Here is a 66,917-nt window from a genome sequence, read left to right as displayed (position 1 = left end):
ATCTCCCTAATTTAAATTGCATGGTTTTTGAAAATAATACTTTAACTCGATTTTTCGTCACTTTTTTTTCATTCAAAACATTTATTTCTGAAATATTTCTGTATGCTGGATATAAATTGTAAACATTTTGTTAAAATGTGCCAGTTTTTAGTATTTTAGCACTTATTTGTTGTCAAAGTTATTAATTTTTGACCCTAAAAATCAAACTAATAAATATTCACACATACGGACTCTTTTACAGGACTGTCCCTGATATAAAGCTGGTTCAACATTAGAAAATATCAAACTTAATATTTTAATATATACTAAACTCTTGATTTTTTTTTCTAAAATGTAAGCTTTCATTAAGATCATAATCAAAAATTAAATATATTTTATAATAAACTCTTGATTTTTTTATTTATAATTATATATTTTATAATAAAAACTAACATATTAATTAAATATGGAAGTTATTACCTTATTATTTTTGGCTAATTTTAACTATAAGTCTTACAAAATAATTTGTGTTTTTTACCATAAGATGATTATGTTAAGTAGCCCCAATTGCATCCAAGCCCACTTCGGCTGCTGATGGAAACCCAAATATGAAAGCCGACTACACAAAAAGCCTTCATTACGGATGTCACGATAGAACGGAGCACTTCCGATTGCTTTCCGGACTTGTTTAACTAGAGACGATTCACAAAAGACGCATAAATTTGCATCAAATGGAGCAGTCGTGGGTTTCCGCGCACAAATAGGATTATACATCCAGTTGTACGAGCTTATATGTATTCTTTTTGAACTACTTTAAAGTTTATGTTTTTAATGTTTAAATGAATGAGTTCAATACTTTTTAATAAAGCTCATATTCTTTAACATAAATCTCGGATACTTTATAACAAAACTCAGATTCTACACCGTACAACATATACAACTGGTTGTATAGTCCATGAATTGGTTTCCGCGTCGTCACAAAAAAAAAAAAATTAATTCACACGATATGTTTTAGAAAGGAAACATGTAGTTCTTCATGGTTTCGGTCGAACAAACCAAACTTAAAACACGTTATTGAGGATGGTGTGTTTTATTATATTCTTAGTTTCTTCTAACCCAATTTCGTTGTATAAGTTTATCTAGCATAGGCTATAATATTTACTCACCCTGTCATAGTTAATTGTTGTCCCTTGCCTTTTGCACGTTTGTCGATACTCATTTCATTTCGTATCTTTACTTACATAAATGTGAAAATTGTAAAATTTTGATATTCGTAACATATGAGGACGAATCAAACAAGATTCCTCGTGATTATATTTTGTGTTATGCATTGGAAATTATTTTAAGTATTCTCTTATTTTATGAACAGTGTTCAAAAAGCAAAGGATAACAATTGACCGAAACAGAGGAAGTATGTTATTATTCTTTAATTTTTTTTATTTTTAAACCTCAGCTTAAGGAGGTTGATGGTATAAGTCTTCTAGATGAAAGGGAGTAATGCTTACTGTTGGAACTATGCCCCAGAGCAATCGTTATGAAAACGTTTTGAATGAATTTAATATAGTATAATTATTAATGGAGATTAATAATTAAATGGCATTTTCTTATTATCTTATTTAAAGTATTAATACGATGATAAGTCCTTCATTAAACTGGTATACTTGACATCATAATGGAAATTATGATAATGAGAGTCGAGTATTATAGAGTTTAGTCTAAAAGTGTTCTTGGTCGTGTGATTATTAGAATGGGACTATGATAATCCGGATAGACCAATATATTGATAACGGTACTCATAAGATGAGTATTAATGGATCTCATTCATTAAGTTATAATATAAATAATGCATTTGGAGATATGGTTATTGAACGTGACCAACAGTAATTGATGGGGCATATTCTGTGCCCGCTGACCAAGTCAACATATTGAACGAGGTCAAAGATATCCACAGCAAGCCAATGACTTAGACATCCCAGCCGATGCAGCCTTTCGGCCTGCCAGCCTGGGTCTCGGCATGGCAACCTACCAGCCGGGGCACATACCCGCGTACTCATATCCAAGAACCCTCGGCATGGAGTCAACCAGGCTCGCCAGGCACGCCATAGGTCCCTCGGCCGAGGGTAGATCAGTCTTTCCACCTGCTACGCCACTTGGCCCACTTGGCCACTACGTGACAAAAGGTGAAAGTCTATAAATACTCCTCAATCCTCATTGAGGAAGGGATCCGGAATCTAACCTAAGAACCACTCAAATTGGTATTATCTCTCTCATCTCTCTACAATACACGTCATCAAGCAACATTCTACTTAATCACAATAAGTTCACTGACTTGAGCGTCGGAGTGAGTACGCTTGGCACAAAGCCAAGCCCTCAGTTTGCTCATTGTTGCAGGAGAGGCCGAGGAGAGCAGTCAAGACTAGAAGAGGCATTATTCGACAAAGCTAGCGTAGTAAACAAACCTACTTCGGAATTCATACCCGGAACAATTGGCGCACGGGTACTGGGACCGGCATCAGTAGAAGACATGGTTCACAACAATTACTTAAACAAAACAAAAAGTTGAAAAGGTTTTTCGGTTTACCTTGAAGAAAAGTGCTACGCCGACGTAAAAATTCTGAAGATCGGAAAAGAGGGAAAGACTTGGAATTTTGGAAAGAAGAAAATTTTTAGAATGAATGAAATTATTAACCAATTTCACTTCAGAGATCTGGTATTTATAGGCAAAGGCCCATAAAGGAGGACCAATCAAAACGCAGCCCATGAAGCGTCAACCAATCAACGAAGAGACACATGTCAGGCATGCGTACACGGAATGTCAATCGACGCAACAGTTGAATGTCAATCAAAGCAACAAGAACAAGCGTCTTCAACACGCCCTTCATATCCCTTTGCCTATTCATCTTCCTCAAGCAAAACTCCTAAAGTATCTATTCTCCGCCGTGCAACACGACTAACCAAGCTAGGCAAAGACCGGCCGGGGCAATCAAAAATACACCGGCACTCTCAACCTTGGGTCCGCGGGACAAAGAAGACCTTCTCTTCCACATTTTGATGTCCATTACACATCCATGTGGAGGGGGATACTGTACGGCCCTGTACTGAAAGTAAGCCGAGGGAGAAAAAGCCGGGCAGAAAATTTTCACTTGCACGAGAATATACACTCAAGATACATCGGAGCCCATACCACGGCATAGACTACGCTGGGGCAAATTGATGGGGCATATTCTCGTGCCCGTGACCAAGTCAACATATTGAACGAGGTCAAAGATATCCACAACAAGCCAATGACTTAGACATCCCCGATGCGACCTTTCGGCTGCCCGCCACTGGTCTCGGCATGGCAACCTACCACCAGGGGCACATACCGCGTACTCATATCCAAGAACCCTCGGCATGGAGTCAACCAGGCTCGCCGGCCTGCCATAGGTCCCTCGGCCGAGGGTAGATCAGTCTTTCCACCTGCTACGCCACTTGGCCCACTTGGCCACTACGTGACAAAAGGTGAAAGTCTATAAATACTCCTCAATCCTCATTGAGGAAGGGATCCGGAATCTAACCTAAGAACCACTCAAATTGGTATTATCTCTCTCATCTCTCTACAATACACGTCATCAAGCAACATTCTACTTAATCACAATAAGTTCACTGACTTGAGCGTCGGAGTGAGTACGCTTGGCACAAAGCCAAGCCCTCAGTTTGCTCATTGTTGCAGGAGAGGCCGAGGAGAGCAGTCAAGGCTAGAAGAGGCATTATTCGACAAAGCTAGCGTGGTAAACAAACCTACTTCGGAATTCATACCCGGAACAAGTGAGATTTCTCAAATGGTTATTATTACCTATGCACTGTCAATGTGGAAATTCTCTTAAGGAGTAATTGTATATTTTATCCTTTGACCTGAGATCGTCATTGTAGTTAATAGACTATTTATTGTACTTAGATACCGGACACCTAGTGTGTAAAAATGCTAGTTGAATGGTCATTGGGTATAATTAAGTACCTATGTAATTAGTGGTGAGTCAAGATGGAATCCGTCAGCTCAAGGTAATGAGTTTGAACTCTATGTTGTCATTAATCTTATTGGTTATATCAAAACCTTGGCCAGGGTAGACGAATGATTTAAGAAAGGAGTTTTCTTAAAGTCATTCTCGACCAATAATGATTGACATGTAACATAGTGGTCGTCTAGTGGGGTTTGACAGTCAAACCATACCCTAAGATGATCCGGAGTTGGAAAGACGGAGGGAAATAAATACAGTATCCTTTACCGGGTTCGAGTACAGTGAATATTGGTATTCACGTTATCCGGCCGTCGGGGAGTGTTGTTAGACGCCAACCTTGATTAATAATTAATGAGATTAATTATTACCGGTTTAGCGGTGAACCTATGTGGTCACACACTTACGGTCGATATTTAACGTTTACGGTTATCTAATTTATTATGAGATAATTAAATAAATAATCTTGACGACATATTTTTATATTGTCCGCTAACACGGAAATATAGTTAATATCGGAAAGACGTGTGTATGAACCGAGACGGAAATGTGGATTGGTCTTGGAGGATTACATGTTGACTTGTTGGTTCATGCTTATCTTGCATGAGGCTACGTGCCTTTTGTATGACAAAGCAAAAGCAAAGTTGTATTCGTTATATCAATCCCTAGCTAATGATTCATGTAGGCTATGGGCTAATTTATACCTTAATGCACAAGTTTCATTTACTATAAATAGCAAAGCTCCGTAAACTTGAAAGATATATAGAAACAACGAACCAAGTTTCAAAAGATGGTCTCTCATATCTACACTAAAGTGAGAAAAGTGTTTTCTCTATTATTCTGAGGCCGTCTCAAAGGTTGAGAACGTTAGTCTATCTACTGGTGTGGATACATTAGAGACTCCGTATTTTCGGGGTTAGACCAATTTATTGTCTACATATAAAGTATGTGTCCCTTTACTAAGTTTTACAAATTTTTAAATGCAATAGGTCTTAGGAGGACCGCGTTTCTGTCTTCCGCTGTTACATGTGATGTACCGCGGTCCCTTCACTTACTTGGTATTGACTTAATTTAGGTTTAATTTCTAAACTTGTTAGCCTAAATTATAAAGGTACCTATCGATTTTATTACTTTTAATATAATTTTTCCAAGTTGTAATTCATTTTCCAATAAATTTATCAAAAAACCGTCATTTAGCCAATTAGAAACCTACTCTTTCTTAAGGAAAACGAGATAATAATATGCTGAGGACATTTCTATAGGATAGACGTGAGAATGGGAGAGACTTTATATACATATAAAATCTAATTTGATGAAATTTCATTTTACAGAATTACGGTGTGTTGAGAATCTCTTTAACAAAATTATTTAGCAAACATTTTTTGAAAGGTGTCAGTGTTGTTGTTTTCAGATATTCTACGAGTATATATCTTATTATTTGGTGTAATCACTTTGTATCTTTGTGATTACGATATTAAACTGAAAATGCATCTTTAGAAAATAAAATATTCGATTTCATAGACTCTTCAATTTTAAATAAAAGTCGTATTTTGATAATGTAAATTGATAGTTAATTAGCTCTCGCCTCTCGGTGGGGTTCAACTGTTCAAGTAAAGCCAACGGTTATTTGAGGCAGACCATAGTACTCCCTCCATTTTTTAATATATGACGTTTTGCTTTTTCGAGGCGAGCCTTTGACTTTAATATTTACAAAATTATATTTGGTAAAAAATTATAAAAATTATACCATTAAATTTCTTATGAAAAACTCTTTCATATGAGTATACATATCATTATATTTAAGCATATAATTTGAGAGATATTGAAGAGAGAAGTGTGTGTCTCGAAATGTGAGAAAGTCATATATAGAAAAATAGAGGGAGTACATACTCTTCGAGCTAAATTTTAGAACTGATTCACTAATTGTTCGTAACTAAATTTATTTATTGAATCACACAAAATACTGAAATAGAGGTGAACACTAGGTTAATTAATGGAATAATGATTTCAATGAGGTAAAGTATCTAGTACAAAATGAAATACGAGTAGGTGTTTATCTGTTTGATATACGGTTTGTTTGGTAGATTTTTAGCATATTCAAGCTTTATTATGTCTAGTCAATTAATATGACAATTTTAGTGCTGTTTTAGAACATGTGCATTCATGGGGTGCCCCAAATCTTATCTCTCTTTTCCACATCATTTTTCACTAATAATTTAATTTATCATCCCCATTTCACAATTTTTTTTTTTGATGGGCTCCCCATTTCACAATTACTCCTACATCAATGGGGTTTCCCAAAGTCATTTTTCTACCTTTTCATGGCCAACCAAAAATTTCCGATTACAATATTCGATAATTAAAATACGTTATTCACATTGCTTTTGCCTTTTGGGAACCTACCCAATATAAGAGGAGAGATGTAGCATTTGAGACACTAAAATTACACCGATGCATATGCTCTTACAACACGTTGTTTACCCAACATATTAGTAACTATTCTAAAATAGAAAAATTTACTCAATTTTACAAAAAAAAAAAGAAAAAAAAAGCAACAATTTATTAATCTTAAGCTGCTAATTACCAAACATTTCAACTAACTCGGCTAATTAAAATATGTTGGTCCAACAATATAATAAAATTGCCCATTTATAATCTATTCTTACAATCTGTTTACGCTAAAGTAATCCGCTATGGCCTAATTTTGGATATTTAGGGAAGATATCAAGGCTAAGGAAAATAGAAATTCACTTATCTCAATTTACAAAATTCCAAATTAAATTTATCCAAAAAAACACGATAAGAATTCTAAAAAGTGAGTCAATCAAGAAGTCTTAAGAAATCAAACAATTGAGTTGAAAAGCCAAACTTCAGCAAGAAAGAACACAATCACTTGGTGAATTATTTGATAAGTACAATCCCAAAACTGAAAAAAAACATGTGGAGAATTAAAAGTTCATGTGCATAACTCTGCATAGTACTCCATGTACTACTATTCAGAAACTTACATAAATGATTCATTCAAACAGTGACGGAGTTAGAATTTACAGTTAAGGAATAAAAATTCAGAGTGGACACCGAGTCACAAATACTACTATACTTCCAGTTGTATAATGAACATTGTAAAATCACTATACTTTTATCCGAGGTTATGTGTAATTTTTCTGAACTTTTTAAAAGTTTTTTTTTTTTAGGGTTAAGTGTGTGAGTTCAAAAACTTTACAGCATCTCGCTCAGGTTCTTTAAAACAAAACTCAAAAACTTTTGTACAGAGCTCAGATTCTAAACCATATAACTAGTGATATAGTCTATTAACTAGTTTAGATCCCGCGCAAATGCGCGGTAAATGTAGCCTTTTAATTTTTACTGTATTGCTTATAGATTTTAGATTTATATCTCATGAATTTTTATAAAAAAAAATAATTAATCTTAAAATAATCAAGAGAATTGAGTAATTCCATGAAGTGTGTTTTTTATGAAATTATTTTAACTACCTCAAATTATTTTAATAAAAAAATTTCGTCACAAATTTAATAATAGGAGATACAGTTTATGTGTATAGATTATAGTTTTATACCAATTTTGTTTTATTTTATTTAAAATACTATATCTTTAATTTTGATGATGAAAACATTATTTTAAATGGAAAATTAGTTTAATAAATGAAAATTAAGTTATTTCCATATATAAGCTCAAAGCACTTTGGAGGGAAAACAATAGAGAAGTTTTATTCTCTTATTATATAGGAGGATTTTTACATTATATTTTACAGTGACATTATTCATTTAGCCATGACATATATTTAATTTTATCAACGATTTAGGTGTAACATATATTTAATTATATCAAAAATTTTAGAGTATATTTTTTATATTCTTACAGTATATTTTACAGTGATATTATTTATTTAGGCGTGATATATGTTTAATTATATCAATGAGTTAGGTTTGACATATATTTAATTATAGCAATGATTTTAGAGTATATTTTTTACATGTTATAATGTTAGGCGGGAAAAAACGTAGAAACTCCTATTCATTTAGTAAATAAGGGATTGCGAACGAGTAATGTCATAAAATGAAAGTTTAACTAAAAATTTAGTTCAAAATACTCCTTTTTCAAGAAAAACAAGCGCCTCGACTAGCCCTCCTCGCTCAACTTCTTCATAAAAGCGAAGATTCAACTAAAGGAGATTGTCCACCACATCTTGCAAAGTAGACATATACGGAGTATTTATCGTTCTCAGGACATGCATAACATGTGTTGTTAATTAGGCTGCTACAGTAAATATGTATAGTGATGAATAATGTTTGAGTGGGAGGGGTCATGATGACAGGCAACTTATCAAGACAAATGGTTGAATTTTTGCTAAAAAAATTAATTATTATGAAATTCTATTTTATAGTCTAATTAACTAAGGATCAAATTCTCAACATTTATGTGCTAATTATCTTAATATATAGTTGCAAATCTAAGATAATTCCACCACCAATTTAACAAATATGGACTTTACGATGTTTCTATATATCTTTAAAAACTCAAATTAAACCAAATAAATCGGTGTTGAGATAGGTCTTGAATCTGTCTAGCCTCTTTTCAAAAGACCCGATACAAAAACGCTCAAAAATTTGTAACTCCTCAAAATTAATAAAATCTTCTTCTCTTCTACACGATTGATGATGACATAACTAACCCAACGTTAGTAATCCAAATTAAATCCTTGTGTTTTTTACGTCACTATTTCTTTCTCGAGTACGTCATAAGTCATAACAATAGGAACAAAGGACCCGCAACATTATCAAATCATCTAGTTTATAAAGCGTGTGTCAAACCGAGTATGGTACCATTACCAATTTACCATACCTCTATATATACGTCCTAAGGTCCCAAACCAATTATCAATTCAACCATACAAAAATTACATATATTTCTCTAAAAAAAAAATATACTTAATTTCTCATATAAAAAAAAAATAATTCGATTCGACAATTCGTACGTACAAAAATGAGTGCAACGTATTATTGTCAATCTTCTTTATTCACAACTGGAAAAAATAAATCATGGATGATTAATATAAACCCTAGAGAAAAAGAAAATAATTTATGGAAACATTGCAATTTAGGCTTTATTAACAAAAAATTAGTACGTTCTTGTGTTTCAGCTAGTTGTAGCGTAACGAGTAGTAGTAGTAACAACGGGAGATTCGGGAAATATGGAGGAAAATATGTGCCTGAATTACTAATGTCATGCTTGAATGACCTTGAGGAGGAATTCTACAAAGCTCTTAATGATGAAAATTTTCAGGTGAATTTTGCTGTAAGACCGTCTTTTTATATCAGGTCATTTTATCGAAAGTAAATTTTATTAAGTTGATTTATAACGTGCTATATTTTTAATTATCGCATAAAAAAGAAGGTTTTATTTTAAAATGATATCACTATCTTAAAGAAGAGTAACCGTTGATATTAGCTCGTTAAAACAGATATCACTGTCTTAAAGAAGAGTAACCATTGATATTATTGCGAATTTTATAAAATGATTCATATTAACCGACTCAAATCATCTTGGATACAGGAGGAGCTAAGGACAGCCCTAAGGGATTACGTAGGACGTGAAACACCATTATACTTTGCGAAAAACCTAACAAATTACTACAAGAACAAAAATGGAGATGGACCACATATATATCTAAAAAGAGAAGATCTTAACCATGGCGGCTCTCACAAGATCAATAACGCTTTGGCACAAGTAATGCTCGCTAAACGGATGGGTCTTTCGAGTATTGTTACGGCCACTGGTGCCGGTCAACATGGTGTTGCCACCGCTGCTGCCTGTGCTAAGCTCGGTCTTCATTGTACCGTCTTTATGGGTCACTTAGATATCGTGAGGCAGTCTACCAATGTTAATCTCATGCAACTACTAGGAGCTCAAGTAAGTATTCCAACCGTCCTGGTCATTTGTTGTCTTTTTCTATATTTGGGTGTCTCAGTCAATTGTTATCATTTCTATTTTAGGAATGCATTTGATGAACAATTTGGTCATTTATACTCAATTTGGTCCACGTGTCATTTAGTCATTGACTCTCTCCTCTTTTCTTGGTCCTTGTGCCAAAACCAAAGGACAACAAATGACCGGGACGAATCGAGTATGTGTTATTTATGCTAAATTGCTCACTGTCTTTAAGAGTATCGCTTTTCATTACCTTACCAGCTAAGTTAGTTAGACATTTGTTCATGGTTATGTGTTTAAAAGTGTATCAATGACGTTTCTATATGCATGCTAAAATGACTATTCCTTCTGTTCCGGTGAATTGTTATCTATTACTTTTGGCACAAAGTTTTAGGAAATGAATGAGAGTTGCTTACTAACTCACGTGCTTAATTTTGTTTTTGACTATAATATAATAATATTATTAAACCAACAATATTATATAATAATATTATATTATTTTTTTCATATATTGTGTACAAACACGTGCTTAATTTACAACCACAAGAAACCTGACTTAAAGGAAATATATAACTATTACACTCAAAAATGAAAATAGATAATGATTAACCAGTAAAGAAGGATCGAGTAGTTTTATCATACATAATCCGAGTAGTGTACTGAATTTAGACAATTGACATTCTTAATCATTTTGTGATTGAAAAAACAAAACTTGAAAATTACTCGTATCTTTATTGTTGGTGCGGTAGTGAGATTATCTCGACTGTCGGTATTGTAGTTATGAAAAAACTACTAGTGGGATACAAAATTGATTTATCAAGAACAACTTTAATTAGTAGTACTATGAAGATGGAGACTGCAGACATTTAGATAAGTAGTGCAGGTCCATCCGATTATTAGTGAGGTCAAGTTAAACGAGTTATTATGTCAAATATTGAAATATATATGTCATTGTTTACGAAAATCACTATTATATTTCAATTCATGAATCTTGTGGTTTTTCGGTTGATAAACTAATGAATTTCCAACTATTAATAATCAATCACACGTACTTTTGATGTAAGGGACTATAATAAAAGCGAGTAACATTTATACTTTAGTCGAATAAGAAAACGAGGGCAAAAAAAAGTATTGTAATACTTTGTAACGGTACGATTTTGTAATAATTCATTGAATTGAGTGATCGACTTTCATTCTATATCTATTTTAAGCATATTTAAATATAAGGCATGTTTGATTAATAAATATGTCAATTTTAGGATTTGGTAAATAACAACGTATTGAAACTGTATAATTGAGGTAAATATATTATTTTACAACATGTTGCTTTACCCCCAATATATTGGTTGACATATTTTAAATAGGGTTTTTCTAACGTTTGCCTTTAGATCGAGCACACATTAATAACCTAGATGTGATAAAATTTGCAAGAGGTTCTCGCTAATTATGGTACAATGAGTTTATACTTGAATATTTGATAAGAATCTTTTGCAACTCTTACCACATTTAGCTTATTAATGTGTACCCTACGTTAGAAAAACCCTTCTAAATTAATAAAATTTATTACTTCATTTTACAAAGAAACATATCAATCGATTAATCTTAATCTACTAATTATCAAACACTTTTTTTCTTATTCAACTAATTATCAAACACTTAAAAAAAACCTAAATTTTAGTATAAATTTTGATTATTATATTATTAGATTAGTCATCCTATTCCATTTTTTTTAATATAATCACTAATTTTTGCGTAAATATATCCTCTACAAATGAAGGTAAAATCAGTAGATGGCACATACAAAAATGCAAGCTCAGAAGCAGTCCGAAATTGGGTAGGAAACCTAGAGACAAGCTACCATTTACCGTCCTCGGTAATCGGGCCCCACCCGTGTCCGACAATGGTCCGGGAATTCCAATCCATAATAGGCAAGGAAGTAAGGAAACAAGCAAAGGAAAAATGGGGTGGTAAACCGGACGTATTAGTTGCATGTGTCGGAGGCGGGTCGAATGCAATGGGCCTATTTCATGAATTTAAAGAGGATAAAGACGTAAGATTAGTAGGTGTTGAGGCAGCTGGTTTCGGGCTCGAAAGTGGTCGACATTCGGCTACTTTGTCTAAAGGTCATGTTGGTGTTTATCATGGTGCAATGAGTTATTTGTTGCAAGATGATGAAGGTCAAATTATCGGTCCTCATTCGATTGGTGTCGGGTAAGTTTGCATCTCGTGTTAGACGGTTTTACAATATATGTACTTTTTTCAATTTTGTAAGTAATTTTATGTCTAATCGTTAAGTAATTTTAAGTTCAGTTGTCAGTTCAGATCAACTCAATCCAGGTCTATTAAGTTCAGTAAATTTCAGTTCAAACAAGTTCAATTTAAAAGAACAGGGTTTTATAGATTAAAGATTCAGACGTAAACTGACTTAAAAAATTGAACTAGAAAGCGAATTTGAATATTAATTTGAAATGGTGAACTTGCAGATTAGAGTGTCCTGGGGTCGGTCCGGAGCTAAGTTATTTCAAGGATATCGAGCGTGCAGAATTTCACGCTGTCACTGACGAAGAAGCCTTACTAGGTAGGTCACGACTCACGACCAATAATACTATATATTGTGAATTTTCTCTTTTTCAAAATAACGATTTACTCCATTTATCCGAATCACTTGTTAAAATAAACGTTGATTGATCACCAAAATTAAATGGATACGGATTATATTATAATTGAGATACACGAATTCTCATATGAGACGTCCTTTAACACGAATTTTTGGTTACATGCAGCGTACAAGAGATTGTGCAAACTAGAAGGGATATTCCCAGCCCTTGAAACATCTCATGCAATTGCATTTCTTGACAAATTGTGTCCTACCTTACCCGACGGGGCTAAGGTTGTAGTCAACTGTAGCGGCCGAGGCGACAAGGATGTATCCACCGTCTTGAACTTCAACCAATTGCTGGAAGTTACGTCAATAGTTGGCAAAAACAAAGCATCGCAAGTAGTAACTCCATGTCAAGTCTAAGGATGAATACCATCAATTATATATAATGCTTAGATCATAGACAGTGGCGGAGCCAGGATTTCCCGTTAAATGGGGCGAAAAATCTTAACGGGGCGAACTGATAATGCCACAAAGTAAACTTCGGAAAAAAAACGAAAATTTTAACTAAAAAATTCGAATTTCCAATGTTTAGCGAGGGGACCGGACCTGCTGGCCCCCCTAAATCCGCCACTGATTATAGATTCATAGTAAAAATGTGTGTGCAATTAAAAATTAATCTCTATCTAGATTAGTGTTTATTTTTCATTGTATGTATAATACCATAGTGCTATTATATAGTACATCAAAATGAGATAATCTTACTCACGTAGTCACATAGAGTATAGATTAAGAAAAGTGTCTTTAATAATTAATATGATTAGTGTAAAATGTGAATGTTTTAATCAAATTCAAAAAAAATCGTTTTGCTTTATGACATTATTTTTTCGTTCCCACTGAACTTCTACGGCCCCTCCTAATCTTAAATTCTAGCTTTGTCACTGCTCGTATATAGTATTTTAACACTAAAAAAGGTAAATTTAAATAATACCCAGTACTCCGTAATATTTTTTGTATCATAAGAATATATAAATATGGTGGTGCGTAATTAAAACATCAATAAATGGAACAAACTCATTTTGTATATTTCTAAAATGGAAGATTAATGTATGTAACAAAAAAATGAAGGGGTTTGGTTAGAGGTGATCATGGGCCGGGTAAGCATTAAATTAAGCCCAATTGTGTGGGTCAGGCCGGGCCGGGCTGCAAGTGCGGGCCTATTTTATCGGCCCATGCGGGCTTAAAGCGGGCTTTCGGGTCGATTTGGGCCAATTCGGGCTAAATAATTTTCCTCTCGAGAAATCCCAATTATGAAGTTAGATAATTTGTGTATTTGTTATCAAAATTTTCGGATAGAATTATGTGATTTTTTCGAGTATTGTCAATTAAGTAGTAACCTAATGTCGCTTTTATGAACCTACCGCTTGAGGCCAGGGGTGTTAACGAGCCGAGCCGAGCCCGAGCTTGGCCTTGCTCGGCTTGTGCTCAAGAACAAAAATTCGATCTCGAGCCGATCTCGAGCTTACCCGAGCTTGAAAAAAATGTGCTCGTTATCAAGCTTGCGAGCTTTAATGCGAGCTCGAGCCAAATTTAAGCTCAAATCGAGCCCATATATAATTGCTAATTTTTTATTTTTTTTCTTCCAATATTTTTAATAACAAGGCTCAAAAAGCTATATGTAAGAATATTTGACAAAATCGATGAGACATTTGATATGTATGATACAAAGATATTGATGGGGCATATTCTGCACCGCTGACCAAGTCAAACATACTGAGCAAGGTCAAAGATGTCCACAGCAAGTCAACGACTTAGACAACCTAGCCGATGCCGCCCATCGGCCTGTCAACCTGGGTCCCGGCGTGACAACCTGCCAGCCGGGACACATATCCGCGTACTCATATCCAAGACCCCTCGGCGGTGAGTCAACAGGGCCCGCCGGCCTGCCATAGGTCCCTCGGCCGAGGGGTAGATCAGTCTTTCCACCTGCTAGCCACTTGGCCACTTGGCCACTACGTGACAAAAGGTGAAGTCTATAAATACTCCTCAACCTTCATTGAGGAAAGGATAATCAAATCCAATCGAGAAATACACAACTTGACCTAAATACACTATTCATGTGGTATAATCTTCCTTATCTCTCTACAATATATTCCTGGCCAATTAGCATACAACTTATACATCTAAGTTTACTGACTTGGGCGTCGGAGTGGGTACGCTTGGCACAAAGCCAAGCCCTCAGTTCGTTCATTGTTGCAGGAGAGGCCGAGAGGAACGATTAAGACCAAGGGAGAATCCAACTCAAGACATCATTCAACCGGCCACGGGTGGTAACTATACTTGCTCTGGAATTACACCCGGAACAATTGGCGCCGTCTGTGGGGAAGCGACACTAGAAGCTAGTCACATTCATTCCCAAACAAAAAAAAAAACAACAAAAACCCACCCAAAAAGCTAAGAAGATGTCAAAAGAACAAGAGGTGTTCGTAACCGACGAGCCCCTCCACCCAGATGATACCTTCAACAATTCTGGAGTCATACAGCCCTCCGCCGGCGGAGTAATCCAACCGGAGTTCGGGATGCCAATAACACCAGATGCGACGCTGCCCGCCAACCAAGTCACCCTCATGGGACATGTGGTCGACGTGGCATTGCTAAAGCAAATCCTGGACCTCATCGGTAGGACGTCGGCTCACCTTTGTCACACCGACAAGAGCGGCGGGACCCGTCCGGGAGACCGGGGCCGAACGTGACTCCAAGAGACTTGAACGGAGCACTGGAAGAGGTTGGCCCTGTTGAAACACCGGAGGAGCCCAGAATGCTAGTGATGGACATAAGTCCCGACCGCACTCGCGGGGGGACAGCGTCACCGCAGCAGCCACGAGGCCCACTCCGGAGGAATGAAAGAAGTCCGACCCATCAGAGTCGGAGAAGAAGAAGCCCGACTCGCCAGAGTCAGGGAAGGAGTCCCTCCCGCTACGAGGAGAGGAGTCGGGCTAGGAATGCGAGGAGCCGATCGCCACGTGCCATCCGGCATGTGATCAGACAGCCCCTCAGCGCCTACGTCCTAGAAGTCCAGGTGCCAACTAAGCTCAAGTTGCCGCCCATATCATACAAAGGGGAAGGCGATCCAGCCGACCACGCTGAGGCTTTCGAGTCTCACATGTCGGTATGGGAGCAGCCCGATGAAGTGTGGTGCCGAGTTTTCCCAACAACGTTGCATGGGATGGCTCAAAGTTGGTACAAGGGGCTTCCCGACGGCTCGGTGTACTACTACGCCGACCTAAGGGACGCCTTTTTAGCCCAATACTCTTGCAACAAGAGAAGGGCCGTGGAGACATCGGACCTCCTAACTATCAAACAAGAAGGGGGTGAGTCTCTACGAAGCTACATGAAGAGGTTCGACGGAAAGGTCCAACAGATTCGGGAGATTAATCCCGGCGGCGGCCTTCGCGGCCGATGAAAGGCCTCCCAAGGGGAGATTTGAAAAATGAGCTCATCAAGTGCGGAGGCCTGGGCTTGGATGCCGCCAGGAAGAAGGCTGACCAAGCCATCAAGGTAGAAGACTATCACAAGACGTGGCTAGGCCCGAGCGAGGCCGAGCACTCGTAAAAGAAGAGCGCCGGGAGGACAACCCACATGAAAGACGCCGTGACAACAACGGGTCACGGTCCGAAGAAAGACGCCGTGACAATAATAGGTCACGGCCGACAAATCTGCCGGGAAACAGGACTCGGCGGGCGCCGGTGGAGTTCGGGAACGTACCACCGAGGCGGTATAACGATAAAACCCCTCTCGTCGTATCGCCGCCAAAGTCTTCGCCCGAGCAAAAGCGAGGGCCGAAGTGGGAGAGACCCCAAAACCAAAAAGTGACGGTGACACGAGCAAGATCGTGAGTACCACGGCCACACCGGCCATCTAACCAACGATCGCCGCATCGAAGAATGCCATTCAAGAGCCGATCCGGAAGGGGAGCCTCGGCAAGTACGTTGCCAAAAGCCAAAAGACCGAGACCGGATTCAGAGAAGAAATCCGTCTTCGAACGGATAGGAGTGATCCACGTTGTCATCGGGGGCCACGAGAACGGAGGGTCCGCTCATGGGTACAAACGACACCTGAACGAGCTCTATCAGGCCATCAACTTTGTGCCCAACACAGCCACCCCCTCTTCCAACATCCCCGACATAACTATCGGAAGAAAGGACTACGAAGGAGTCATCGCTCCTCACAAACCGACCCACTTGTAGTCAATTTGGACATATCCAACCACCTGGTCAAAAGGTGCACGATTGACACAGCGCATACACGAATGTCATGTTCGGGAGTGCTTCCTCGGCCTCGGCACGAAGGTCAAGGACTTAAGCCCCGCACCAACCCGCTATACGATTTTCTGCGGGGCCGGACGGTACCACGGGATCAATCGGACTCCGTAACGTTCGGCGAAAGGAATGCGGCCAAGAATGTCCTAGCTGAGTTCGTGGTCATCGACGGCTCATCCGCCTACAACGTTCTCATAGGCCGCGTCACCCTGAGCGAGGCTGACGCAGTGATGTCCATCCGGGCCCTAACATTGATGTACGTCTCGGACCGGGGGGAAGCGCATAAGCTCGTCTCCAAAGACGAGAATGACGAGGTGGTGAACACCCAGATAGCTGCCAGAGGATGCAACATGCAATCCCTTAAGGTAGCAAAGAAATCGGAGAAAGGGAAAGGTCTATCCTTACAATAGGAGAGCGACCTCATGGATGTAACTAGCGGCTAACTGGGGAGGTACGCCTTCAACGGGCCATTAGGACGCCGGAAAATCTCGGGAATACTCCATGTAACGTCGGAGGTGTCCAAAACAGCTGTGGGCACCCCGACGCATGTTTTTACCTAAATAAAAATCATCCAAGTCTTCCATCAGAATGTACGCTCTTCCCATAGTCACTAGGAAGGAGCAGACGCCGGCTCACACTGTCATACCAACAAGAGCGGCAGTCGCTATCAGTAAGCGGATGTCAGCTTCTTCCGGTCACACTAACAAGAGCGGCAGTCTCTATGAAGAAACAGGCACCGTCGTAGTCACTCCAAGTAGTAGACGCCACGGGAGTCTCCTTCAAGCAGCAGGCACCGTCGCAGTCACTCCAAGTAGTAGACGCCACGACAGTCACCCCAAGAGGTGTGACGCCGTCGCAGTCACTCCAAGTAGTAGACGCCACGGGAGTCTCCTTCAAGCAACAGCACCGTCGTTAGATCACTCCAAGTAGTAGACGCCACGACGGTCACCCCAAGAGTGTGTGACGCCGTCGCGATCACTCCAAGTAGTAGACGCCACGGGAGTCTCCTTCAAGCAACAGCACCGTCGCATCACTCCAAGTAGTAGACGCCACGACGGTCACCCCAAGAGGTGTGACGCCGTCGCAGATCACTCCAAGTAGTAGACGCCACGGGAGTCTCCTTTTAACGGGCACCGTCGCAGTCACTCAAGTAGTAGACGCTACGACGGTCACCCCAAGAGGTGTGACGCCGTCGCAGATCACTCCAAGTAGTAGACGCCACGGGAGTCTCCTTCAAGCAACAGGCACCGTCGCAATCACTCCAAGTAGTAGACGCCACGACAGTCACCCCAAGAGGTGTGACGCCGTCGCAGTCACTCCAAGTAGTAGACGCCACGGGAGTCTCCTTCAGCAACGGGCACCGTCGCAGTCACTCCAAGTAGTAGACGCCACGACAGTCACCCCAAGAGGTGTGACGCCGTCGCAGTCACTCCAAGTAGTAGACGCCACGGGAGTCTCCTTCAAGCAACAGGCACCGTCGCAGTCACTCCAAGTAGTAGACGCCACGACAGTCACCCCAAGAGGTGTGACGCCGTCGCAGTCACTCCAAGTAGTAGACGCCACGGGAGTCTTCTTCAAGAAACAGGCACCGTCGCAGTCACCCCAAGTAGTAGACGCCACGGCAGACGACGGCTCACACTGTCATACCGACAAGAGCGGCATGCACCCTAAGGAAGCAGACACTGCGACGGTCATAACCAGCGCGGTTGATACTCGCTGAGACGATCAAGATGCCTTGGAAGCGTTAACATAATTGAGACATGCACTCTAGACTGCCTCGGCCAAGCCGAGGCGGGAACATAAGAGATACTCAACTAATAACGAAAAGAGACAACCCGGACAGAGACGGAGACGCTAAAAGGACATTCGAAGCTCGAGTACTAGCACAAGGAAAAGAAGTGAAGTAAAAACGAACTCTTATTAAATATATTCAACAAATCACAAGAAATTACAAGGATAAGCCAAAAGACAAAAAGTTACAAATGCTATCTCCCTGTGTCCGTTGTTGCTCGCCATCAGCAGCGGCAGCGGCACTTCCTTCGATGGGTACCCCAGCAGCTCCCTTATCAGCCTCAGCTTCAGCAGCCTCAGCTTTAGCCTCGGCAGCCTCAGCCGCCTTTGCCCGCTTGGCTTCCTCCTGGGCCTCCTTAGCCTTCTCAGCCAGAGCTGCCTTCTCAGCGGCCGCCTCCTTCTCTGCCTTCGCCCTCACCGCCTCTTTAGCCTTCTCCGCCACGGCTTGCTCCTTGGCTTCGAGCTTGTCATCAAGCAGCCTGTCATATCTGTCCCACGGAAAGGAACCATCAAGAGGGAAGAGCTCCTCAATCACTTCCCTAGCAGCTCCTTCGGCTAAATCCCGGAATTCAGCACACATGTTAGGGAGCATGACGGTTTGGAGCATCTCAATGTCCTTATCCTTTTGCCTAATGACGGCATCTCTGATTCGAACCACCTCCGCCTGGGCCTTAAACAGGTCCCTGGATTCATTCCTCTGCTTAAAGTAGAGGTCGGCGTGCCTCTGAACGAGTGTACACTTCTCCAAAGAGACTTAGCAAATTCAGTGCCGCAGCCTCGGCCTTGGCTCTCTCAAAGAAGGACCTCTTTCTCAACGTCCCGCCCGAGTTTTCTTTCGCCCAAGAGCGCCCTCTCGCCTCTCCCTAAGCCTCCGCTCATTGAGAAGATCCTGCTTGGCCTTCGCGGCCACCTTCTTAGTGGCATTTAGCTCCAAGGTGGATTGAGCCACGACCTTCTCTCCCGCTCTACGATACGAGCACCGGTAAGACTGTTCCACCTCGCCGCTCTTTGATCGCCTCCGTGCCTTCATCTATGAGCCGGGAGAAGGAAACCTTTCGGGATGAAGGGACGGTGGCGACATTTTTATCACCGGCCAGTAGCCGGGGAAGGAAACCTTCGGGATGAAGAGTTCACGGTGACGTGTTGATCACCAGCCCGCACGCAGCTCCCCTCCACTTGCGCCCAACAGAGCGGTGGACGACTGGGGCCGATCTACAAAATTTAAAGCAAGCATAAGTATCGACATACGCAGACATGCCGAAGAGCCTGTCACAGGCAGCGCCTAAGGAACCAGCTAAATCTGAAGCCACAGAAAAAACAATACCGTGCTTGGCCTTCTTGGCCGAAACGCGCGTCTCCTCGTCAGCAGCAGAATCAACGGTCGCGGTATAGGCCGTCTGTTTTCTTTTACGGACAAGGGGCGAGCCCTCCTCCTCGTCGGAGTCATCCCCGTTGGAGATACAAATGACCTCCACCGTCCCCTTCTGAACAGGGGGGATGGAAGGCGGAGCCGGTGTCGACGCCACCACCGCCGAGGACTTCGTTTTGCGCGTATGACGCGGCACGTTACTAACAACCTTCGCCTGGGTCTCCACCGCACTCAAGCTTTTCAGCCGCTGCTCTATGAGATCAGTCGGCGACCTCCTGCGGTCATTGGGGAGAGCTTTGGGATGTAGGTTAGCAACGGTTTTATCTTTGTTCAGTCCCATTCTCCGGAGGATATCCTCAGACAGGTCCGGTCCAAAATGGCCTGCGAAGGAAACGAAGCAAGAGTTAAGTAGAAGAAATAAATCAAAATTCAAAGAACACAACGAGAACGGTGATGGGCCTCACACCGACCCCACTCACCCTGCGCTAGGGCCGGTATGAGGCCGACATGGCAAAGCGGCTCATCCTGAAGAATGATCTGCGTTGGAGGAATCCATCTTTTCGGCAGCCCACCTTTGTCTACCTCAAAAAGCCGCATTGCCAACCTCTCGTCCTCCGAGAGAAGAACCCTGCCAGCATCCATTTTGAGTTTCTTCCGGGAGACCCATCTGTCATGCTCCGCCTTAGTCTCACACCGCAAGTTAACTTGATCGAAAGGAGCGGGAAGCGGATAGTCGTTCGGCACCTTAACGTACACCCACCGACCCCCGCCCTTGCAAGAGGAAAGTTTGTCGCGAGTGACATAACCCTTCTCCGTGTGCACACTGAACCACCCGGCGCGGCCAGAGAATGACGGCTGGAGGTAGTGAAGTCGGCGAAATAAGTTCACCGTTGGGGCCTCCTCCTTGAAGAGACAAAGCCAGACAAACCCGATTATGGTCCTCATGGCCAACGGGTGCAATTGGGCAACGGCAACGTTCATGGCCTTAAGGATGGCCACAACATACCCATTCAGCGGAAACCGGAGCCCAAACTCCAAATGTCGCATATATACGCCGGTGTGGCCCGGTGGAGGGCAACAGACAAACACTGACCCTCCTCGGGATAACGATTTCGTAGCCCTCACCGAAGAAGAAATGTTTCTCGAAAAATATCTCACCGGAACAGCGGGCTAACTTATGAGTCCAAGTACAGTCAAGACGGACTTTACAAGCGAGGCCGTGATCCATAACGTACTTCCTCACGTTATTAGGACGAGCCTCCTCAGCATCGTCACCAAAATCTTCTGCATCATCATCGACATCAGAATCATCCTCCAATTCCTCCAGAATTCGAGGATCGACTTCGGGAGAGGGGGACCTACGGCCCGGCTTACTAGGCCCGGCGTCGGCAGAAGACATGTTTACAATGAAATTACAAAATTAAAAATTGGAAAGTTTGTTTGTTTACCTTGAAGAAAACGCTCGCCGGAGTAACAACTCTGGAAATTAGAAGACAAAGAAACCCTTGGAAGTTTAGAGAGAAGGAAATTTTGGAGAATGAAATTGGTGGCCAATTTTTTGAGCAATCGCCCTATTTATAGGGAAAAGCCCATGAAGCAGACCAATCGAGAACAGCCCATGAAGCGTCAACCAATCAAAGATGCGGACACGTGTCGGACATGCAACCACGGAATGTCAATCGTTGCAACAGTTGTGTCAATCAATGCAACAGTGACCAAACGTCTTCAACACGCCTATTCAAATCTCTCCGCCTATTCAACTTCCTCAAACAAATTCCCATGCACCTATTCTCCGCCGACCACATGATCAACCAAGCTAGACACCGCCGGCCGGGGGCAATCAAAAATAACCATAGCCTCAACCCGGTCTCGGCCAGCGTCCCTTTCTTTTCCACATCGGATGCCCAATACACATCCATGTGGAGGGGGGATATGGTACGGCCTAAGAAAGACTAGGCAGAGCAGAAGAAGCCGCCGCAGAAGAAGCCGATGCAGGAAAATTTTCTACAAACTACTTGCGCAGAATATACGCTCAGACGTACATCGAAGCCCATACCACGGCATAGACTACGCTGGGGGCAAATTGATGGGGCATATTCTGCACCGCTGACCAAGTCAAACATACTGAGCAAGGTCAAAGATGTCCACAGCAAGTCAACGACTTAGACAACCTAGCCGATGCCGCCCTCCGCCTGTCAACCCGGGTCCCGCGTGACAACCGCCAGGCCGGGACACATATCCGCGTACTCATATCCAAGACCCCTCGGCGGTGAGTCAACAGGGCCCGCCGGCCTGCCATAGGTCCCTCGGCCGAGGGGTAGATCAGTCTTTCCACCTGCTAGCCACTTGGCCACTACGTGACAAAAGGTGAAGTCTATAAATACTCCTCAACCTTCATTGAGGAAAGGATAATCAAATCCAATCGAGAAATACACAACTTGACCTAAATACACTATTCATCTGGTATAATCTTCCTTATCTCTCTACAATATATTCCTGGCCAATTAGCATACAACTTATACATCTAAGTTTACTGACTTGGGCGTCGGAGTGGGTACGCTTGGCACAAAGCCAAGCCCTCAGTTCGTTCATTGTTGCAGGAGAGGCCGAGAGGAACGATTAAGACCAAGGGAGAATCCAACTCAAGACATCATTCAACCGGCCACGAGTGGTAACTATACTTGCTCTGGAATTACACCCGGAACAGATATAATTATGATAAAATATGTTTACTACATATGAGGAATATCTTATCTAATCACACATGTTCGAGCTGCTCGCGAGCTTTTCGAGTCGAGCCAGCGTTTGCTCGGCTTGACTCGTTATGCTCTCAAGCCGAGCCCGAGCCCGAGTCGAGCTCGCACGAGCCGAGCTTTGACCGAGCCGATCTCGAGTTGCTCGCGAGCTGTCTCGGCTCATTAACACCCCTACTTGAGGCGACTCATACAAACTAAATGCACAATTTTTAGTAGTGTAATAATATATTTTAGTACGGTGCTCACTGTATATTGTTGTAGTGTTGTAATTGATCGATTTCATATTTGTTTTTCTTTAGGCTCAAAAACATTGACTTAGCACGCCGATAATGGTAAACAATTTATCGGCACTAGTGTGACACAAACTCATTAGCTCATTTTTTATCATATAAATACTGGTAAAAGAAAATACTAAGCTTTAAAAAGTGACTACGACTTATTTACAATATAACAATTGATTGGTTAATTATTTTACTAAATGCTTATTAACATTCCTAAATTGTACATATTCGTAAATTTTGCATATGTTCGGGTCGGATCGGGCCAAAATCCGGGCCGTAAAGGTGGCCAAACCCGGCCCTATTAAATTGAATCGGGCCATGGGCTTTGGGTCGTGGGCTTTTTGGGCCAAAAATTGAGGCCCAAGCCCGGAAAAAAATCGGGCTAGGCCGGGTCGGGCTAGCGGGCCTGGGCCATATGATCAGCTCTAGGTTTGGTATTGTGGTTGCTGACCTCATTCCTTAACCATAAGGTCAGGGTTTCAATCTCTACCCATGGGAATGGAGCAAGCTCTTTTGCCAGCCATTTACCTTTTTATGAGAGTACCCACTAATCGCGGCAAAAAGATTATATATTGTTGTCGACGGTGAACACCCCGGGTTACAACCAAAAACCAGAGGATTAATGTTTTTCAGCCTAATATTATTGGGTATAGCCGCATGGTAAGTTGGCAGCCCAGCCCATCCCAGAAAAGCAACAGAGGACAGAACTTGAGCCAGACCTCATACACCTAAACCCAGTGTCTGCTGTTAATAAAAAAAGTTATTATTTTGACCCAATCTCTACTTTCCCGAAACTCAAATTAAATTTCATTCTAAAATCAATTGACGTGCATAACTGCATATTAAGGATAAAAGTAACCCATTAAATTTGTTCGTCGTTTCATTTATATTAACTTTTCCGATATATTATGTTCTACCGCGCTTCATTTTATACTTAACTGTATGTGTTTTTTATACTTAATTGATTTTAGTATTAACAGTTTCATTTATATTAACTTTTCCGATATATTATGTTCTACCGCGCTTCATTTTAACACAAATGTATGTGTTTTTTTGCCTATAGAAAAAGTAGTGATGACTTAACTGTTAATACTAAGTCAATTGTGTTAAAATTTACAAATACTCCGGATTAGTAGTTAGTGATATTTTACCAAGTTGCTACTTTTAAAGTAGCTAGCAAAGTAGGGACTTTGGTATTTATAAAAAAAAATTAATCAATGTTACCTATGATAAAAGTCATTATTTGGCAAGTAGTGACTTTCCCTCAAATTTAAATATTAAAAAAAGAAAAAAAATTGCTAACGTGGACCTATTTGCAAAAATTAGTTTTAAACAGACTTTATAACAACAATTAATTTGAAAAATAAACCTAGAAATAAAAAAAAAATAAAAAGAAATGGAGAAGTCACATCATTAGATTAAAAAAAACGTTTCATTTTAAAAACAAATTGACACTTAAATAAACAATTCCATGACCTATAAACCAATCAATTCTCATTCACATGCGATATTTATAAACACAAAATAGTTTTAAATAGACTTTAAAAAACAAATAATTTGAAAAATAACCCTAAAAATAAAAAAGTTAAGTGGAATGGAGAAGTCATATCATTAGACTAAAAAACATTTCATTTTAAAACAAAATGACACTTAGATAAACGATTCCGTAACCTAAAAATAAACCAATCAGCGATATTTATAGAAGGATTTGAGCAAATTTTCATCCATTGAGATTCAAATATTTAGCTAAAATTAACAAAAAAAATGAATTTAGTTCAAAGTCAAATTTCCACTAGATGTCAATTTGTGAATTGTGAAGGTGTTTATAACATTTTGCATGATCCAATTAGAAGAAAGTGTCCAATGAATTGCATTTGGTCATGATAATGTTTCGAGTAATGGGTGATTCATAAGGATTTGTCTCTTTACTTAAAACAAGTTGTAAGAAATACGAATGAGTAACTCGTTGCATAAAGTTGTATAGAACTATCTCCAAATTTAGAATAACAAACTAATAAACTAGTTAACATTACAATTTTATTAATTTCAATAGTGGAACTATTTATTGATCGATTATGTGTTCATGTTAACTGAATCAGGATTTAAAGTTAGAAGAGTGACCATATTTTATCAATAAAAAGAAAATTCGAAAAATTACTATTTGTTTTAACAATCCAATTACTTTGTATGTCCTCACTTAAAGTTAACTAAATTAATTCAGAGTAATATGTTGTCGATCGACTTTATTTTTAGTTAATCTCTAAAGCTAAAATTCATGTTAAATGGATATTATATTATTATAAAACTATATCTATAGTACAATATAAATGTTTTGATTTAGTTGATATATTCGAGTAATCAGGAAATCCTCCCTTTTTAGGACTCAACATCGAATCCTATTGTCAGTCTCGATAAATTAAATTAGATAGACCATCTCCTCTCCTTTATCCAAGATCAAATAATAAGACCCGTGAAATTTCACTATAAGTTGAGCTCGAGTTTCTGTCTTGGAAGCGGCTTTCCTTTACCCATTAGCTAGCTCATTCATGACAGATCCGGGATTTGAACCTTTGCATGCCGCAATTGAGGCCGAACCTAAATCTGTGCTCGAGACTCAAGAGGTAGTTGTCTAGTTGTCCATATACTGTGATGTATTTTAATTAAATGGATGAAATTGGCTTGAACGGAGAGAGTATAAAACCGATATATATAGTGTGGGACTATATGTCTATCTTTCATATATGTCAATGTTGTGAAGAGACTAGAAACCTTATCACAAAATCTCATTGAAGACGGCGATATCCGTTACAAGCTTGTGACGGATACCATTTCCTCTCACAAAATACCCATGAGAGGTGAGTGGGGAAGCACATGGGGGGTGCATCACCTTGTCCCCTCTCCCTTTTTGTGAGAGGTCTTTAGCTTGTGACGGGATTAGCCCGTCACAAGCAAGACGCTTTAAAACCTTATTACATGCAAAAAAAACATAAAAAGGTAGGTGAATTCACGAGAATCGTTCGTTTTGATTTCAATGTCCCACCGGCCACGGTATAGTACGAGTCTATTCCACCAATCGTTGGTTAGCGCAGTGATAGCATGAGGCTGCGCTTGGTAGGGAGGTCTGCGGATCGATCCCCCACAACTGCGATTAGGAGGGGTTTAAATACCGTAATCCTTGAACACGCCTCGAAATCCGGATTAGTCGACCCAATATGGTTCGGATTACCGGATGGTTTAGACAAAAAAAAAAAAAAAATATGAGTCTATTCCCATTATAAAAGGTAGCTAAAGTAGTGAGTACTCCTATTAGTCCTATATAACACATAAAAATAAACCAAAAATATCGATAATTCTTTAATTAGAGTAATATTATTAGTTGCACGAAATGGTAGCAAAAACAACGTTAATTATCATTTCCTTTGGTATAATTTTATCTTCGATTTCTTCGCATGTATCTTCTTCTTCTTCTTCTTCAAGATCAGTACTTCCTTCTAACTTCCTTTTCGGGACGGCTTCGTCGGCTTATCAGGTAATTCGATTACTCCTAAACAGTGGCGGAGCCATGATTTTAGACCAGTGGGGCAAAAAATTTCAGGGGGACGAAGTGGTTATACATAAGGCAACCCCGGAAAAAATCGAAAATTTTAACTAAAAATTTCGAAATTTTCAAATGTCTGATAGTCCCCCTGGCTCCACCAGTGCTCCTAAATGCTTTTTTAAGCACGTAACGTTAGTTTTCTTTAATTAAGTCGTTTAGATAAATTGCATGCATGATGCATGCCATACCCTTCAGTTGTTTACATATGAAATGATCACGAATCCATGCAACAAACGATAGAAAGGATCAAATTAAGGAAGAAGTGGCAAGGATGAACATGTGTCTGTCTTTTGCATGCATGCATGTAACACCCTTTATTAGTGTGAGATAGAACCAAAAGATTAATTAAGCTGATGGTTGGAGTCTTAAAATCGATTTCATACTCACGCCCCTTATACGAATGTCCTTTGAACTTGAAGTGTAGATATAACTGCAGCCTGCAGGTCTCCTCGTATCTGGTACTAATATTCCACTTTAAAAGTGAAGGCGGTGAGATTTGAACCCGTGATCTCTTGATCACACTGACGCTAATACCATGTCAAGAAACTATTTCAATTTTATACTCTAACATAATTACTCTCTTTTATTTCAATCGTTTGTTTACATATTATATTTATTTATTTTCGGCTTATTTTCAGTATGAAGGTGCATACTTAAGTGATGGTAAAGGCCTAAACAATTGGGATACCTTCACACATACCTCAGGTGAATTTTTTTCATAAACTACGTGTATATCTATATGTCACCTTATGCTTAAATGCTTTTTATAAAGATTATGTATATATTTCACATACTACAAATTAAAATCATTTTCCGCCATGAATTAAAACATTTCATAATTTTACCACAACGGTTTTATTTGAGAATTTGTGCTAATTCCGCTAGTCTTTATGCATTTCAAATATAAAACCAAACACAAATTCTTGTTTCAGACGGACACTTTTGGTCTTATTTGTCAGACGGATAAAATGTTGTCATTTTTTAAGAAAATGTAACCAATTAATTCACAAAATGTTATGACTAGAGGTGTCATTTTTTACCCTGAAAATGATGTGAACAATAATGGTAACATGTTATAAAAAAATAACAACATTTTATTGTAAAATGATGACATGTTACCCGTCTTATTTCAGACCAAAAGCAATGATCTTAAGAAAAAATGACCGAAAACCAAAATAGATGACTTTTGAGAACAACTAAATGATTTTTTTTCCCATCATTTCATATCATAGTCAAATAGTATCATACGGATTAACCAATAACCTGAATTTATTGGTTTTATGGTTTTATTTTTTCTTGCATATGTCACATTATAACAACTTTATGTCCATATGTCAACCACGAAAAGGATGGCTTACCTAAAGTAAAACGTAATTTGCACGAACTCCACAATCGGTGTCGTGTCAAGAATTTCGGAGGCCTTAACCGAAAACTAATTCCGAGGCCTAATTAACATATATAACTAGTTAATCGTTATTTTTCTAATTTTTTTAGCTACTTAGTCAATTATTGTGGTTTAAAAATTTAATCAAACCTAAACCGCTCACACCTCTTCGTGAAAGGCAACATTTATACGGAGTATTATGTTTGGGTAAGATCGGAGGGAATAATAATAATAATCCCCGAAATTTAATGTCATTAACCGAAACTGATCTATCACGGTGTCGTCTATCATATTAAAAATCCTGTAACACAACACATAGGCCACCCGAATATTATTAAATATTTTCGCATTCTAACTTTTATTGATCTTACCATATTGTTTTCATATTATAGGATTGATTATCGACAGAAGTAATGGGGACGTTGCAAATGATCACTACCACCGCTACAAGGTACAAAATCGGACTGTCACAGTTTAATATAATGTGTATCAGTTAGCCTCCTTTAAGACAGACGTATCCATATAGTTGAAGTAGGTCAAGTCTTACACTATTTAGATAGATGAGACAAAGTTCCGTTATTCCTTATATTTTACTCATTTATCTTCATCTATGCAAGTGGGTAATATTTGACCCATTTTTAACTATAAAGTAAAACGGATATATCCCCTATCCGTCTTAGACGAGAATCTGTGGATGAATCTACGCGACAATTCAACCATATTGTTGGATATCGTACGAGATAGTTTACTACTTTACTCTGATTGATATGGACTATGAAAACAGGAAGACGTTGAGTTAATGGCGGATCTAGGACTCAATAGCTACCGTTTCTCCATCTCATGGGCAAGAATTACACCAAGTGAGTTAATCTCCGTCAACTTAATTATCCCAACAACAAAGACGGAAAAGTTAAATGAAAAATGAGATGACGCCATCAGGTTTCCCGGGTCTTGGTATCACCCTCTCACATATATAATGTTGTTTGCCTGTGGTGATTAAACAGAAGGTAGATATGGAGGGATCAATTTCGCCGGTATCAGTTTCTATAACAAGCTCATCGACGCTTTGCTCCTAAAAGGTTTGTTTTTAAGACATTTGCTCCCTTCACCCTCTTCAAAAGCCAAAGACGTCGACAGGTCTTTGGCTCAACTAGAAACGAAAAGCTGAAAAGCCGAATACTAAATCACAGCTATTTGCACCCATGAACAGGGATTCAACCATTTGTGACATTGAACCATTTCGACATGCCTCAAGAACTCGAAGACAGATATCATGGATGGCTTGGTGAAGAAATACAGTAAGTACTAAAGAAACAAGAAACCATATTGCTTGTAACTTTCGAAGTTAAGCGAGCCTTAACCTTAAAACCGACATTGAAAACCATTGCTTTCAGGAAGGACTTCGAGTACTATTCAGATGTATGCTTTAAGTATTTCGGAGACAGGGTAAAATACTGGGTTACCTTCAATGAGCCAAATGTTGTGGTCCCTTATGGCTACCGAAGTGGTCTATACCCACCGGGACGATGTTCTGGTTCTTTCGGAAAATGTTTTGAAGGCGACTCCGAGAAAGAACCCTTCATTGCTGCTCATAACATCATCCTGTCTCATGCAGCTTCTGTTAATCTTTACAGGACAAAGTACCAGGTATCAATGCATGTAACAGAGTACATTAACAGATCACCTAAATCGTTCACATTTACTTTTATAGCGAAGTTTCAGAAGTCGGGTACATATACAAATTGAGTCGGGTACATGAACTTTAATAATATGGACCCTAACATTTGCATAACAACCAGGAAAAACAAGGAGGTTTGATTGGGATTGTGCTGCATTGTCTATGGTTTGAGCCTATCAGCAACTCGACGGTCGACAAACTTGCAGTCGAACGAGCTCAATCCTTTTTCATGAAATGGTTAGCTTGAAATTCTGATCAACATTCTTTCATAACTCGAAACTTTAACCAACGAACCAATCTGCACGAGCAAATAAGTGAAATCAAAATCCAATTGCAGGTTTTTAGACCCAATTATGTTCGGAGAGTACCCGGCAGAAATGAGAAAGATTCTCGGAACAAATTTACCGAGATTTTCAAGCAAAGAGAAGAAGACACTAAATAAAGCAGTGGATTTCATAGGCATAAACCAATACAGCAGTTTTTATGTTCAGGACTGCATGTTTTCGAGTTGCGAAGCTGGAAGTGGAGTTTCTTGGACAGAAGGATCCTTTCTAAGAACTCCATGGAAAAATGACATTCTTATTGGTGAACCAGTAAGTATCCTCGGAAAATAACATAACATCATCATTAAACTACTCCGTCTGTCACAATTATATATCTCGCTTGACTTTACGTGAGAGACTGACGAAGGGGTATAACTTGGTCTTTTTTTTCCGATTTTTTCAAGTTTCTAATTTTTTTTTTTTCTTGACCAATTTACTTAAAGACGGCTATGGATTGGCTCTACATCCACCCACAAGGAATGGAGAAAATAGTTACCTATGTGAAAGAACGGTACAACAATACGCCCATGTACATCACAGAAAACGGTAAGTGCTCAAAATAATAGCTCAGCTATCGGAAGATTCAGAGGGATAATTTACGATGAAATTACGTCAAGAACTCTTCATCTTTCAGGATTTGCTCAAGAAAGTAATCAAAGTACCTCAACCGGTGAACTACTCAATGACTTCAAGAGAGTCGAGTACATGGCGGGTTATTTGGATGCACTTCTTAAGACTATTCGGTAAGCAATCGTGTTATCTAACACGACGCCTATCGTTCATATTCTACTCTCCTCCTACCATCTAATGTACAATGTTACCAGGAATGGAGCAGATGTCAGAGGATACTTTGCCTGGTCATTACTTGACAATTTCGAATGGTTAGAAGGATACACCAAGCGATTCGGACTATACCATGTTGATTATACGACACTTCGGCGAACAGCAAAAAAATCCGTCAAATGGTACAAAAATTTCATTTCAAAACACAAGAAACCGCTACTGTCGAAGAATACAGGATATGAGAAAGGGTGGATGTCATTACGAGAGTCCTAAGACAACTACGTATCCATGTCATTTCTGCAGTAAGCAAACAATAAATGTAAAAAAATCTCGGAAAATTGGAACAATACAGAGAAGAATACCCTAATGTAAGAAAGTTGTAGTCTTTCATTGATTTTATCAGGTTTCATTATACAGTATGTTCAGTAATCAGTACGATAGAATTGACGACACAGATTTAATATCAGCTTATAAATTATTAATAGAACTGTCAATTATTCTTAGATCCAATAATGCATACAAGATCTAATTTTTTCCCAAAGTTATGATACAGGTCGAGCGGCCAATAATGGCCGAGCCCACACGGTCACACCTATAATAACACGACGAACAACCATGCAAAAATGACAATTGTCGTCCTTTTTTTTGGGGGGTGTCCAATAACAATATACCATCCTCGGCCCCAGGATACACTATATTTTTCAAAATCTCGTTCACATATAACAATATACCATCCTCGGCTCCAAGGTACACTATATTTTTCAAAATCCCGCTCACTTAATTTGTGAAACGTAGGAATTTAGTGGAACCGAGGAAGTACAAAACTACAAACTAGCCATGAAAATCAAATAATACGATCACTACGGAACAAAAGAAGTATTATCACAGCCAGTTCAGAATTTTTTGTAATGAGTACAGTACCTATTTGATCGCAACAGATCGTAAATAATTGCCTGCTAATCATTAAAAGAAACTATTGATAGTCACATTCAAGTCATAATTGTTCATTAGTTATGTTTCAGCCGTTCATGTTCTCTCAGCCATTTACTGTCAATCATACTGCTATCACTCTCTGCCTGTCATTTTCATTACTATTACATAATGCAAATAGTTCTTAAAATTCTTTCGGGATAATTTTAATCAAAGGTAAACAAATGATTGGGGCAGAGGGAGTAATCGTTATCACTGAAGGTCATACAGTAATATAGTTGGCAATTCAAGCAAAGATTCAACCAAAATGTGGCAGAAGGAAATATTGTCAAAAGATAGTTGCTTTAAACAAATTTCGTAAAAAGATGGGTTTTCAGACATATTTATGTATTAAGTGGTCGTTCTAATTTTTTCCTGATATACATAATACGAGTGTAAACCAAAAGAGCTTAAAACAGTTTCACACCAAGGACTAATGAGCCTGAGAACTTGTGGATTCGGCTAGACCTAAGCTCCACTCGAAACTGAGCATTCTGTCGAGCCTTGAGTCGATGGTGCAACTGTCTAAGGCTAGTAAGAAATTTTAGACAAATGAGCACAAGGGCTAATATTGGATCAAGAGTGATGGTTACGAGAGTAATGACACTCAAGACAAATAAGAAAATGAGAGAAATGGAAGCGGTGAAGGGAAAATAACGGGTAGTGAAGGAGGATGAAGGGGTGGTAAGAATAATATTACGCGCATAAAAGAGTATTGCAATAGTGCAGTACTCTTAGTCTGGAGGCGAGTAATAATTAGCCCTTTCTAATTAGCCCTTTGTTTTACCCCGACCGAGCAACCCCAAAGAGTAAGTGAGTAACTAATGGGTAGAAGATAACCAAACAAAGAATGAAGAACCAGGAATGACATTAATAAGTAGCAATTAGCAAGAATTTAAGCACTGCATCAATCAAAATCGACATATAACATGCAAGTACACAAGTACAAAGTTTAAGTGGCAAAATGAACTGATAAAAAATACCAGGTGAAAAACACCAACCTGGGCTCCTATGAAACAAGACATTTCATTCATCACCGAACCACCAGAATCTGAAGCATCATCATCTCCACCAGGGTAATCCAGCGTCATACAAATGTTCATCATTGTCCCATGAAATTTGACATGCTTGAAGACCGACAGCTATGCTAGGCTCCTTTCCATGCAGAGAAATCCACTTCTCAATCGCATTTCTCTTGTCATTTTCAGAAGCATACCTTCTCTTCTGTTTGCCAAATGGATTAACTCTGGGGTCACTTAACGCTTCACGGGTAGCTGGCATATACATCGAATCCCCGATCAGAGGGGCACCACAAGAAGCCAATTGTGCTCGAATCTGTCCATAGCCCTAGAGAATTATTAAAGAAGTACAGCACCAGTTCATCCATTCATTAACATTGAAACAATGCTATGGCTAATAATTCTAACCTACTTGTCATCTACGTTTAATAGTTCCGTCTTTCAGCGTACACACGAGGATATAGCGCAGTGAACCCAACCGCACAATTACATATTTAAGTTCTAGTGCCAGGTAACAAATTAAAAATTAAATAAGATGTGTGTAATAATCACCTGATGAGTTCGGCCGGTCAATAGATTGATTTTACATTCATAGGCGAATTTCTTTTCGGGCCATCCACAGTCTTCGATTTTATACTTCGCTTCAATATCAGGAGTTGGCCAGGGAACTTTGTTGCATTCCAAAACTTCAAGCTGGCATAACTGCCATCCTTCCATATACTCTGTATTCAATTAAAACCATTAACATCAGAATTCAGAATAGCTAGAACTCCGACAACAATGACAAGGTTGTGTAGAACTGACAAAAGTTAACCAGACTTTGGAAACCCAATCCCACCTACAAAAATTGACATGATTCAATAATGACTAGACCCTAATCCAACTCGGCCTAAAAGGTGACATTGATGTGAAGAAACAGAACCTCGTATGATGCACAACCCTTAAATCGACCATAGAGACACGAATGACATTTGTCATCTATGCGCAGATTTTTTACAGCATTGCAGCATACGTGAACTTTATCCACATATGATATGACATTCACACTAATAACAAGTGATTTGGAATGGTTAAGCGTCGTTACCTTCAGAGACTATTCGCGGTGCAAGCTTAGCTGGACGCATATAATGAGTGATCACTCCACATGATACTGGAGCCGCAGCAAAGGCAAGATAAAGTTTCTTAACCATTTTCTCCTAATTTAAACAAAAAAAAACTCAAGTCAGCTTCTCGCTTAATAAGGTTTCCACAGCTTAATACTTTTACATTACTGACGCAAGTTTAATTAGAGATTTAGAGGCAACGAAAACATACTCTAATCATCCAATGAAAAACGGAGCAAAAGTCTTCTGTTTTGGCAAGCACAACACTGAAAGGTGTTTAATATGAGGCAGTGTGCAAAAATTGTTTAGCAAAAGATATTGCAAAAGTTAGTATGTATCATCACCATCCTTCAGTGCAGTTATCAATCTGATGTGTAGTGAAGAGGGGGCTACTCAATCCCAGAGCACGAGCAGCAAAGTTCACACAAGTTTCTTCAATATTGTTTGACGTTCCTCCTACCTAAGCAAAAAGGAAAAGGATTGAACAAGGTATCATGAAGGTAAAAATCAGAAGATAAAAAGAGCAGTACAAATATTATCCATGGACAACAAAGAGGACAATTCAGAGAATGGAAAGCATATAAGGAAAGATGATAGCTTGGCAAAAGATAACAGAACACTGTAATAATAAAAAGTTAAGCACCATAAAAAGGTAAGCACCGATAAAGGCACTGTGATTGCCTAGTTTCAGCCCAATGACATTAGTCAAAGACTTATAAAGCTAGTTTACGAACAGAATTCTCAATGCTTCTAGCAAAAATTATCTAACAGGATTAACAAGATGTCTGCCATATTCTACTAACATATTCACCTAAAATGTTTAGTTTTTTGGGGTGTTGTTGTGTTGGAGATTGAGCAGGCGACTCTCTACGTCCCTAGTCCACACTCCACTTGCATGTACCCAAAAAAAAGGTTTTTGACATAAAAGTTAACTTTTGGACATGACAAAAAGAGTAAGATATTGCAGTTGTTCAGCTGTGAAGTCCCAAGAGTTGGTTACGTACAGATGTACCAGCAGGCTTGTCCAGAACCACATATGATTCGGTATCGGCTACAATTCTCGACTTCCAGTCAACTTCATAACACCTGATAGAAACTAAAAAATCAGCTTACATATAGTAAAAAATAATAATGAAAGGACAAGAAATAATCACAATTTTAATCTCAAAAACCTTGGGAAGCGTCTTGGGTGTACATATACACGCAAGTAGGTTCCAACTTCAACCATTTCATCAGTATGAGTAATCCTGAAGGTCTTTTGTGCTTCACGAATGGTTTTTCCTATGATTGATTGCCGGTTTCTTAGAAAACCACGAGAAGTAAACTTCTTGTATACTTTGACTTCCTCCAGTGTAGCGGTTGCTGGAGGGTCAGGATGTACAAGTGCATAATGAACAGCTCCAAAACGTATGAGGTCAGCAACATACCTTAAAAAATCATTAAGTTAATATCTTCATTAGACCCTCAAAACTCATAAGTGTAAAGTGGTATCATCAACGATAAAATCAATGAGAAGACAATAACAGCTTACAGCCTCACTCACAGAGGTGGAAGATCCAATGTCCTGCTAATATAATCACAAACACGACTTTCTTCTAAAACAACTAAGTGTTCAACTCTTGGCGGGAGATCTGTTGAACGACTGGGAAACAGGCGATCATATTCTGGATATCTGACAGGAAATGACGATAGTTCAGGCAATAGAAAAAGAGTTGGTCAAACATGGCCTATGTTTCATAAAATGCTAAGCACTACCTAAGCCAATTAAGGAACTTAATATGTTAGCTGGGATTAAGCTGATTTCCCCTAAATCAACACACTGACACCCACTGTTTGAAGACTTGAGTTTAAAATCAAAGTAAACCAACATGCCCTGATTTTCGATCCCATTACCATACATAATATTATACTTCAGTTTAGTACGAAATAAAAGTCCTATTTTTTCCGTTCAAGAAGCTTATATATGACAACACACTTTGTAAACCAATCATAGATACAAAAATCAAAGCTTCGTCAAGCAGCATGTTATAACAATCAGGGTTTACTTGTAAGAGATTGTCTAAATGACATTGTCTTATACAAGATCATGTTGAAACATCCGACAAATAATCAGCACTTGAGTAATAACAAGTTCAGAAATATACCAATCAAGCTTCATCAAAGTTATGTATTCTTTTACATTGCGCTGTAGGGCGTGTTAAATAGGTGTAGTCACCATTGCAGAACAGTGGTTCACATTATTTACTCATTGAGTAGATATAAGGTTGAAAATGAGAGGGAGTGAGAATGTCTAATAGCAAATACTCCATATCTCAGATTGTGTAACAAGGGTTCATTTCTAAGCAATGTAATGAGGTCTTTACGAGTAACACCAAGAGGGGAATGGCGGAGAAAGCAATAAGAAAGAGAGGGCTGTAATCCTCACATATTAATGTAGTGTGTTTCCATACGAAAGAGGTAGTAACTAATAACCATTGTCAGATTAATGTAACCAAATACATTCCCTTCCTTCTGACCCCTCTCACTCCCCTCACTCTCCTGCTTAATGTACTAGACGCAATAGCGAAGTGAGGCAGCTAGTACAGACTACCATCTCCCTTTTGTTGTTAATTTTGATTTTTGCTTAGTTAAAAGTTTCGATTTTTTTTCAAGTTATTCTGTTGCATTAGTAACTTAACACCACCACTTCTCTCCCCTCACTCCCCTCGTTTTCCAGCTTAATGTACTAAATACAACGGCAAAACGAGGCAACTAGTACGGGCTGTCATCTCCCTTGTTAGCTAAATTTGATTTTTGCTTAGTTAAAAGTTTCGATTTTTCCCAAAGTTACTCCATTGCATTACTAACTTAACACCCCCCCACACCTGTTCAAATTTTCAAACTATCAAACACCCAAAACTCGAAACTTGGCTCCGCCACCAACTAAATAAAGAACCCATTACATCTTAATAATGATCATTACATAAACCTAATAAACCCTATATATCACATCTCTATCAATACAAATTTATTACTCCTACATAAAACCCTAATAATTACATCTAATAAAAACACAAATTCATCAAAATTAAACTCAAATTTGCCAAAATCAAATTACACTTCATAATCACTCCAATTATCCAATTAATCATTAGAAAAGCCCTAATTGACATTATAATCCCACATACTAACCTTTGTCCCAATCATTTGTTTACCTTTGATTAAAATACTCCCCACAAGCAATCAAAAAATGTAAACAAATGATCGAGACGGATGCAGTATATATCTCTATCAACTGAAATGTATTAAGCCAACCTAAAAACCCTAATTACATCTAATCAAAACACACAAATTAAATAAAATTAAGCTCAAATTATTTAAACTCAAATTACACTTCATAATCAATCCAATTCTCCAATCAATCATCCAAAAATCCCCAAAGTCCCAATTAATTGAACAAAACTACAAGATTACAAACTCAATAAAACACAACTAAAATAAAGTAATTAAAACACAAAAAAAATGAAAGTTTGATGAAACTAAAGGTACCCAATTGTTGAGATAGAAGATGAACCAACGGCAGCCCAATTGCTCTTTCGTAAAAGGGTCACCGGAAAATAACGCCGGAAAATCGCCGGAGTGACACGTGTCAGGCTATGATTGGTCCTTGTTCGGTGAGATAAGAGTGTTGGCGCGAAATTAGGTGTGGGAATTGTAATTGGGTGAACGGACATATTTGCAAATTGATACGGGTCACAAAATTGATCAAGTTTGTGAAAAGAAAATAAAAGACACTAGTCTTTATTATGAAAGCCCATAAAAGAACTTTGGACCTTCTAGCTTCAAATGGTAAATGAAGCATATAAACTCGGGATTCCAGAGTTCCGAAATAAAAATGTCAGTAAATCACAAAGACGGCTTCTCGGGTCAAATAAAGCGGCATCACAAATTTCAAGGAATCATGGATGACATTTGACGTTGTCAGTGTGCGATAATTAAGTAGGAGACGGAAATCAGATACTCCATAAAAATTGTTTAGTGTTATTTATTTGGAGCTGAAATTGAATAACGAAACGATTTCGGACACGTGGTAGAAACCAAGAGAAAAGGAAACACGACACGGAACGGCCTCTCAAACGGCTCAAATTAAAGTATATAATACACGCTTTTCGGGATTTTATGGTCCCGGAACTAAAATGTCTGTAAATCACACGGATAATTTTTCGGTTTAGACAAAGCGACCTCACAAAATTTGAGGAGCAACAGAGGAAATTTAAGGCTGCCGGTGTGCGATAAACTAATCTTGAGCGGAAATCGGAGACTCGTTAAAAATGTTTTAATACTTGCTACTTAGGGCTGAAATCGATTAGGGTAACTCCTGAAATGACCATGTACACAGTACACGTGGTAGAAAAATCGGGGGAAAATGAAGCATGATCCGGTACAGCCTCACGTACGGCTCAAATTAATATATAATTGAAGTGTATAATACGCGGTTTTCGGGATTTTAGGGTCCCAGAACAAAAATATCAGTAAATCGCAAAGACGGTTTCCTGGGTCAGATAAAGCAGCCTCACAAATTTGAGAAATTAAAGAATAGTGCACATTAGAGGCTATTAGTGTGCAATAAACAAGTCATGGGCAAAAATCGGATAGTCGTTAAAAATGTTTTAATACTTGTTGTTTGAGGCTCAAATTTTATAAGGTAACTCCTTAAGCGATTTCAAAAACGCGGTAGAAAATCGAGAAAAAGAAAGACGACCCGCAAACGGCTCAAAATTGAATGCATAAATAGGCTACCAGTTCCTTGTTTCTTGGGTTAGGTACGAGACCACCAGCCACTTGCCATTTCTAGTAACATAATACTAAGTCTAATAGGTTAATGAGTAAGTTTTAGGTTAAGACGGTCTTAAATCAGACCGTTTGAAGATTAACAACGTTGTAGCTTAGTGAGCCCAAAAATCACGTGAGGTAAATCACGCCTTAACCTTAAGTCACCTACTTCGAAAAGTGACAACAAAGCCAATGTAGAGACCATCTATAATACGTTAACGAGTAAAAATCTTGTTTTAAGACGGTTTTAATTAAGTCGAGAACTCTCATAAACCCTCTTTCATTACTAGTTTTTGTTACGTATAATTAACTTTATCAACGACTCAACGTTGCATTAAAATAAAAACGATTTCTATAAATAATCATAAAGATCAGTAAGCCATGCATTGTACTATTTTTTGAAGGATAATTAATTATTTGTTTATATGATGCGAGATATATAAAGGAGTTATGTAACACTTTCTATACGAGTCTTGGGTCAACAAGTATACGATTATCAACTTAAAGGTAAATAAAATACACCGTATTAAAATGTCCCAAAAATAAAGGACGAAACTCCAGAAACAATGTTCCAAAATTGGATAAGCTTCATTTATTTTTGAAAATACATTTAATGACAACAATCTAAAATTTGGTATAGTCATGACTGATATAGTGATATGTTAGGGAGTCTAGAGACACCAAAGTAAATAACCTCAGTAAATACAACACGCTTTCAATGTTCTCCATGTTGTACGTACGATTATTACTATTATTACTATCCATTATTCAATACAAACCACCGTTGGTTGAATGGTAGATAGTAAGCTCATTCATTCAAATACTCGTATAATTTGTTTGTCAACTTACCTCATAAGTTTTGGTGGCGGAGACAACATCTGAACTAACTGAAGCGAAAAATTAAGAGGACCAATTTAAACAGATTATAATATAAGATATATTTGAAAAGTAAGAGTTCCAAAAATCTAATTTGTAAGGAGAACGTCTTGCTAACCCCCTAACCTCACTATCACCTTACTATGGTAATATAGTGGCCTAAAAGCCTAAAATCTTGGATGTTCAGAGATAATGTAAATGTCATCTAATTTACCTGATAAGATATACTCATGACTCACAGTCATGACTTGATTTAAATCTGGTCGATATTATAAGTCTATGAGACTCTCTTTAAACTATTAACCTAGTAAATGACTTAAATTTTGAAATTAAAAAGCAATAATAAATACATTACTACATACTTACATAGTGTTCCAAACTCCATAGTAAAAACAATAATGTGTCTTTATTAGAGAAGAAAAAAAGTTATCTACCCCATAAAAAAAAAATACAAATATTTTTTATCAATATAAAAGAAGCTCTCTTCCTAAACCTTAGGGTTTATACCAAATAGCTTCCTCATACATACAAACCCTTTTTAAAAAAAGACATGGATATTGTAGACATTTTCCTACTCTCCATTGTAGTCATACTCCTCCGTCTATGGTGGGTCCGGTACCCTCCCACCACCACCATGAACCAGTCCAAAAACCTTCCTCCGGGCCCACCCGGTTGGCCGATAGTTGGCAACTTATTCCAAGTCATCCTCCAAAACCGGCCTTTCATGTACATTGTCAAGGACCTACGTAAACATTATGGGCCCATATTCACCATGCAAATGGGCCAACGTACACTCATTATCATCACCGGGCCCGACCTCATCCATGAGGCACTAGTCCGCCGAGGCCCGACCTTTGCGAGTCGGCCTGCTGAATCGCTGACCCGGCTCGTCTTCAGCCTCGGGAAGTGTGCTATCAACTCGGCTGAGTACGGGCCCCTGTGGCGGGCCTTACGACGGAACTTCACAACCGAGGTCGTGAGCCCGGCTCGGGTTAGACAATGTGGGTGGATTAGGGAATGGGCTATAAGTAACCATATGGCCCGGTTAAGAAATGAGGCCCATGAGAATAACAATGTAGTTGAGGTTATGAGTAATTGTAGGCTTACTATATGTAGCATTATCATATGCATATGTTTTGGTGCAAAAATTACGGAGGAGTGGGTAAAAAATATTGAGAGTGTGTTAAAAGAAGTTATGCTTATGACTTTACCTAAGCTTCCGGATTTTTTACCCGTTTTAACCCCTTTGTTTGCATTAACGGGCCAACTCCGACGGGCTAAGGAGTTAAGGAGGAGGCAAATGGAGATATTGGGCCCGCTTGTTCAGGCCCGAAAGGCCTTTGTGGAGGGTTATGCATCAGGCCCGACTAGCTTAGGCCCGCTCGAGATGGTCAGCCCGGTTGGGGCGGCCTATGTGGATTCTTTACTTGGCCTTGAAGTTCCGGGACGGGTTGGTGGGCTTGGCGAGCCCGAGTTGGTCACCTTGTGCTCGGAGATTATCAACGCTGGGACGGACACTAGTGCTACCGCCATCGAGTGGGCTCTTCTCCACCTTGTGTTGGACCAAGGGGTATGTTTCTAAACTTGTGTGCTTTCATTTTAAGAACATGGTTGCCAAGTTTATTTAAATAGCTACTCATCCTCTAAATTAAAGTGTATATAAATTGTTGATATGAGATAAGACCGTTATTAATAAAATTAAAAATTCATTTAAATTCTTTATTTTAATTTATTTTCTCACTATAAAAGTAAACAGAAAGTAAATAATACATACCCTCTCTATTTCAATTATTTACTTTCTTAATATTTTTCAAAGGATAGTTTTTAATCAAAGATATACACGATAATAAATCGATGATTACATACGTTAATTGAAAGAGAACTTAATCGAATAATTTACCCAATATTTCAATTTCAGATTACTAGGTAGCAAGTTGACAAAAATCTTGACTTTATTTTCATTCAAAACTTGACCAAATAGACTCGACAACATATATTTCTTTAAATGACCATTTATTGTTTTAGAGTATAGACTATACGAGTTGTATGCATTTTTATCCACATAACATTTGTACATTTATTACGTCTTAAATTTCACCCATCTTATTTCACTATCAACTTATTACTACTACGTAGAGAATTGAGTTGTACGAAAAAATATTGATTAAGAAACAAATTCTAGAATAAGACGTTTTTTCAACCGTGAGACGGTTCTTTTCTATAAAAATTCATTCATTTATTGCTATGAATAAAAGAGTGATTCTTATACATCTGAACCGTCTTACAGTATGACATAGTCTCACATAATAATTACTGGTTAGGAAATGTCATACCTATAATAGAAAAACATGTTATATTTTTCCTCATTGATAAATAATTTGATATTGATCTTATATAATACGGAGTACTGTTTTATAAGAAACTTACTTTTTGTTGTACTATTACAGATACAACAAAAGTTATACGAAGAAATAGTAAACAAGGTTGGAGAAAATGACGTCATCACCGAACCACAGGTTGAGGAAATGCCATACCTAAACGCGATCATAAAAGAGACATTCCGAAGGCACCCACCAAGCCACTTCCTTCTATCACACGCAGCTTTGGAGGACACAACCCTAGGTGGCTACACCATACCAAAGAGCGCCAATGTCGAGATATACACGGCTTGGATGACCCAAGACCCAGCCATATGGCCTAACCCGGATGTGTTCCGACCCGAGAGATTTTTACCGGGTGGTGAAGGGTTTGAGGTGGATTGGACGGGTAATAAGGGTGTTAAGATGATACCCTTTGGTGCGGGCAGGAGAATCTGCCCGGCTTGGACCTTAGGCACGTTACATGTTGCTTTGTTGCTTGCTAGAATGGTGCATTCGTTTAAGTGGGTCCCAGTTCCGGGCAGCTTACCTGACCCGACTGAAACGTTTGCTTTTACTATGGTTATGAAGTATCCACTTAAGGCTATGATTGCGCCTAGGTAATACTCATATTATACATGGTGGAGATTAGAGTATTAGAGTATTAGAGTAGTGTAACTTGATTAATTAGATTGTGTACCCCTTAATTAATTGTTCTCTTGATGAATTTTTAGACTCGGTTAATCCATATCGGTCTTTATTATCACATTATACCCCTTAAAACTTTATCGAAATTTCCAACGAAAATTTTTAAACCACTATAAGATCAAAATGATTTTCCTAGTTTTTTTTAATCAAAATAGTTGTTGTAATTTGATTTACTTTTCAGTTTCTCATTAAATATTAATGAGAATCTTAATTTTTTAGTACACGGGCTAGTAATATTCTTTTATATGTTAGTGACATATGAAGTACTCCCCGTGTTTCAGTTAATTTACTCTTGTTTTATGGGAAATAAAATAAGTCGGATGAAGTATATAACATGGACTATGGTATGTCCAGACATGTCCTACATTGGCATTATTGAAGTTTCATGATGTCCCGTTGTCCCGGCAACAATTTTATTTAAAAGCAAAGAGAAGTGAATAGGTTAATCGAGACAGAAAAATGTTAATGCCCTGCTTAAAGTAAAATTAAAATTCATTAAAAAATATTCGTTTAACTTAATTTTTTCATGAAAACAATAAAACTAATTGGGAATAATACATACTAGTTATAAACAATAATCATACTGTATTAGTTAAAGAAAATCGAATTATTTGGCCAATATTTGAATTTAAGGATGCAAGATAGAAAAGTTGACAAAAATCGTGACTTTTTCATTCAAAACTTGACCAAAATAGAATATATTTGTACATTGACCAAATATACTAGGCAACATTTATTTCTTTAAATGACCATTTATTGTCGTGTATAGACTATAAACTATACGAGTTGTATGCAATTTTATCCACATTACACTTGTACATTTATTACGGCTTTATTTCACAGAGTATTTCAGGTACCTTATTTGGTCAAAGTAATTTATTTGACCAATAAATTTTAGGTAACTTAAATTTTTGTAACCGTTTAGCAAGTAGTTTATTTGTCCAAATAAACTATCTGAAATAAAATGCTACCTAGGGTAGCATTTGGTATTTAAGGTACTAAACTACTGATCCTAATTTATATTTCCTTTTTGCTTCTTCAATCTATAATATTAAATAGTTATTATATCCTTTTTAGTCATTTCATCAAAATAAACTACATTTTCTGTTAATTTGTCACACACTTTTTTCATATAATTAATTACTTTATCAACTCTTAATTTTCAGCTAAATTTTCAAGTTTCATTTAACTTTTCAGTTTTCATGTACCTTTTCAGTTAAATTTACCAAACAGAATCTATGTCTTTAATTTCACCCATCATATTTCACTTTCAACTTATTATTACATTGACAACAAGATTAAACAAATCTTACTCCAATAAACAAGATTGAAACAAATAATGGTTATTTCTAAACTTAGGTTATGAAACGTCATACTTACGCTCTATTCTTTTAGACTTAATTTTGCTGAACTGAATTATAAGAGCTGAACTAAAATGAACTAAATTGAATTTAGAGGAGCTAAACTGAACTTATAGAAAATGGGTATGAATTGAACTAACATTTCTGAGCTGACTTATAGGAGCTAAATTGAACTTATAAAAGTTGAACTAAACTTAACTTTTCTGAGTTGAATTTATAAAAGTTGAACTGAACTTAAAAGGAATAACTTAAAGTTCAAAAAGATTTATAAGAAACTTATTTTTTGGCGTACAATTACGAATACGACAAAAGTTATACGAATAAATAGCAAACAAGATTTATAAGAAACTTATTTTTTTGCCGTCACCGAACCACAGGTCGAGGAAATGCCATACCTAAATGCGATCATAAAGGAGTCACTTTTTCCTATCACACACAGCTTTGGAAAACACAACCCTAGGTGGCTAAGCCATACTAAAGATCGCCAATGTCGAAATTTACACGACTTGGATGACCCAATCAAGACCCAACCGTATGACCCAATCCGGATGTGTTTCGACCCGGGAAGTTCCCACCGGGTGGTGAAGGCTTTGAGGTGGATTGGACGGGTAATAAAGGTGTTAAGATGATACCCTTTGGTGCGGGCAGGAGAATCAGCCCTGCTTGGACCTTAGGCACGTTACATAAATACATGTTACTTGCTAGGATGGAGCGTTCTTTTAAGTGGGTCCGGTTTTCGGGTAGCTTATCCGACCCGACTGGAATGTTTGCTTTTACTATGGTTATGAAGTATCCACTTAAGGCTCCGTTTGGCAAGACATTTCACATACCTGTTTTGACTGAAGTAGCTTTTTTGAGAAAAAAATCAGGTAGCTTATTTTTCTGGAAGTGTTTGGCAAGTAGCTTATTTGCCCAAATAAGCTACCTGAAATGAAATGCTACTCTAAGTAGCATTTCACATTTCAGATACCTGATTTTTGGTAATATTACCTTTTTACCCTTTTAATTTATAATAATTAAATAATTATTATATCCTTTTACGTCATTTTACCAAAATAAGCTTCCTTTTCAGTTAATTTGCCAGACAAATTCTTATATAATCAGTCACCTTATCAAGTCATAATTTTCAGTTACCTTATCAGCTACCTTTTCAGGTTTCAGGTAACTTTTCAGTTTTCAGGTACCTTTTCAGGTTTCAGCTACCTTTTCAGTTCGTTTTACCAAACAGAGCCTAAGGCTACGATTTTGCCTAGGTAATATTGGAATAATATGAACCGCATTTGGCCACCTCTAATTGGGATAATTAAGTGCTTATTATTATAATTAATTATTATTCTAATTTTAGATAACTTGTAACGAATTTTATAAATGACTTAGTAATAGTAACTAGTATAGATCCCGCGCATGCATGTGCGGTATTTCTAGATCATTTAGTTTATAGTGTATTATTTATAGATTTAAAATTGACACATTATCAATTTTTCATATTTTAATAAAAAAAATTGAAATATAAAACTAATCAAAAGAATTGAGTAAACTCATAAAATGTGTATTTTAATGAAATTTTTTATTACAAAAAAAATATTTTCAATTTATAAATTTTCTCAAATAATTTTTAAAAAAATTTTGTCACGAAATTAATAATGCAGTTCATATTTTTATACGAAACAAATAATATTAATTTATAGGTTTTTCATATATGAATTTTTTATTTATATTATTTTTTTATTTTAATTAAGAAATTATAATTTAGTTAAAAAAAGATTATAATGATTAAAAGATTTTATAGTAATTAAAAGATAATAATTTAATAAAACATAAAGTCTTGTTTCCTTATTTAAGTAGATTCCTTTTGGAGGGAAAATCATTGAGAATTTTTATTCTCTTAGTACTAGGGGGATTGTATAATGAACCCCATTGTGAAGATGAATTTATTCTGGTCAAGCTTATCGTATGAAATTATTATGATTACTAGCGTAGATCTCCATGTTACAACATGATATTTTTTAGTTTTGTTTTATAAAGATACATTCTCATTAAATTAATTACATATATTAATTGTATTTGAAGTTTAATGTTATAACTAGTATAGATCCCGCGCAAATGCGCGGTTTATGAGATAGAGATATTTGAGAATTTAACGATTTTACCACTGTAATAATTCCATTTGAAATTTAAATATGAATTTTACTTTTAGATAGAGATATTAGAGAATTTAAAATTTTTACCAGTATAATAACTCCATTTGAAATTTAATTAAGAAATATATTATTAAGAGGTAGAAAAAAGAAGGTTCAATACTTATACTCCGCATAAGATTAACTTTATTTTAAAAAATATTGTTATTGTATCATTATGATCACTAAAGGCGTAATATAAACGTGAAGAAATGACATTGAAAATACAATCAGATAAAGAATAAAAAAATATTTTACATCATAGATCGGGTGTTGGTTTTTCTTTTCAAATGAAGGGCTTTTTTTTTTTTTTTTTTTTTTTGAGGAGAAATGAAGGGCTTCTTAAGAAAACCAGAGTTAGGCGAGTAGCTCGAGCATGATTGTTTACGAAAAGCTGAAAAATGGAAGGATATGTGTTGTAATAAATATATTTACGTATATGTTAAATTAAAAATTTAAAAAATTAACCAAAGTTTAAATGTTCACATAGTATGGAGCAGAGATAGATATTAAGTTAAATGGTAAGAAAACAAATATTATTCGTAACGTTTTGATTTTAGAAGTAAAAAACAAAAACAATTTATAAATACTCTCAACTTGTAATACGTTTGTTTCAAAAGACAGAATAATAGAATTAATTAGAACGTATTTGCTAAAAAAATGTTTGTGGCCATCATGTTTAGTTTCAAAAATAATAATGAAATATTTCTATTACATCGTACCTATAATTAGTGCGGTTTCATTTATGTAGCAAAATTAAAAAAATCGTTTCAATATGTTCATACAAATTGAAAAAACATTACCCTTTTTTAAACGGAATAAAATTATCTATTGCATAGAATAGTTGTCTCGTAGATATAATATAATTTATAATGAATATATTTATGGCAAGTTATTTTGGCGGGAAAATCTTAAGAAACTCTTATTCTTTTAGTATAAGGGGGGTGTACTAATATAATCTTAGTAAAATGTCGAAAATAAAAGTTTATTACCATCAAGAGACACTTTAAGTTAAGTTATTTTTGTCTTAAACTATTTTACTTTAATATAAAAATTAACTGTATAATATTATATTATTGCATGAAACCAATTTATGACATTAAAATACAATTAAGTGATGCACAAATGTAAAATCTAATTAAAACGCGTATTAACCTTATAACAAGCATGTAAAAACAGTATACCACACACTTAAATAGACGATTTACAAATAATTAGACTAATATTTTTTTATTTCTAATAAAAAAATACATAAAAATTGTTTCGTCCTTTAAAAAATACATCATATTTAAAGTGTAACTGATGAAGGATAATATAAGCAAATTTACATAATTTTAGGATGTAAGTAATAACAATAATTACGATAAAGATTGCATGATAAACAGATTTGAGTAGTTTTAGAGTGTAACTCATGAAGAATAATATTTTATGGAAATGAAAATGAAAATGATTGCATAATAAAATTTTGTGGATAGTGATTGTTTCTTGTAAATGAGATAAAATATAAATGAATATAAATTTGTTATTGTTTCCATATATAGTTCTAGCACATGTTTAATATGATAACTAGTATAGATCCCGCGCAAATGCGCGGTTTTTTAGATAAGGATATTAGAGAATGTAGCAATTATACTATTGGTATTTAATAGTGTAAATCCCGCACATTTGCGGTATATATAGCGGTTTTATTTTTAGTTATTATTTAAATATTTTAAATTGATACATTATTAATTTTTCATATTTTTCATATACCTCATCGTATTTTGATATGAGAAAAAAATGAACTATGAACTAATCAAGAGAATTTAGTAAAGTTATAAAATATGTTTAATAATTTTTTTCTTTAACATAAAACTAATGATTACAAATAATAATTTTTCTCAAATTATGTTAATGATTTTTTATTTTTTTTGTGATGAAACTAATTATATCAGTTTAATATTTTGTTTTATACAAAATGTGTCAAGTCATTCTCTCATATATAATAATACATAACAAAAATTTAGAAATTTATAGTTAATAAAATTATAGTGAATTTATCTTCTTTAATTAAAATATTATAAGTTAGATTTTCAAAGAAAATATTATTATTTGATTAAAAGGTTATATTTTGATGAAGTGATAATAATTTAAAGAAAGAAGAATTTTTGTTTTCTTATTTAGCTTGATACCTTTTGGAGGAAAACTTTGGAGAATTTTATTCTCTTAGTATATAGGAGGATTCATTCCAAATTTTATACCTTCAAATTTTTATATTTCACCTAATTTATTTTAATATGAGAAAAAAAAAACATAGTATGTCATGAATTTTTTTTAACATAAAGTTAATGATTTTATTTTATAACTTTGCTTAAATTATCTTAATGAGTTTTTTTCAAGTAGCTAATAATATTATTTTATTATTTTATATAGTTTAAGTATGTATTAAGTCATTCGAAGAAAAATTAACAATTCTTTATTTTATAACTAGTTTTAAACCCGTGCAAAAAATGCACGGGTCGTAATAACAGATGTTATTATTGATACATGATCATATAAATGAATGTTATTAAATGTGCAATGCCGTAACATTATAAATAAGTCCATAATTCAAGATTTGACGTAATATAATTTCATAATTTCAGTAGCGGTCTTCATTCTGATGACATAATACGGTTTTTCATCATTAACGTAACTAACTAACATATAACGTACGTATAATTAAAGAAAAAACAGTTTTCATCTACGACAATGGTTTCCATCATTAATGTAATTAAAATAATCAATTCAATCTATCAGTCGCTGCTTCGAACCACTATCACGAGGATATCACCCTGGTTGGGGCTCGAGGACATTGCACGTAAGTTGTATATGTGAGTAGTATTTTTTTTTCAAAATGTGTTTTGCCAAAGCATGAGAGTCTAATATCTTCATGCCTCACTACCACCGTCACCTCCATCATTTCTCCAACTTCCCTCAAATATTAAATAAAAATGAAAATCCGTCCACTCTCAATTTCATCTTATACCCTCATTTTCACTTGGAGGCCTCTTTCTATCCCCTTGAAGTTTCGATTAAAAAATATCTCACATCAAATCTGCCCTCAAAATTTACTTCACACCTCATATAACGACATTTGCAGTCAATTATCGAAATTATATGTATGATACAAAAAGATCGATCTTTATGTATTTCCGACTATTGATTTCTTTAAAATTGATTTCTTTTTCTTCCATGCAGTATTGTTATTTAATATTGTTGTCTTTAATTATTTCTGTTTCTTAAGCGGGGAAGTGGTGATTGACCCCCATAACTTTGTGCAATTATGAAATTCACCCCCATAACTTTCAATTGGAGTGATTAGGCCCCATAACTAACATAATAAGTGAAATTAAACCCCTTTGTCAAAATCTCACGAGAAATTCAATTTATCATATCACAAAAGTAAATATGGTTATGTTTTTATGAAAAATACAAAATAAAAGTTTAAATTATTAATCAAAAAAAAAAGCATAAATATATTAGATAAAAAAACTAAAATATTTTACGAAAACAAACAATTTATTATTTTTATATAAAGTACATTTTTCAAATTTTTTACTGTACAATTTCTGTAAAATAAAATTAATTGCAAAATATTTTGTTAGATAGTTGTGTTAAAATCAGAAGTCAGAATAAAAAATTTTCATGACAAAAAATATAAAGAATATAATAGAAGAGTAAAAAAATATTCAAAATTTTCTATTTTTCAACATTTCAAAATAATTTACATAAAAACTGTTTTTTTTTTTTTTTTTAAATCGTACCAAATTACATACGTATGTAAAAAAAAATTGTTTGTTTTCATAAAATATTTTAATTTTTTTTATTGATTTTTTAAACTTTTATTTTGTATTTTTCATAAAAACATAACCATTTTTACTTTTGTGAAATGATAAATTGAATTTCTCGTGAGATTTTGACAAAAGAGGTTTAATTTCACTTATTATGTAAGTTACGGGGCCTAATCACTCCAATTGAAAGTTTTGGGGGTTAATTTCACAATTGTACAAAGTTATGGGGGTCAATCACCACTTCCATATGTGACCGAACTTCTTGTAAGTATGATACGAAACTTATATTTTCTCCTTTTTATATTTCTTTGCATTTATTTTAAAGTTTATATTTTTTCCGATTTGGAACGGGAACTTTTTCAATTCTACTTGTATTATACTGGTTATGTTATATTTAGTTCTTTTTATATTTGCTTTCATTTATTTGAAAGTTTATATATTTTCGATTTAAAAAAAAAACTCTCTTAAGGAGTAATCTATTTCTACGAATTTTTTTTATCTACCTCTACTATATTGTTTATGTACGAAAATTTTAAAAAAATGACATATCAATATATTTTGTTGTTAAAATGTTAAGAATTAATATACTCTGTATTTGTGATGTTGGAATATAATAGTTATACTGATTTTTTTTTTATTTACACAATGAATTTAACTACGTACTCATTCCAGATGATTAATCAATATGCATTGTTCACATTTTATTTGTTCAGGTTAGAAGTAGGAGGACGATTATTTGAAAATTTTATTAATTTTTCGTAATTGTAATTTATTAATGTGTAATTGTATAATGTATGATTTTGTGTAAATGTAATCTTAAGTAAATAAAATTAAGATGGTAAAGAAGAGTGTAATTAATTATGTAGAGATCATGGCGGACCCCACGTCAGAAAGAAAAAAAAAAGAAAAAAAAATTTGTAACAACCAATAAGAATCCTTTAAAGAACCCATATTTTATAATATGTAGATTTTATACTCCTTTTATTTTATTTTGATTAAAACATTATATAATTATAATTTAGAATTTAATAAAAAAAATCATGCTTTAAGAAAAAGATTATAGTTTAATGGGAAAATTTTATTTCTTTCCTTATATAGGTAGGTGGAGTTTGGAGGGAAAACTTTTGAGAATTTTTATTCTCTTAGTAGTAGAGGGTAGGGATGTCAATGGATCGGGTTCGGGTCGGGTGAAGCCTCATCCGTCATCCATCCGTCTTTTTAAAATCTCATCCAACCCGTCCGTCATCCGTGAAACATATCATCCGTCATCCATCCATCCATCATCCATGGATGAAACGGGTGGATCGGGTGATAAACGGGTGTTGTGCATTTATAATTTCAAGTTTAAAAAAATGATGATTTTTTTTTCTCTACAAAAATAAAGTTAGATAATTAATTTAGTTTAACTTTCTAGTGGGTAGGCTTACAAAATATTTATATTGAGAGTAGAAAAATATGAAAATTTAAATATTTTATATCTTAATAATGTGTTATATGTAAAAAAAAAATAATAATAAAATCGGGTGATGGATGGATGGCGGGTGGATGGCGGGTGGAATTTCTTCATCCAACCCATCCGTCATCCACATCCGTTTCATCCGTCATCCATCCACCATCCATTTAAATCGGGTTTTCATCCATCTTTTAGGATCGGGTGGATCGGGTTTTGATGGATGCGGGTGAAATTGACATCCCTAGTAGGGGGGATTGAAATCCATTATAATGGGCTATTAATAATCTCATTCTTTATCTCTTTCTAGTGAGTATTCAATTAAATAAGCTCATTTAAGAGTGATTATTTTAGGCGGGGAAACTACTAAGAGTCTTATTTTCTTAATAATAAGGGGGGCGATACCGGTACTTCATATCTTGGATGGTGAAAAGGGGAATCCTTATCTATATAAATATAAATTCGGTGGCCCATATACAACCCATTCTAACATTTGGACTGAACTTCAAAAAAAATCCCCATATTTTCAATTTCTTGAAACCCACCCAAAAAAGTCCAAATTTCCAATTCTTGAAACCCACCCAAAACCCCACAAATAGCGAGCTATTATTATTGGAAGAATGTATCCGAATTCACAAAAACTTTAAAAGAAAGCTTTGTAAATGTCTGAAACTGTGTGAATAAAATTTAATGGAGTTGAACTGAATTGAGTAGGAGTTATTGTGAAGATAAGAGCTAAACTGAACTAAACGAAAATGAACTAAACTAAACTGTAGAGCTGAAATTATGTCCAAAAGAATAAGACCTTACTGTTTAAAACTACTAGGGGTCTAACTTTGATGTTATGATAATACTTTGAAATTTAGAGTGAGTTGCGCATATATTGATTTTGTATTCCTACTAGAGGTGATCATGTGTCGGGTCAGTGAGGGACTGGGCTGGGGCTTTCAACAAGAAGCCCATTTGTGTGGGCTTATTTAACAAGCGCAAACCCAACTCTTATGTGCTAATTCGGGCTTTTGGGCTTAAATGAGTTTTTTAGGTCTAAAAATTTACGACTTATTATAGGAAATAATTAACATAACACCTTCAATTACTACTTTCAAAACATACGTAGCATAATACCTTCAATTAATATTATTATTAAGTCACTCTAAACTTAATGATTGTCGGGTTATCAATTTAATCGGTTAATAACGGGTTGGATTCAGGTGAGACTTAGAGTTGACATTGGACCGTGCTGGGCTGGCCCACGTGTCCGGTCCATCGTGCCTTCTACCAAAAAAAGGCCCGGCCCAGGCACAGATATTGGGTTGGCCGTGTTGTGTATTGCCTGGCCCACTCACCTAAACTTCCGCCGTAGCTCGCTCCTGGCACGCCCAGTTTCGTGCTCGGGCCATGCCTGACCCATAGTCAAATCGTGCCTGGCACTTGAGCCGGCCCCAATAGCATTAGTATTTTTTTTTTTCTAAATATGCCTTTATTTATATAAACTAGTTTTATGGCCCGTGGAATTCACGGGATGTTTTGTTTTGAGTGTGATGTTCTTAGTAATTAAAATTTTATAAAATATCAAAACATATAGTAAACTCACCTTATGAATAATTCATCATTGATTGCGTACTAAGATTACGAGCATTTACATGTTAACATAAAGATCAAAGTCGACAAATTAAATAAGCCAAAGTAGGTGAATATTGTTATTTTTTCGAAAGTAAAATGATGAAAAAAACAAACAAATACCAAAATAAAATATACATTTGAAAAAAAAAAACTATTAGTCATTCACGTTGATGTCGTCAATCTTATAGTTAGTCTCCAATATATAGGTATTTAAGCTATCCTAGTATTTTACTTCTCCATATAGTCTTCTTTTGCCAACGAATCGACCTTATAATAAAAAAAAGTAACTCAATAATTAGTCTGAATTAATCAACAAAACAGTAAAATTTGTTTTATACAATATTATCGTTGTTAACTTAAGTTTTCTCTTAAATAGTGAAAGAAAAAGGGAATGAGAATGAAGTCGTGGAGATGTAAGTATATTACCTTTGAATAGCTTAAGACCACAAATCTTAATAGCCCCTAAATGAGAACAAAACAAACACAAACGATGAAATTGAAAATGTGATGAACATTTCATAACCAAATGGAACTTACATAAAAAGTAAATAAATTAGTTAATAATTTTAAAACCTTAATACACTTGGCTTGATGTTAATAGAATGATAGGAAAGTTTAATGATACATTTAGTTCTACTGACGATAGAGATAAGAAAAATTTTGGCTTATAAATTTTGTCTTTCATCAAAAATATATAAAGAATTGAGGATGCGTTTTATGACTTTTGAGCATCCTTTTTTCATTATTATCAAAATTAATATAGGTATAAATATGAATCAAGGTTCACGACTTTTGAGCACTATTTTTCATTATTATTAAATTTAATATAAACATTAATAAGGAATAAAGAGAAATGGAATGTATAAATTTTGCTTGATTATTATTATTATAAGTTATTTTTTTACAAGACCCACTTTACAGGAGATTGATTTAAGATTTTGTCTTATTATGTAATTAAAATATGACATGTAAATGATGATAGTTAGTTTTGCTTGTCTTTTAATTAGATTTATATATTTTATATTTAGATTATTGAGTTATAGATTTTTCTCATGATTATGAAATTTAATATAGACATAAATATGGAAGAAAGGAGAAATGGAATGTTGCTTTATTCTTATTTTAATTTTTTTTACAAAATCCACTTTGCATAAGAGTGGTTTAGAAATTATCATATGAAATTTAAAATATGACATTCAGATAATGGTAGATAGTTTGACTTACTTTTTAATTATAGATTATAGTTTTATAAATTCAATTATTATTCCATGCATGTCATATATTCAATATAATTAAATAATCAATAAAAATGAATAAGAATTAATGGGGTGTGAAAATGTCATGTGAAATGAAATTGAATTTCTAACCTATCCTTTTAATTAGATAGTATAGATTTTATGCAATGTTATTGATAATTGAGTATGTCATCTTCCTGAAATTTCAATACAAACACAAAAACAATAGTTAAATAATATCCTTACTATTAATAAATTTAAAACATAATAAGGATAAAAAGAAAAATAATTCATTTAACTATCCATGTATGTATATTTTAGCTGCCAACTTTTTGAATAAAAATGAAAAATAGAATTGTTATAATAGTTATATAGGAAACTTTTTGATATTAATTATTCATTAATTTCAACAATTTATTCGAGGGAAGATGAACGATTTTGTGAATTAAAAGGGAGATAAAAAAAATTATGATAACTACAAATTATAGTGATGGTGAAAGAAAACCAAAAAAACCATCCTATTAAATAAAAGAAATTAAGGTTAAATAAATAAGTAGATTAATAATCAAATTTATCAGAGGAAAATAAAGAGTTTGTATTAATTTATTTTTTGTGTTTGAAATTAATATTTTTAAATTTTGTTGTACTATTAAGCATGTGACAGTTTTAAAGATAACTTTTTAATACATAATCTAGACTTTTATAATATTGTATAAATAAATAATCAAGTAATCAATATAGATGAATTAGTATTTACCAATAAAAAATCGACATATGGATTAAAATTAAAAGTTTTAAGTAAGCTTTTAACTATATTGTATAGATACAAATTTTTTTTTTTCAACTTCATTTATTCTTCTTCGTTCTTAATTTCATGTATTCGGTTTTTTATTTCAAATACATATAATACTGCTCCATATGAAATATCTTGAAATTATTAACTTACAGTTAATGCGTATTTTTTTATTGTAGTTTTTTTTTGAGTTAATTAAGTTTAAAGCTAATGGAATATGAATGAATTTTTAAAGGAAATAAGTGAATTAAATTAATGCAATATAATAATAAATTGATTATACATGTCATATTAGTTTGCAAAGTCACATTGTTATTGCATACGTGATTTTTTTCAACCACGTGGCATTGTCTACGTGGCTTTTTTAGGCTAGCCTTTTAATAATGTTTTATAGATAATAAATATTAATAATTTAAATATATATTTTATTAAATATTAATGTACCCGATATCTTGATTAGTTGATTATATTGTATTAGATTTAATTATATAATAAAAAAACGATATTAAGAAAAAAAATTAATTAAATAATTAAGAAACGTCCCAAATCTCGGCTCGTGCCTGATTCGTGTTGGACCCTCCGTGCTTGGGCCGTGGCGTGCCTGGTCACGGGAATTCCAAAAAATAAACGTAGCTGCGGCCCGCCTCCAACCCGTTCGTGTCTGTTCATCTGTGCCGTGTCGTGCTCGTACCGAACCTGTGTCGCCCTTCTTAGCCTGATCCGAATTGCCATATCTGTGTGAATATCATCCAAAATATCAAACCAATTTGAATTCTACCCGTAAAACAATAGGGTTTGGATATCAATATACCATGTGTCGGATGTCATATCATATATGGGTACCCATATAACCCATCTCACAAATCCTAGAAATCCATAATCAACCAAAATCAAAGTTCGTTTCTATAAACATTTGGACTGAACAAACGAAAAGCCCCAAATCAATTTGTTGAAACCCACCCCAAAAAAAAACCCAAATTTTCAATTACTTGAAATCAAATAAAAAACGCACAAATGGCGGGACAATTCAATTGGAAAAATATTTGGGAATTTGCTAAAACCTTTAAAGAATGTTTTGTTGATGTGTGGAAGAACGGTCCTATACTTCAGTCACAAAAGGAAGAATTCGTGGGTAAGGCGAAAGAAGGGGCCGTAAAGTTGGCTGAGAAGGGTGTGGTATCAGCCGTGGCTAGCGTTCTCACCGGCGCCTACGTCAAAGTGTTGTAGGCTGTGAAGGAATTGAAGGAGGAGAGGAAGAAGAAGAAGGGAGAGAAGAAGAGAAAGAATTGGAGGATTCACGATTGGGTAAGGGATTGGGTAAGGGATTGAAGGAGGACTTGGCGCCGATCAACAAAGGTTGCCCTCCGCCGATTCTTGGGCAAAAAGGAGACGGAGGCGACGTGGGTGGGGACAAGTTTCCGCCTCGGGAAGCGGTTTTCGTAGCGGAGGCCAACGATGGCGGAGGACGAAGACTTCGTCGTCTTCTGCCCCCACCCCCTCTCGTGTTTCCGTTTGCGCGGGAACCGTCCTCGTCGCCATCGCCGCCTCCACCTCCGTCGCCGTCCCGGTTCCGGCCCCAGAGAATGTCGCTCGACTTTGCAACAACTGTGATTATAATCGTATTAGGTTACTTGCTCATTGGCGCTCAACAAACTCAGGTCTACTTCTATTTAATTTTATTAATCTTCATTTCATATAATTATTCTATCTTTTTATGTTCTTTTTTATTTTATAACGGTTTTTGTCAATTTTCTGGGGTTAGGGTTTCTATTTTGTTTGTCAATTTCATGTTGTTGTATTGGTTCTTCTGATTGTTTGTGTAAAGAATATTCTACTCAAGAAATTATCTTCAATGTATAGTATCAACACAATCTTCTTGTTATAACATTTGTAATCTTTTGATTTAGTCAAATATTGTTAGGCGATTCTCATTCCTATTTTAGAGCATATATCACGGCTAATCTTCTAGGTTTAGGGTAGAATTAGTTTTATAATGTACATTTTACATCAATGTTTATTATGCAATTCTAAATATAATGAAACGTGATGGATTGATAGAGGTCTTTGTTTTGATTAACAGGCTATTGACGTAGTAGATGTTGATCAAAAGATTAAGATGGTGCATGAGCTTGATGGTCATATAATGCGGTGTGTACGCGATCAAAATGGGAATCATGTGATTCAGAAGGGTATTGAGCGTGTCCCTGAAGGGCAGATTCAGTTCATTGTTCAATCATTCATTGATCGAGTTGTTACCCTTTCTAGTCATCTGTATGGATGCCGTGTTATTCAGGTTTGTTAACTGATTACGTCGTGGATAAGTGTGACGAACCCGAACCTTTCTTTATTTCTTGTTTAATTATAAGGTTTATAGGTTGGACTCACACTAGAGAGATCGTTATAAGTTTAGATTGTGATGAATTGACTTTTTAACAGGAAAATTTGTTTGTTTAATTTTTTTTTTTTACATTTTTTTACCATGATGTTTGTAGAGGGTTCTGGAGCACTGCAAAGATCCCCTGACTCAGAGTAAAGTTATGGATGAGATTTTGGGAGCTATTAGCCTGTTAGCACAGGATCAGTATGGGAACTATGTGGTTCAGGTCCTTCTCTTTTACCCTGCATTGTTTTGACTTTAGGATACATGGATGATTAATCTACCAAGAAACACCATCCATCCCGTAACGGACCAGCGAGACAAGGAGCACACACCCCAGTCAGAATAACGCCAACTAGAGACAGTAAAATCACTGTCAGACCGCAAGAGAATACCTTGACCCGGGTTACCCTTAAGATATCGGACAACCCGCAACGCCGCCGCCATATGTTCCTGACGAGGCTGATGTAAAAAACGGGAAAGAACATGAACCGCATAAGACAAATCCGGTCGCGTAACTGCAAGGTAAACACTTCGGTGTTTATTCAGTTACCGTGTGAGATTCGGGAGATTGGGGATGGTGGATGATCAGTTGGTTATGTTTCGTATCTGTCTTATCTTGATTGCAGTGTGCTGACCCCGTGTTGTGTTTTCAAAAATGTGGTGATCCATTCGGGGATGGTGAGCAGTTGGTTTGGCAGGTACAGTTGGTTTGTTGCTGCTGGGCATGGAGGGAGTCGAGTCATCACGCTTCTGGTCTAGTTACACAGAGATATGAGTAACAGTAGTTCTTATCATTGCATGTAATCAGTTTTATATATGGTTGTAAAGAGTATGGTAATATATATTATAAGAGTTCTTTTATTGTCTATTTGATCTACTACCTCGGGTAACCGAGATGGTAACCACCTTCATATACTGGGACGGTCCTTGGTAAGGCATCCCGATGTACGGGGGTGTTACATTGGGTAGGTTCATTATCGGGTCTGGTTACTTAATCGCCATACTACAACTTTTTACCATTAAATTTTGTTTAGCCTATTATTTGGTTTAATTACTTCATTACTAAGTCAAACGAATCAATCTAAACACAAAATCACTTTCATTTTGATTGAAATTAAACTTAAATATTGTCGGGTCAGCAATTTAATCGGGTTAGTATCGGGTCGGGTAGGGTCGGGTTAGGGGTCGAGTCGGGTCGTTATCAGGACGGGTCATTTCGTGTCAAATGATTTATTAGGTTGGGTCGGGTTTCGGTCGGGTCATTATCGGGTCGGTTACTTAATCGAATTAATACAATTTTTTACCGTTAAATTTAGTTTTTAACCTATTATTTGGCTTAATTATTTTATTATTAAGTCAAATATATCAATTTAAACACGAAATCACTTTCATTTTGATCGAATTTAAGCTTAATTATTGTCGGGTCATCGATTTAATCGGTCTGTATCGGGTCGGATTCGGGTCACTGATAATCGGGTTGTGTTGGGTTACGGGTCGTCACCGAGTCGGGCCGGGTCGCTGTATTTTCGGGTTCTGTTGGGTCGGGTTCGGGCCAAGTCCCTCGGATCGGGTCAGACTTGTCAGCTCTAAATTATACCACTTTCGCGTAATTTAGTGTGTCTTTTTCAATCTTACAAATACTTGTGTAGGACGGTTTAATTTGACACAAATTTATCGTGAAGTCAGTTCCCTTAATTACTTTTTTCTCACTAAATAAGCAAGTTGTGTTTGAATTTTTTTTATAATTATGTTAAAGTAAAACTGTCTTATATAGGACTTAACTCTTTTACTAAGTCACATAAACTCCACCATGATTTATATACAAAAATTATATACTTCCTTTGCTTCTTTTTATTTGTCATTATGACTTCTCGAGACACTCTATTCTCTTTTCAATATCTCTCAAAATATAAAAGTAAACATGATGAAAGGTAAAAATGAAAATCAAAGGCTAATCTCGAAAAACAAAAACGTCATATAATATGAAATGGAAAGAGTACCGATGAGTAGTACTTTAATCGTATTTTACCCCTCATTTATTCCTTATTCTGACTCGATTTTATATGCTTAAATGATTAAAAAACTCATTTTAGTAACTAGTTTATAATAATTAGTCGTCTTAGTTATATTTAATAATTAGTCGTACTTTTATATTATATTAGTATTATTATTATTAATATTTTATTAATATTATGTGCAGGTGAGACGATATATGTAGGCGAGACGGGATTCAAATTGAGAAAAAAGGAAAATAAACTAAGTAAAGAAAACAAGCTAATAGTGCAAGATTAGACATTTGAAAATTTCGTTCCTAAAATCGAGACCCTCAAACGAAACACGACTTTCGAAAGATATAAATGACATTTTGATGGTCATAACTCATAACCCATAGTCCCATTACCCCCATTTACAATCAAGACTCGAGGCTAATATAACCAACCATAAAGGCTAAACCCCCAAATTAAAACATCGACGCGCAATCAATCAATTTCAAATCAAATCAACCAGTCAATTTGAAATCAAATCAAACAAACAAATCATGGCGGGATGGAAAATTTTTGTAGATTTCGGGAAGGGCTATGCGAAAAATCTTGACCGTTTATGGCGTACTGATCCGAGCATTCAGAGACGAAAGCAAGAAGCGGCAGAAAAACTAAAGGAATTTGCAGGTAAGGTAGTCGATGATGGTGCAGTGAAAGCTGCTGGTGTAGGAGTGGCGGGAGTTTATATTGCAACAAAGGAAATCGTGGTGAAAAAGAGAGAAGAATGGAAGAGAAAGAAAGAGGAAAAGAAGAGAAAGAAGGAAGAGAAGGAGGCGGCTGATGCGAGAATGGAGAAGGAAATCGAAATCCTCCGCGCGCCGATTGAAGACGACTTGAGGAATTATAAGTGTCCTCCGCCGATTCTGACCTCGATTGCAGTAGAAGAAGATTCCAGCGGAGAAAAAGTGGAGGAATGCGGTGAAATTCAAGAAGTCGATGATTGCCGGAAAGAAGAAATTTGTAAGGATGTCGATGACGGTGACGGAGGATTACATCTCCGTCCTCCGCCACCGTTTATTTTTCTGCCTCCGTCGGTACCTCCTGGTTCCTCATCTTCATCGGATGGTTCTCCGCGCCGTAGTATGCCATTTGACGTCACAGAAACGGGAATGGAGAAAGAAATGGAAATTCTGCGTGCGCCGATTGAAGATGATTTGAGTAACTATAAATGTCCTCCCCGGTTCTGAGCTCCATTGAAGAAGAAGATTCCAGTGAAGAAGTGGATGAATGCGGTTAACAAGAAATTGAAGAAGTGGATGAATGCGGTAAACAAGAAATTGATAAGGATGACGATGACGGTGACGGAGGATCACATCTCCGTCCTCCGCCACCGTTTTTGTTTCTGCCGCCGTCGGAACCTCCTCGTTCCCTATCTTCATCTCCGCGCCGAAGTATACCACTCGATTTCACGGGAATTGTGATCATGGTTTTCCTAGGGTTCTTGGTACTTGGGATTCAAAAAATAAATGTTGCGTCCTTTTTCATCCCGGTTTTCTGCATTGATTTTTCAGGTAATATACACACCAAAAAAGATGAAGTATTGCTATACATCAAACAAATGGCATGACGTTCGTCGATCAGCATTCTGGCGGTATAAATGATGATATCACTTGTATTTAGCATACATGAAAACCAAATGCTCTATATAAGGTCCTCCTATATTGTTCATTTGTGAAAGGAAACATGTTCGAGAGAAGACCCCAAGTCGAAGATCTTTAACATTGCTAAGAAAATCATATAACAAAAACCTTATTATAAAATCATCAAGACTAAAATGTTTTTATTGAACTTTCTTGTACTTGTTTTTATATTAAAGTTCCCACACTAATCTAACCGATTATTCAAGTCCTGCTTAAGTCTGATATTTATGAATGGACTCCTTCTCCTTCAGATAAAGTATTTACCGTGGCAAAATAAACGTGACATGACGACAATTTATTGTGGCGTGGCAATAATTTAATCCATGTCGCATTACTAACATATTAATATACATGAAAAGAAATTCCAATCTATACAATATAATTAAAAGGGTAACTTAAAACACCTAATTAATGTGACATGGCAAAATAAATGTGACATGACAACAATTGTATTAGTTGATAATATTCCTAGTTAATTCAAAGTACAAAGTATTTTGAGAAGGGTGCAATAGTTCAGAGTATTTTCATTAAATAACCCTTGAAATTATCGTTATTGTCAGGCCAATATGTAATTAGGGTAAGATTAAGATTATTGTAAGAAAATTCATTTATCTGTTGGTAAAAATGTTATGTAAATTTTACAATCAATAGTAAAGGTTGTGATAAGAAAAATAATTATGACACACAGATTTTAGTATGACAATAGAGTAGAGATTTTAGAAGATACTCCCTCCATTCAACTCCACTTTGCAGGTTTCTATTTTGCATACTATTCACAAGCGGACATTCAACTTCAATTTTCTCTCGATATATAAGTTAAAATATATTCATATGGGATCTTATTTGATTCGTCTTTAAGAATACATTAAAAATATCTAACTTTTATAATTTTTGCAAATACGTAGCTGAAGATATTTACCACGTAAAAGTCGTGTTGGCAAACGTGATAAAGCAAATATGTAAAGTGGAGTTTAATGGAGGGAGTATAAACTAGTTTTGAAACCCGTGAAAAATCACGGGTCTTATACAAATTTCTTTTTTTTTTTTATTAATACTACTTGTATAAAATATATTTTGATTTGAAAACATTGCAGACGATAAAATAGGATGTAAATAATGAGATACAAAATTGCCAAAATCAATTGTACACGAAATACAAAATTGCATAAGATATACCGAGTAGATGTAAAATATCATCAAATGAGTTTTGTATTAATAATTAAAATAGGAAAATCTCCCAAAAAAATTCCAAGGAAAAAAAAAATGAGAAACATCATCCTCTTAAAAATAATCCACATACTTGTTGATTGTCATTTGCACGTATTGATCTCCAAATATGTCATGTTGCTGAAAATTCAATCAATTGTACAAGTTAGTATTATGCCAAAATCAATTGTACACGAAATACAAAATTGCATAAGATATACCGAGTATGTTTAAAATATTATCAAATGAGTTTGACCAATATAGTAAAATCTTATCATGGAAAAGAGAACATGAGAAAAACGAATTAGTTGTAGGTTGATAAAAAATTATAATAAAAATGCATGTCTATTGTTGTGATCATGGAATAAACATTATCATCTCAAGAAAAAAATTAGTAATTAAGAAGTCATAATATCATCAAAAGTTTTAAGGTAAACTAAAATATGAATCATTAGTTCTTCAAAAAAAAAAAATAAGAATCATTATAAAGAAACTTGAGAAATGAGTTATGGAGAAAGAAGATGAAAAGTATGGTTAAATGCTTGTGGTGAATTGAATAAAGTATTGAAGTGGAAGAAGATAAAAAGTTATTGTCTTCTTTAATTTTTTCTAATATTGTAATTGTAAGAATAAATATTATGGGACATAAAAGAAAATAATTATGATGATGAGACTTGTAATATGACTTCTTGAAATCATGTGGTTATATCACATGATTCACATGTCATTTAAAAATGTACTCAATGTTCGTTTTTTTTATACTATTTCTTATATAGATTTTAAAGAAATAAATAAATGTATACTTTAATTTTATGAGCTGTGTTAAAATGAAAAAAATTAGCCGATTCACTAACATCTATGTTCTCTTCCAAAAATTTCAATTAAAATGTGAAATATAATTGTAAATTATAAACTTTTATGTGAATTTTGGTAAGTTACATCTTTTTTTTGGTTTTCTTAGCTTATCAAATCTTAAATATATACATTTAATTTAAGAATATTAATGATGTCTTTTGATTTTCTTTAATTTTATGTTACACAATATGTAAAGACATTTTTGTAAGGACTTTTAGTAATCATTCATTTTTTTTATAAGAATTATATCAAATAACCAATAATGTAGTGATAATTAATAAATAATTAAATAATCAATAAAAATTAATAGAAATTAATGGGGTATAAAATACTAAATGTTAATGTCATGTGAAATTAGATTAAATGCTTTAATCTAACCTGTTTACTATATTGTATAGATATACTTAAGTATTTACATAATTTGTTTGTAAATTACTTAAATTATATAAATATTTTCTTATCCATATATTTTATATTTTTCAAAACCTTATCCTTTACGTGAAATAATTTCATGAACTAAATACACGGTGTTATTACCCTTATAAAATTCTATTATTAGTGTTTAATTTCACTTAAGTATTTACAGAATTTGTTTATAAATTACTTAAATTAAATAAATATTTTATTTTTCATATATTTTATATTTTCCTAAGAAAATATTTTATATGATCTTTAATACTCAATTGTCGATTAAGTAGTTCCATAAAACATCGTCTATATATAAAAAAGTTATAGTAACAACAATAGTGATATGCCTTTCAAAAAAAAGTAATGAATTAGTGATAATACAATTTTTTTTTTTCAACTTCATTTATTCATCTTCGTTCTTATTTTCATATGTATTCAGTTTTTTTTTATTTCGAATACATATAATACTACTCCATATAAAATATCTTGAAATTATTAACTTATAATTAATGCGTATTTCTTTATTATAGTTTTTTTTAGTTAATTAAATTTAAATTAAAGCTAATGGAATATGGATGGATTTTTAAAGGAAATAAGTATTTTAAATTAATGCAATATAATAATAAATTGGATAATCCATGTCATATTAGTTTGCCAAGTCACATTGTTACGTGGCTTTTTTTCATCTCATGTGGCATTGTCTACGTGGCATTTTTAGGCTAGCCTTTTAATAATATTTATAGATTAACCAAAAGTAAAATACTCCGTAATAAAAATGAGCATGATAAGTTAACGAGTTATTAAGTGACCCAGAAGTAAAAGATAATAAAAAAGGGAGAGATCAATGATAATGTGCTATTAATTGGAGAAAGAAGCAAAAAATGATTAGCCATGGGAGTTGAACTCCAGACCTCATGCACTATAAGAGTCTCATATGCTATTCCTAGTACCATTATACCACCGGACATATACTACAAATATATGTACATAGAATTTTATTTATCTTATCTGAAACATCTAAGGCTATAGCCCTAGGAAAAAGGCCATGGATCCACCCCAGGCTATATCAAATGCAATCACACTAGGATACTTTCCTCCGTAGCCGGACCTCCCTTAGTACCTCTGATATGTCATTGAAGTGGTCACGTATGAGAATAAGTGTGTCAAAAATGGATCAATACCAGACAATGTGAGTAGGCCATATATTGTAGGGTGTCCATTGGTTTTGAGGGATGGGGTGTGGGCCATGGAGGTAATGTAAGTCTGACCTAGACTGTAGGTTAACCACCCCCAATTCCAAATTCCAGGAGGGTTCAAATTCCAGATGGTGAGAGGTAGAGGTGTCATCTCAATGATCGGAATTTGCCTCGGAGTCCATGTTTCTTTGCATGTTTGAGTTTTCCAGATCTCTTAAACGGCTTCTGATGAGGATTGAAGATGTTATTTTTCAGATTGACTCGAACCACATTATGGCCTCTTATGGGAAGAGACCTAGGTGTGGATCGAGTTGTTGAAGCCCCCGTGGCCTGCAAGAATCCAAATGATTTATAGATTCTTAAGCTATGAAACAAAACAGTGAAATAAACTAAACTAAGCTAGAAGACGGTTTGCTCCAAGTCAGGGAAAATAACTATAGGATGGCTATTTAAATTATAAACAACATCATCAGTCCACTGCCTAGAGTAACCCTCAGGGAAGATATAAGGACTGTTGCTTCCAAAATACTCAAGATCCTATTAACCGAAATTGAGACCATCATCAATCAACTACCCCGAGTACTCCTTACACATATACATATTGTGTACAACGAGACATTTATTTTAGTTCACTGTAACCCAAAGCATGCATGCCAATAATATGAATACAATTATGCAAATACCCCAGTTCCGAATTAGACACATCTGTTGCATAAGTTCATAATAACAAACCATCTGTAAAATTCTGTAATTATCTCATACAAATTAGAATCATAAATCAGTTACATACAGTGGCGGAACTAGAGGCGATCACCATTCAAAAGAAAACCGTAATAAACTAAACTAAGCTACAAATCTTGAAAGAATCATACCTCCATAGATTCCAAATGATTTCCCATTGAACAAGAACTTGTTCCCGGGATTGTTGCACCGAAACCACCGAGCAAGAACATACTTGCTAATATTCTCAACATTGATACTTAAACCATTATCATCATCAGGATTAGCAGGATTACTCAAACCATTAATTGCAAATTTCAGATCCATAGCAGGTTTGAAATTGCAAACAAAATTCCAGGGTGATCGATTAAATTGTGAAGGTTCAACAAGCACGTTCTCTTAGAAAACTGTAACATTGTCGTCTAAGTTTCTTTTTTGAGGCGGGTCTTCTTCGTTACAAGATTCATATAGGACAACAATTCCCTTAAAACGGAAATTCAGACTGCTTTCTTCTTGGGTAGTTGCAGGTGCTAGACTTAATTGTGAAGGTTCAACAAGCATGTTCTCTTGGGAAGCTGTAGCGTTGTCGTCTAAGTTTCTTTTCTGAGGCGGGTCTTCTTGGTTACAAGATTCAGATAGGACAGTATAAACGTTTATCTTCATGATTATGGAGATAGGAAGATATACTAAGATTGATTGATGAGAAAGAAGGTAATGACTTGAGAGAGAAGTGAATTGAGAGAAATTGTTGTATTGAATTACGTAAGTTGTAATTTGTACAATGAGGGATCTTCTTTATATAGGATGATTGTTAATGAGTAACAAACTCCTAACTGTCTAACTAACTCTTGTAAGAAACTTACAACTTTGATATATACTTCATCTAACTAAGCTTATATCAATGAAGGGAATTGTCTTTGGTAAGAGTGAATTTCGTACAATGGTAGAAGTACACGATTATATGAAACTGTTATGTTGCATATAATCAGAAACACTTCACGGGCATTTTGCTTCAAGTAATGGTCACAGTTTTCCAGGTTTAAACCATTTGCTTCCGCTCAACTGTTTAGAAAATCATTATTTTAAACTTGAGATTTATTATAGCTACGTCCGGGTTGTGTTAGGGACGCTTACGAGTTATGTTGGTCGGGTCGGGTCCTCAGGTCGGAAAATTATGATAATTTGTCGGGTTTTGGTGAGATTTTGTTTGAGTTAGTTCGGGTTTTACATGATTTGGCTCAGTTTATTATCCAATCAATTTTTTTCGATTATTTTGCCTTTAAGTTGAGTTATAATAATGATCCGAACCCAAAATGAGCGGACTAACCTGGCCCAAACTTTGCAAACCCAAAAAAATCGAAATGACTCGAC

General features: G+C 35.9%; 4 protein-coding genes across 5 annotated transcripts; 3 read left to right on the top strand and 1 right to left on the bottom strand.

Moving 5' to 3' along the window:
- The first annotated feature begins 8,873 nt into the window (after positions 1 to 8,873).
- On the top strand, positions 8,874 to 13,396 carry LOC141595971 (tryptophan synthase beta chain 1-like). Its single transcript, XM_074415949.1, has 5 exons — positions 8,874 to 9,278; positions 9,549 to 9,905; positions 11,701 to 12,134; positions 12,407 to 12,501; positions 12,707 to 13,396. Exons 1-5 carry the CDS (start codon positions 8,979 to 8,981, stop codon positions 12,943 to 12,945), a joined length of 1,425 nt encoding a protein of 474 aa, XP_074272050.1. The 5' UTR covers positions 8,874 to 8,978; the 3' UTR covers positions 12,946 to 13,396.
- Positions 13,397 to 26,341: 12,945 nt separating this feature from the next.
- LOC141595968 (beta-glucosidase 46-like) lies at positions 26,342 to 31,313 on the top strand. Its single transcript, XM_074415946.1, has 12 exons — positions 26,342 to 26,567; positions 27,275 to 27,341; positions 28,413 to 28,471; positions 28,805 to 28,880; positions 29,025 to 29,099; positions 29,231 to 29,318; positions 29,415 to 29,667; positions 29,820 to 29,935; positions 30,036 to 30,291; positions 30,465 to 30,567; positions 30,656 to 30,764; positions 30,846 to 31,313. Exons 1-12 carry the CDS (start codon positions 26,424 to 26,426, stop codon positions 31,075 to 31,077), a joined length of 1,578 nt encoding a protein of 525 aa, XP_074272047.1. The 5' UTR covers positions 26,342 to 26,423; the 3' UTR covers positions 31,078 to 31,313.
- On the bottom strand, positions 29,713 to 37,692 carry LOC141595970 (RNA pseudouridine synthase 6, chloroplastic-like). Of its 2 annotated transcripts, none has more exons than XM_074415948.1 (10): positions 37,424 to 37,690; positions 35,439 to 35,567; positions 35,068 to 35,322; positions 34,900 to 34,981; positions 34,240 to 34,355; positions 34,107 to 34,161; positions 33,877 to 33,988; positions 33,345 to 33,514; positions 32,775 to 33,108; positions 29,713 to 29,996 (listed from the first exon to the last, which is right to left on the bottom strand). In XM_074415948.1, the coding sequence occupies exons 1-9, from the start codon at positions 37,606 to 37,608 to the stop codon at positions 32,836 to 32,838; spliced, it is 1,377 nt and encodes a 458-aa protein (XP_074272049.1). In that variant the 5' UTR covers positions 37,609 to 37,690; the 3' UTR covers positions 29,713 to 29,996; positions 32,775 to 32,835. The 2 variants fall into 2 exon arrangements, with proteins under 2 accessions (XP_074272049.1, XP_074272048.1); XM_074415947.1 differs by having other exon boundaries at positions 29,874 to 29,996; positions 32,775 to 33,120; positions 37,424 to 37,692.
- A 2,347-nt stretch (positions 37,693 to 40,039) lies between these two features.
- LOC141595967 (cytochrome P450 77A3) lies at positions 40,040 to 42,688 on the top strand. Its single transcript, XM_074415945.1, has 2 exons — positions 40,040 to 41,153; positions 42,031 to 42,688. The coding sequence occupies exons 1-2, from the start codon at positions 40,134 to 40,136 to the stop codon at positions 42,562 to 42,564; spliced, it is 1,554 nt and encodes a 517-aa protein (XP_074272046.1). The 5' UTR covers positions 40,040 to 40,133; the 3' UTR covers positions 42,565 to 42,688.
- Positions 42,689 to 66,917: the final 24,229 nt, after the last annotated feature.

This window comes from Silene latifolia, chromosome 8 (assembly GCF_048544455.1).
Source record: "Silene latifolia isolate original U9 population chromosome 8, ASM4854445v1, whole genome shotgun sequence".
Lineage (NCBI taxonomy): Eukaryota > Viridiplantae > Streptophyta > Magnoliopsida > Caryophyllales > Caryophyllaceae > Silene > Silene latifolia.
This window is presented reverse-complemented; position numbering and strand designations above follow the sequence as displayed.

Excerpts from the sequence above, each read along its gene's own strand:
- LOC141595967 (XM_074415945.1), top strand. The coding sequence starts at position 40,134 with ATGGATATTGTAGACATTTTCCTACTCTCCATTGTAGTCATACTCCTC. Across the intron at positions 41,154-42,030 it reads ACCTTGTGTTGGACCAAGGG|ATACAACAAAAGTTATACGA; the intron begins GTATGTTTCTAA and ends GTACTATTACAG.
- LOC141595968 (XM_074415946.1), top strand. The coding sequence starts at position 26,424 with ATGGTAGCAAAAACAACGTTAATTATCATTTCCTTTGGTATAATTTTA. Across the intron at positions 27,342-28,412 it reads TACCTTCACACATACCTCAG|GATTGATTATCGACAGAAGT; the intron begins GTGAATTTTTTT and ends TTCATATTATAG. Across the intron at positions 28,881-29,024 it reads ATGGGCAAGAATTACACCAA|AAGGTAGATATGGAGGGATC; the intron begins GTGAGTTAATCT and ends GTGATTAAACAG.
- LOC141595971 (XM_074415949.1), top strand. The coding sequence starts at position 8,979 with ATGAGTGCAACGTATTATTGTCAATCTTCTTTATTCACAACTGGAAAA. Across the intron at positions 9,279-9,548 it reads TTAATGATGAAAATTTTCAG|GAGGAGCTAAGGACAGCCCT; the intron begins GTGAATTTTGCT and ends TCTTGGATACAG. Across the intron at positions 9,906-11,700 it reads TGCAACTACTAGGAGCTCAA|GTAAAATCAGTAGATGGCAC; the intron begins GTAAGTATTCCA and ends CTACAAATGAAG.
- LOC141595970 (XM_074415947.1), bottom strand. The coding sequence starts at position 37,608 with ATGTCCGTTCACCCAATTACAATTCCCACACCTAATTTCGCGCCAACA. Across the intron at positions 35,323-35,438 it reads ACATTGGATCTTCCACCTCT|GTATGTTGCTGACCTCATAC; the intron begins GTGAGTGAGGCT and ends TGATTTTTTAAG. Across the intron at positions 34,356-34,899 it reads ACAAGCCTGCTGGTACATCT|GTAGGAGGAACGTCAAACAA; the intron begins GTACGTAACCAA and ends CTTTTTGCTTAG.